This window comes from Dipteris shenzhenensis, chromosome 15 (assembly GCF_047967505.1).
Source record: "Dipteris shenzhenensis isolate YYH24624 ecotype China chromosome 15, Dip_SZ_1.0, whole genome shotgun sequence".
NCBI classification, from domain to species: Eukaryota; Viridiplantae; Streptophyta; class Polypodiopsida; order Gleicheniales; family Dipteridaceae; genus Dipteris; species Dipteris shenzhenensis.
The window spans coordinates 31,324,790-31,375,253 of NC_141610.1; the positions used below are offsets into that span (position 1 = coordinate 31,324,790).

Here is a 50,464-nt window from a genome sequence, read left to right on the forward strand (position 1 = left end):
TGTGAGCCTATATGAACATAGAGATTATGTGCAAGTGCTTATTCTTATGATCATATGTGGATACATGTGTGATTATATATGTGCTATTGCAAGAAATTCTCAATGGATCCCACCTTTGTGAGCCTGTATGAACATAATGAATACGTGCAAGTGGTTATTCCTATGATCATATGTGGTTATATAATGAATACATGGCATGGGTCCCTATTGGGTAGTAGAAATCACCCCACAAGTGTGCTGTAGAATTGCAACTCTTGATGGCATGGAGACGGATGGCTACATTAATGGTAATAAGCTTAAATGCTACTACGGTCCCTTAACATTGCAGACCTTACAGGCTATCCATAAGGAAAAGGAGCTAAAAATAGAGGTTGCTCATATGAAGTGGCAGGCCATACAAGAAGCAAGAGCACATCAAGTTAGTGGAAGGGTTACACTCCATGGAAGACCTGACAATTGCTCCCACAAGGGTGAGGGCTGATTTTCAATTGTGCAGCAAAACCATCTATTCAGTCGATGCAATCATTATTCCAGGTGCCATCATAATCTGATCTCCTACAACATGTGCACTCAGCTCTTGACCTTCAAGCTAACCCTGGAACCCACAGTTGCTATGGTTTGTGCTATAAATGGCAAGATTTTCCCTACTATCAGTTATGTTGAAATTCCTTTGTCAGTTAACAACCATTGCGTGGTGAGTCGATTTTATGTTAAGCCAATAGGTGCCATGGATGAACAAGTAATTCTAGGGAGGACATGGTGTTGGATAGCCTTTTTGCCAAATTGATTGCGAGAATGAACAGCTACGATCCTAACTTACAACGATGCTCCTGATTAATACCAAGACTTCAATTACGTCATCCTCTAAAGAGAGAAAGGTAGGATAGCAATTGACAGACCCCGCAGTTCCACGAGCTGTTCCCACTATAGCCACACCCAAGAAGGATGATATTCCGACCCCAGCAGCATCATGGGCACATAGAGAAAAGAGCTCATTCTGGCTCCCGAAGTACTCGCACATCAGTGAACATGCAACACATGTTTTGAAGGAGAGAATCCATGCAGAGGTGCAGAGGGTGGCAATGGCGGCAATAGAGAAGAAACAAGATTTGAATTCAAAGATTGGGTAGATTTTGGAGGTTTTGTTTCCCTTACAGCTTGATTTTGTTGTCCCTCGAAGGAATACAGCACTAGTTCTGACCCTTGAGCCAGAAGGACCTCTGCAAGATGTGGCTGAAGGCTCTCTGATCAAGAGCCTAAGAAGCAAAGACGTCAAGGTCCTCGAATCATGTTGGGAGTGTTTTCCTCTATTGCTCCCCTTATTCCTTCCCATGCACTCACGACATCAGGAGGGGTGTCAGAGAGTTTGCTTTGTGGTGGTTTGTCGTCAACATAGCTCAGTGTAATGCCCCCACCTCCCCCACCGGTAAATTTCGAGCGGGTAACTATTTCGGTGGCACCTGTGTCGATGGTGGTGGGTATTTAATCTCGAGTTTCAGTGGTTGGTGGTTCGCTTACTCAAAGATGGCTAGAGCAGCTCCAATGCACATCAGCAACCACAGTGGCAACCAATATTGTGGTGGTAGCAATGACGTGAAGGCAATACAGGCCACAATAGCAGAGGAGGCCATTTATGGTGGTCTACGAGCCTGGGGTGGTGGTCTCTCCAACACCCTCGATCGGATTTTCATTGCGACTACAACCAATGCATGTCCAGCTTCAATTTTGTGCACGTCTGCTAGCTCGACTTGCGACATAGTGTTCTGCGGGGATCGATCCCTCTGGAGTTACGGCCTTAGAATCTGAAGTTCTTCAATTGTGAATCAAGAATGAGGCCCTGCAAAATCAAAATGCAAGGATGTAGCAACTGGAATAGCGGGTTGCGGTCCTTGAAGCACAAGTGCAGGTAGCCGAAGCGTACTCAAAGGCTACCCAACAGTTGCATTTAGAGTATGTTTTGGGCATTTAGGATGAGTTGTTATGCCAACGTACTATCGATGGACTGGCTAAGTATTTGTGAGCTTTCCTGGGCATGGCCAATGTCAACATGGATCATATGGGTTTGCTCCTTGATGCTTTGCAAGGGGACATGCGTGCAAAGTGGGATCGACAGTTCGCATACACATATAGATATAAAAATATAGATATGTGTATATAGATGAGTGTGTGTGTGTGTGTGTGCCCGTGAATGCATGTGCTTTTACATAGTGTTATAACATTTACATTGAAATTCTATAAGAAATTACTATGTAGCTTTATACAATCTATTTTTTCTAAAAGTATTCATTATGGATCACCTGATTAATGGTGCTCAATAAGCTTCAATATTTGCTTATTTGGTGTCAACATAGTATCACAACTCTAAGACATTGATAGAAATTGACCACAAATCCACTTTTGATTGACATATTCACCATGTAGTACATTGCTTAGCTTAGAGAACTTGTACTTGCCTATACCTTGAGGCTTATTTAATGAAAAACTTCCTTCATATAAATTTCCATCTCGGAGTATCCATTCTCCAGCCTCAAAATTTCCTTGTGTCCAAGTTCCACAAAACTGCATTAAGTGCATACATATACATGTTATGTTTATTTTTAATTTTTTAATGAGCCATTTAATTTAAATTTATTGTTAAAAAATTATGCACAAAAGGGAATGAACACAATGTATCACAATATTCACCTGACTCATGCTTCCTTTGAAGAAGTATGTCCCTATGCCATGTTTTTTATGCTCACTCCATGCTCCTTGATACATGTCACCATTAGGGTAAACATACGTTCCAAATCCATTCCTTTTCCCATTCTTCCAAGATCCTATGATGTAATGAAACATACAATATAATCAATATTTGAAAGATAGGGACATGACAAATCTACCATATAAGCAAGACGACCAATACAATAAGTCAAGATTTTTCAGGAATATGTATTTTATCTTCTTGCACTTGAAAATCATTATATGATGGTTCTTAATCATTCATATATACCTTAAACATTAAAAACAAGCACAAGATTTAATAAGACAAACAATAACTAACCATTGTACGAGCTTTTGTCGGGATATCTCATAACACCTTGGCCTTCTTTCAAATTGTCAACATAATTCCCCTCATACTCGGCACCATTGGCAAACTTATAAATGCCTCGTCCTTGTTTTTTTCCACCCTCATACCAACCTTCATAAGAATCTTTGTTTGAGTAATGAGCGACACCTTGACCGTGTGGAATATGCTCAACTAATTCACCACTCCATGTCTTTACAAGCCACCATATGGTCAAATTAGAACTCTCTCTCTCTCTCTCTCTCTCTCTCTCTCTCTCTCTCTCTCTCTCATTTAATGCAAGCATTATGGGTGAGCATGTGGATGCAAGCATGCACACAACACACACACACACACACACACACACACACACACACACATTCACACTATCATATTTTAAAAAAAATGTGTGACATAAATTTCTCTAGTTTTTTTTTAATATTTTCATTGTTGGTCCATGCTATATTCATTAGAGGTCAAGGAGTACATCCCAAGGATGAATTTTGGACTTAGAACCATCTAAGAAAGGCTATAAACATGAAAAACATGTTAGAACCTAGAAACATGCAAAGTTGAAAATCAATGTGTTGATTTTTTAGCCAAGAAGTCAAAGATTAACTTTCATTGACTTGATCAACACCTGAGTTCAACAAGCCCGACTTGGTCAACTTTAACAAGAAAAATGACTTTATAAGAATCACAATATCCCTCATGTATTATTTCTCACTTACAGCATTCAATAATTGAGTAGTCTTTAGAGCTATCATTCTAGCCCTTTGAGCACCCCTTTTGCTTGTATCCTCTTCAACATTTGAAGTGGATTCTCACAATCTTTGTATTTTGCAACCTCTAGAGTGCTAACAAAAACTACATACAAAATCCTTCATATAAATACATACTTCTAAACCCATTGTTGGATGATCATAACATCGGCAGGGATGCCAGATTGGCTAGTCACTACTATTCCCGTTGGAGTTTAAGGTTTCCAACCTTGTGGATTACCATCATAAATGCTTCTCCTAAACCCATTGCTACATGAGCATGACATTCGTGGAAATGCCTTAGTGGCCAATCATCGATATGCACAATGGACTTGAAGGTTTCCAAGCTTGTGGACGACCATCATAAGGTCAATGCTTTTTTAAATATATTTCACCTAGATATATAACACTAAGTTGTAGTTTGCATTGTGATGTTTAACCTTATATGTTTAACCTTATCATAGGATTGGATGTACTCTACCTCTATATGTCACAAAACATTGGGGGGAACTAGGAGTTCCCTACCAAGATCCATTTCTCATGATCACTTCTTGAGAGTATCAGAGAACGGAGTGATTATCATACCTCAGTATTTGGAGGATAGATGGGTCTCCCACACATTGAGGATCACCAATGACCATTGCACAGATGTAGGCCTCATCTCATCAGCTGAGGATCGAGGCAAGGAGAGCCACGGGCATGCCTAGAGAGTATCATATTTGCAGGCTATGCACACTAGTAGAGGTAGAGACAAATGAGCACTTACCTATATGCTTGCCTAGTCTACTATGAGATCTGAAGACAGTACCACTGTCTCTTTTAGGAGGGCCAGGGTTTTGGGCCACTCTCCCAACTGATTCACTTTCATGACCAGGTTTGCATTGGCCTCAATCTGATGGGGATGTGGTGCCACAGAGAGAGCCTATTGTGGTAGATTAGACAACAAGAGGTGATAGCACAACAAGAGATAGCGAGAGATCAGACAAAGCTACATGTCACATTTTCCTGTGCATTCAAGTTAAACCTCGGGACATAGTAGAGTAGAGGAGGAGATAGCTAACATGAGAGCAGAGTGGATCAATGAGAAGAGACAATGCAAATCAGCTGATTCAGACCCTGCACGATGCAGAGGGTGACTAGGGCATGCATGATGGAGGTTCGACCAATTTCAGATCTCCTCAGGAGGGGACCGTTCGAGCTGAGATGTCACTCTTGATATGGCCCACCGGACATAGAGATCACGAAGATCACGTACCCCGCCACCACAACGAGAGACGACTCGAGATAAATACTAGCCATCTTCGCGTCCCACTGAAATAGCACCTAGATATGTATTTTTTGAGCACTACTTTTGAGTGTTTGTGTCACGAGGACGTGAATTTTTTACTAAATAATTGTGAAATTTACATGTGAATACTTTCAACGGGCATGTGGGCAAGGCGTTGGATAGTTATATAGGCAAAGGAATTAAATGTGCCTTGGGGTGAAATAAATGTTTCAAGGTAAAAAGGGAGGCAAGGGAAACATGCCATGTGGAGGCATTCTAATCAAGGAGTTCACTATGTGCCTTATTGGAACGAGTACTGAACCCATGCTTTGCACGGGCAAAGATGCATGACCATCCTCAACCACTCCCCATCTGAAGGTGGATCTTTGATTCGTAAATTTTGCGTAAGTCTTAACCCATGGCTCTGAGACCTTCCATCTCCTCCTTCCCCCCCAAGGTAACCTTCCATTTCCTCCATTCCATTGACCTTCTATCTCCTCCTTGCCCCTAAAGCTGCCTCTTGTCTTTCCACCTCCTCCCCCCTCCAAGCCTCCATCCAAGAGCTCCTTCTTTGTGACCCGTTGCAAGCTCTCCTCCTCCAAGCTGCCAAGTGTCCTCTCTTTTTTTTTTTTGGTGTCGTGGTTAATGGAATGAGCAGGGCAATTCGAAGCTTCACGTTGTGGAGCCTCTAGTTGCATGCGTGTTCCAACTTGAATTCATGAAGGTGCTATAGCTTCACGTCAGATGGGTGTTGGAGTCAGGTCAGATGGGTGTTGGAGTCTTCACGTCATATGTTTTTTGGCGAAACCCAAATCTTCATGTCGCATGGCTTTTTAGCAAAACACAGAGCTTCACATCGGTGGCTCTTGGCAGAGCAGGGAGCGAGGGCTCTAGGGGGGTATTGCGTGGGATCCGATGAGTGTTTGCCGTGGCTCTTGGCTAGACGCAGCGTAGGGACTCTTGAGATATCGCACAAGTTGTGGCTCTTTCTTCGTTGCATGTCTTGACTGGCCGGTGAGCGGAGTATTTAAATCCTGTGGGATCCTTTGGTTGCAGGCCTCGCCAGAGTAGAATACCACTCCCTCTTCCTTCATGTTCCATTGTTGCTGGTTGTGTATGCTTGTTCTCTCCATGTCTTGGGCGGGTTGGTGGTGGACAAGTGGAAACTGGTATTCAACTGTGGGGGACTATGTGGTCAAGTGTGACTGCTAATATCAGTTTCTAGGATTGTGTCAAGTGTGACTGCTAATAAAAATTTATGGGATTGGGTGTCAAGGTTCTAGGATGCCTGATGTCAGGATTAGAGAGAGCAGCATTCAGTAGAGGAAATGCATGGATTGATGATGTCAAACTGGTTGTGGGATACCCGTGATGCAAGAGGGATTGTAATCTTAGTTGTAGAGTTTCCCAATCAATTTACGAAATACCGAAATTGGTGCCAAGGTTTGGGGCCAATCTATGTCTTTGTTTTGGTCTAGGGACAATCTAGCTCCCTTTGTTGTGACTTTGTTTGCGGATTTGTTAAGTTAATTGTTATTGCAAGTTTTTGTTCTACTGCCCTTTGGTAGTTACTGAAGGCTGTTTCCTGGTTTCGTTTCTAAGGAGGTGAGCCTATGGTTGTCTCTGGTGCAAGTACTATTTGCTGTGATTGAGTTACAGCCAAGACAACTCAGTAAAGGTGTCATACAGTATGAAGATGCGATGAGGAGTTGCAATCCTCTCAAGATGGGCAATCATTGTGTGATGAGGCTTCTTTTGATGATGAGAATGTTGATGGATAGCAAGCTATAAATGCGCTTGATGTGAATGCTTTGCAGTCCAAAGGGTCTAAGGAGGTTGATGATGCAGAGTAGACCATTGTAATAGTTAAGGCATAGTTGCTTAGTGCAGTGGGAAAACTAATGCAGCTTACTTGGTTGAGACCCACGGTTTACTGAGTTTTTGCATGCTCCGCCGAAGCCTAAGGAGAAAAAGAGTCATTCACATTCAAGGGAATCTAGTGAGATTCAAAGGAAGCCTTATGGTCCTATGTCATTCAATGGACAAGCATCAGTTATGCCAAATGCACATGGTGCTCCATTGCAACAGTCTATCTATAGTCCTGGTGTTGATTTGCATGACCAAGGCAATAATTTTCAACTTGCAAATTAGGGGCATAAAGCTATTCCCCAATCCTTAGTGCATCCAGGATATTTTGGTGGTGGTTTAGTGTTCTAGTCAAGTTGTGGATAATCTTGGAATGCTTGGAAACTGGTTTTCAGCCTAGCATGCAAGGTATGCAATTGATCATGCTTGGGGGTATACAGCCCAGAATGCATAATGTAATGTATGGAAATATTGGTATGCAGCTAGGGTTGCAAATTGGAATGAATGGCAATTTGGGAGCTCCTACATGCATGTTTGGTATGCAAGGAACTGGAGCTGGTTTGGCAAATCCTGCTATGGGAAGTGACAATGTTGGACATAATGTGGGTAATGCTATGCAAGTACCATTTTTACAGCCACCTATTTATGATAATTTAACACCCAAAGGCAAGGCAAAGGACTTTAAGGAAGGTGGGGCAGCAGTGAACTTTGATACCTTCAATGGAGCACATGATAGACGGAAAGCTTTGACTTTTGTCCAATAGTTTGATGCCACCTTTTCACGAGGTAACTTCATTGGGTCTTCTAAAGTGTGCAAGGGAGCCACCTTTCCCAAAGGAAATGCATTGTAGTGGTGGACAAAAACTTGTTACTTAAAAACAAAGCACCAAATTCTTAGGTTCAATTTAAATAGATATTTTCAGCTTGCTTGGCTAACTATTACATTCGCGGTGGATGTAATGAGAGCTTGGCAGAATTCGGATGCAACCAACTACCATAATTTGGAAGAGTGTAACAAAAAGTTTTGGGAGGCTTTGTTGCCCGTTAGCTCTTATTGGCATGTGCCTTTATCGGAGCAAATTGAGAAGTACTGTTGTGGGCTGCCTAAAGAAGTAAGAGATCACCTTGCTTACCAACGACATCAGGGATCAATCTACAATGGGCTTAGGCTTCTTGCCTTTCTGATCACCCTTATCATCAGCTTTGTCCCTCAATTTGCGTTTAGGACAATCATGCGCTTCATGCCCCTCTTCTTTGCAATGAAATCATTTATGGGCATCCATCAATGCTTTTCTTTCTTCACGTGATAGCTAGTTAGAGCTTGGCTTATCACTTTTCTTTCCTACAACAAAAGGAGTCTTACGAACATACCTTGGCATTCGTGCTTTCTTAAGATTATCCATCCTACTGCTCTTGTATCCACTAGTTGTCCCAAGCAACAATGCATTCGTGCTTTCTTAAGATTATCCATCCTACTGCTCTTGTATCCACTAGTCTTTCATGCATTTGTTGTAGTTGCATTGTCAATCAACTATGGCATATTGGTTACTCTAGTCTTTGACCAAACGGGGATGCTACAGAGTTATGCCTAGATGGGGCAAGGTGAGAGAGATGATTTCTTTGATCTTCTTTGATCCAGGGGCTCGTGCAAACTTTATTTCCCCTAAGTAAGCAGGCAAGTTGGAATCTGTGCAGAAGAGATGGGGCCCATGAGTGAGGTAGGCTTGGCTTGTCTTGGATTTAGTACACCAATTATGCTAATCATTGGAAACCTCTGCTTGCACATGCAAACTCTTGTGGACGGTGAGAAGTTCCATATCATGCCACTTGAGGGTTGTGATGTTTTGTTGGGCTTGCCGTGGTGTCATAGTTTGTGCTATGGTGGATACCTATAATCGGAAGATCACCTTGATGCATAGGGGAAAGACTCATGTTTTGGATGTCAAACTTAAGGGAGAGGGAGAGTCAGTCCCTATCGTATCTGCTTTTGCTATTTGCTTGGTAATGAAAAATCATCTTTCTGTGTATTTAGTTTTTGCAAAGTTCATTTTTTCTGTGCTGGATAAATAGTGGACAGATTGCCTTAGTCAATTTGGGGATTGCTTTTTCGATTCTTTACCCAGGGAACTTCCAATAAAAGGCCAGAGGATCATCGTATTGATGTAGTACCAAGCAGTAGTCCACCGAACAAGACACCATATAGAGTTAATGCACTCCAACAAGAAGAGATCATGAGCCAAGTGAATGAATTATTAGAAAAGGGGTTAATTCAGCCCAGTTCATCTCCCTATTGTTCACTAGTTTTGTTGGTCCAGAAAAGGAATGGTTCATGGTGAATGTACTTAGATTATTGCGCATTGAACATAATAATCAAGAATCGATTTCTGATTCTGAGAATTGATGATATTTTAGATCGATTGGAGGGATCAAGCATTTTCAGACATATAGAACTTAAGATCGGGTATCATTAGATATGCATTTGGCTTTTTGAGATGTGTACAAGATAGCTTTCAGGAAACCACTTTTGCGTTGTATGAGCTCTTGGTTATTCCATTTGGATTCACGAATGCTCTTGTCTCTTTTAACTGAATGATGGATAGAATCTTTCGGGAGCACAGATCCTTTGTGGACACGGGCACTTTCATTGATGATATGATAGTATTCTCATGGGATGAGGCAGAGCATAGGAAGCATTTGGTAATAATGCTTGCAGAATTCAAAAATCATAGGCTAGTCATAAATCTGAGATTCATTTTCTTAGGCACATTGTGTCTAAAGACAGAGTGCGTATGGATCCTGCTAAGATAGAGGCAACAATTAAGGACCTTGCATGACGTACACAGCTTTTTTGGGTTTATGCTCATAGTATAGACGGTTCATACGCCATCTTGTTGAGATTGCCTTAGCCCTTCATGCATTGCAGAAGAAGGGAGTGTCATTTTACTTAGGCTGAAAATGAAATTGAAGTATTGAGAAGCTGAAGAAAAGCTTACTTTGGACCCCGTGTTGATCTTGCTAGATCTCCAAAAAGATTTTGTTGTTTAGTGTGATGCATGTGGGAACTTATGCAGAATGGACAAGTTGTTGCCTATGAAAGTAGAGTTTTGCAGGATGCTGAAAGGAATTTGCAGGTCTATGAGAAAGAGTTGTTAGTTGTAATTCATGCTCTTTCTACATGGAAGCATTAGCTGCTGCTAGGGATTGATTTCACTGTGTAGACAGATCATCAGACCTTGAGATATTTCCTTACTCAGTCTAAGTTATTCAAGAAGCATATGCATTGGGCCAATTTCTTATCCATGTTTCAATTTCATAAAGTGTGGTGGAGGGCAAAAAGAATGTTGTAGTTGATGCATTGTCAAGGAAGCCGTAGGTTTCAACAATATTTGTTGCATACGACCATGAGTTGGATGCAATGAAGGACCAGTATGCAGAGGATGAGGGTCGTCTAATGGTCAGTGTCATGATAATTATACTCTCAGAGATGGTTTTGTTATGATGCATGGTCATCTTTGTGTCACAAAGTAGTTGAGGCCTAAGGTTTTGATAGAGTCATTCTCCACCGGATGTAAGACATAGAGGCATTGATGCCACGATGAAGATAGTGGAGCAATTTTTCTATTGGCTAGCTTTGAGATGGGATGTAGAAGCTTTTGTTAGGACATGCATTATTTGTCAGAAGGCCGAGTTTGATCGACAGAAGGCACTTGGGTTGTTGCATCGTTGCCTATTCCAGGTAGACAGTGGGAGAGCTTTGCTAGGGATTTTATTTTTTATCTTCCTAGGACACCAACAAGGAATGATGGCATATGGACTGTGATATGTACGTCCAGTAAGCAGGCCCATTTCATTCCGGTGAGATAGATCACAACGGATCATATGCCTAGATTGTTCATGCAGAATATCTTTAAGTATCATGGCATGCCTCAATCTATCATAAGTGACAGAGATCCAAACCGATGGGCTGTTGGAAGAGGCTGATTCCAATGTGCTTGATCTTTTGAAATGCTATGTGTCTAAGCATAAGACACAATTGGAGCAGTATTTGCCATTGGTGGAGTTTGCTTATAACAACACCATGCATAGGTAAGGCTCCAACGAAGTAGTCACAAGTTTGCTTTCTTCCATCTTAAATTTATGCAAGAGACCTTTAGCATACTTTGTCTGTGACATGCATATTCCCTCTTGTAGTTATTTTTGCTACCGTAGCAAAAGTCTCCTCATATCTTCTTGAGCATACCCCTTGGCAACAAGACGGGCCTTGTATTTTTCCACAGTACCATCAGAATGATACTTAACCAGATCCATTTCGCACCACAATATTTTTACCAACCAAATCCCATGTGGCATTGTTTTCAATGGACCTAATTTCAGATTCCATGGCCTTCTGCCATGAAGGATGTCCCTGTGCATCCTCAAACCTTTGAGGCTCAATTTCAGCTTCCATAAAGGTTGAAAAATAGAAGGGGCAAAGACATGTTGTTCCCCAAGTTGAGTATGAGATACAATGGCCCTTTTCAAGTTTCACATCAATGATGTAGCTTACAGATTGCAGCTAACTGATATTGGAGGATTCATAATGCTTTTCAATGTGAGTCTTCTCAAACCTTTCTAGGGAGTTGTGCCGAAGGATATGCCTCCTGGGATGCAGCAATAGGTTGAGGAACTTGATGAGATTTAAGTTCCGGAGCAGATATTGGCACATAAAGACAGGAAAGTCAAAGATAAAGTCTCCCATCGCTACTTGGATAAGTTTCAAAACTACTCACTGTTGGATGCACTCTATATTAGCTACAAAAGATTGAAAATGCACTCTATGTTATCTATATAAGATTGAGTTAGAGGAGCACTTTGCTTCAGATGTGATTCAAGGTTGTAACCACTGCCTATTCAAAGATGGATTTGGATCCTCCTTCAGCCACTTGTCACCCACATCAGAGACGTTTGTTGGCCTTCATAGAGACTAGTTGCTCAAAACACATAGATGAGATTAAGATGCTTAGCTAGACTCTACCTAGATTGTTTTCCTAATTGGATAGCATGGACTAGCAGGTACCACGGAGAGAGCATAGCTGAGCCCCAGAGCGATAGACCTGTCAGTGTAGATGCATGGATTAGGGTTAGGGATCTTCCTTCCATGTTCACTAGACCAAGGGCATTTCTCACCCTTCATTTATAAGGCCTACAACACAAAGACCAATTGCTCAGGACACATAGATGAGATTAGGATGCTCAGCTACATAGATTTTGTGATCACTGAGTTTTTCTAGTTGGATAGCATAGACCTGCAAGCCCCATAGAGATGGCATAGCTGAGTCCTAGAGTGATAGACATGTCAGCGCGTTGATGCATGGATCAGGCTTAGAGATCTTCCCTCCATGTTCCCCAAAACAGGGGCATAGAAGACAAGTGTGACAATGGCACTCACGGATCGGGCTTAGGGATCTTCCCATGTTCAGCAAAATAGGGACACAGAAGACAAGTGTGACAATGGCACTCACAGATTAGGCTTAGGGATCTTCCCTCCATGTTCACCAAAACAGGGGCACGGAAGACAGGTGTGACAATGGCACTTGAGCCACGGCTAGGAAACCACAAAGGACCATGCACACTAATCGGGTTTTATGCTGTCGCCTAGCTCGATCTATTTTCGAGCCTCTCTCTATCAAGACCCTCTTAGCTACCATGAGGACTTAGTTTCTCAGACAACATACAAAGGACCACCACAGTGATGCCACACCACAATTCTCATCCTCTCTATAGGCTCAAACACTTTGTACTAATATTATGTTTATGTTTGTATTTGTCTCGGATGTAGATGTCCTCTGTTAGAGGCTCCACCCATTTAGCTCATTGTATCTAGTTTCTTCAGTCACATAGACCCTTCGGTCTTTCGAAGACTTTAATAAACTCTCTCTCTCTCTCTCTCTCTTTCACACACACACACACACACACACGTTCTTTGCTAGGTGGGCTTAGACATATAGTCAGCCACATTCGTTAGATTTACCCCTTTGCGTTGTAGCATCTACAAAATGTCCACGATCCTTTTGTATGAGACCTTTTGGCAGTTCTCGTGGACACACATACTTGTACACACACTTGGTCCTTCAAACACACTTTACACGACAATTGGGTTTTCTTTTATATTGAGCTTATGTTATATTATCTGCTTATGTTATATTCTCATGCACACATATACTTGTACACATACTTAGTCCTTAAACACACACACACACACACACACACACACACACTAGAATTGGGGTTTCTTTGATATTGATCTTATGTTGCTGGTTGATCTCATAGGCAGCGTTTAGTCTCACAGACATACATATAAGATGAACATCATCATCTCTCTCTCTCTCTCTCTCTCTCTCTCTCTCTCTCTCTCTCTCACGTCTGCACACTTGTGCATGCTTTGTGTATAGGCATACAAGGTTTTACGAACACGCATGTCCAAGAACATGCAAGCATGCTTGTAAGGAACCACACACTGACTCAACACATTGGCACACATGCATGCACACATGCATGTCCTCCTCGACCCACCCATGCACACACAACTACATGCACATGCACATGCACACAAGATCTGCCTTACATAAATTTATACGTGAATGCATAACTACATTAAAACATAATACATGTGGCATAGAAATTTCACATTCTATCATTTGCACATTTATGAAAGATGAAGGAATGACATGTACCATAACATGCTCTGCTTCTTCTTCAAGCTCTTCATCTTCATCATCCGCCATGGTTGATCACCCTTTTAATAATTTGTGATTCAAACTCTAAAGTTGAGAAGCCTAAACAATCCATTTAGAGAATGTCATTTTTCAACCCCATGTCATGAGACTTATGCTTCGACAGGTTTATTTTTTACAGTGATATGCACGTATTACTGACAGTTTATAGTTTTGATCAAAAGCTTCATGTCATGGCATTTCTTGCAAGGATATGTGAAGCAAAAAAGACACTACGTTTTGAAATATGCCATGTATTACACACTAAGTGTAGAAGTAATTATTGATAAGGCGTCACAATCTATGCATTGGACTCAAAAGACTGTAAAAAGAAAAATCCTTACAAGCTATACATAGTTAAGTATAAAAAGATTGTAATTAAATTTGTCACACGTAAATTTGTCATACGTAGTTAATTTAAGTCCTATACATAGTTAATTAAAAACAGACTATAAATTTGTCACAAGTAATTATGTGTTTCTAAGTAGATTACCAAGTCATTTTCACATTGTATAAAATTACAGTCACACGTAATTAGGTCTTCCTAAGTAGACCACCAAGTCATCTTCACATTGTAGAAAATCAACGCATATAATTGCTTGTATGGTGCGGCCACTCAAAAACTAGCGTAGAGAGAATTTTATTATCATCAGTATCAGGCAAAGTGTATGGGGTTTTCTATACTATTTCAAGGCCTTGCATTCTAAAATGGTAGAAGATGTTGAGCCCCACTTACAAATCCGTAGCAGCATGTCAACAATGCATACCCAAAACTCAAGTTTAAGGATTCAGCAACAAACAAAGTGCCAAAGTTACCCAAATAACATTTAGTAACAAACAAATAGCATTTAACTCAAGTTTTAGCATCTAGCAACAAATATCTTTAAAAGGTCCCAAAGTCACCCAAATAAAACCATTAGTTGATAAAGGATGGGCGTAATATTTTTTCTTCTTATTTGGTATCACATTCAATTTTCAAACCTCATTCCTCTTCCATAGACTTGGCATGATCAATCTCACAGCATGGCAGGTTTGGTGATCTAGATGTCCAAAGGCCACTCAGACATGCACTTCTAAGTCCCTTTGATTCACCTAGCACATCATCTGCATGCTTATAGCCAATTGAAGGAGGATTCATCATTCAAGTCTCTTCTTGCACCACTTACGCTAGGAGAGCATCTTTCACTAGGGAGTGGGACCATGGATTGTTTTTGTTACACACCCCCACAAGTCCTTCATGGCATTTTCAAACTCCTGATGGCAAAGTCAATCTCATTTTTTGCTTGATTATTTGTTATTACTCATACAAGTTATCTAGGATGAAATAAGCTACTCTTATTGTGCTTTTTGATTATACTTAATAAGTCTCAATAAGTCTCTCATCTTGCCCCCAAAAAGACAAAGATAAACTCTCCTTGGTTTCTGTAGGACCATAAGCCTTTGAATGAATCCGATCTAGAAGACACTTGTGGCTTGTTGTAAGCTTTCCTAAAATAACATTTGAGGAGATGCACGGTTAAGTGACCCACAAAGGTAAAAGGTCGTATTTTAGGGTGGGCCTCCTAAATCCCTTTTTCTTGCATAAACATGAAGCAAAAGAGAGTTAACAAGAACACTTTAGCTCGTGGAATATCAAATCTCAACAAGGAAGAACTCGTTGCTGCACAAACATAGAGGTGCAACTATTGAGCTAAGGGACATAAATACCTTAAGGCCAAAGGCTACTTGTTTCACCTTGATCTTGAAAGCTACGAGGGCCATGGAGCTCTCAATAGGCCTTCTCCTAATGTTGTGGCTGATTACATCTAGAGAAGATGCTTGCAGAAAACCTTGCTGTCAAATGAGTAGTAGTAATAGCAACCAAGGACTCACTAATGGTCGTCTTAATTAATCATTTCTCAAAATCATTGAGAATTGAGATCCCAAAGCAATGAATCTTAGACACATATAAAAACTCAATCATGGTAGTGGTAAGGTTTTCCATAATAACCCCACTGCTGGTGTAATTAGTGGCCACAATGATCTATAGCTAAAAAAGAGGGAGGGACAAGTTCCACAAAATTGATAATTGATTGTTCAAAGGGCTCTTAGGTGCATGACCATGTAAAAGTTCTTAACTTTGATGAGTAGGCTTGGGACAGCCCTCTTAACTTTGATGAGTAGGCTTGGGACAGCCCTCTAGAAAATTCCATGCATAATCACAAATGCCTTTGCATCCCTTAGTAACATGGAGCCTCACAATGTAATGTAAAATCCTGCACATAGTTACAAAGTCCAGCATAGTGCCCACGACTCAAGCCCACAATTTGAATAACATCGTACATGTACTTAGTAAGTTCAGCATAGTGACCACCACGTTGTCTATAGTGCATGCATCCCATGGTACCTTGTGAAGTTCGACACAACAACAAATATCTGTCATGGCCCATGTGGAACAAATTGCCCCAAAATAAGAAGATACTAATTTGAGAGACATATTTTGTTTCTCAAGTGTCCACGTGCTTTGAAAACTTTCCCATGATGTCACAATGGACCTTGCCATAGCAAGGATTGCAAATGTAGGACTTCCTTTAAAATCTCTCACATTTGGATGGATGAGGACCCCCCACCCCTAGGTTGATCGTGCATATTGGATTGCACAGACCATACAGAAAAGTAATGCAGCCTTTCAAATCAAACATTGAGCTAAAAAAATCCCCTCAAAAGAGGGATATCTGATGTCCCTGCTGAACAAAATTCTCTCCTCTAAGAAGGAAGATCTATTCTGAAGCCAAAGATTCCACTGTGCTTTGTGTTATAGCAAAACATGGAGACTACCAGGACCTAATAGGGGCTATGAGATTAGGCCAAGAGGTTAATGTCGAAGTGAAAGTCGAAGTGAAAACTAAAACCCTTTCAACAATAAATAAAAGACCTGTAAAGGCTGGGTTTTGAATGAGTTATGATGTGCATAAGGAACACTGTGCATGACAATTAGAGACCGTCACAATATCAAGATCCATTATCTTTTACCACCTGATTAGAGATGAAGAAACAGAGAAGCCTGGAAAGCATTTCCAAAGAACAAAGACAAGTAATATTGTTTTGTGAACACATAATTGGTAGTGATTATTGTGAATGAATGACCATTGGTGTTGTAGAGTGGAAAGAGCAATAGGTGTCGCAGAGGTTATGAAGACTTCCTATTAGGATGCGAAGAGAACATGTAGACTAGCTACTAGAAATAGTCAGTTGTGAGTTCCTCGTATAGGACATCAGGGCTAGACCAGGAGCGAAGACATGCCCACTTGGCTATTCAGATCTAGGTTAAGTTTTGAGGGAGCTGCACATGACCACATTGGGTATATCTGCTCACTTGATGGGCTGGTTGTTAGAACATGAAGTCAAGTTGAGTGTGTTTTAGTGTGTTCTACTAGGAGTTCTAGTAGAGTCTTACGTGTGATTGCCACATGTCATATTGGGAGATATCCCATATACACTTTGGTATTCTAGTGTGTGTGTATCCTATATATGATTGTACTTGTGTATCACATCAACACACATCAAAGTAATCTGCATCAAGCTTATCAATGTGACTCTTTCCATTTTGGTCTACTGTTCATTTCCATTTCCTTTCACTTTCATTATGTTTCCATTTGAGTATTATCTTCTCTCTCCCTAGCCTACCCTCTCTCTCTCTCCCTCTCCCTCTCCACCATGGGTTAGGTCCTTTGGGACTGTTTGGGGCCCATTTTAAGGGCTGTGCAGTCCATTTAGGACTGCTTTTGTGACCGTACAGGGTGGCCTATTTGATTTGTGCATGGACAACAGTTGGTTTGTCCTTGCAATATTGAACTCTGATCTCTGCTAAGTCCAGATCTCGTCTAAAACTTATTATTCTCAGCACTGATAGTGGCATCCATGTGCATGCAAACTAGGAGCACCTTGCAAAACTATTGTATCCTTTCTTGGACAATAGATTGTAGCTGCTAGCTTGTTGATCCTACCCCACTTTATCTTGTGAGTTGCTTTCCCTCTGACATCCCTAAAATTTGCATCGCACTAGCACCTTGACTATCCTCTATTGACTGGAAAGTATACTTCCTTTGTTGAAACATGGTGTGATAGGCCAAACCTTTCTTTAGGTTTGCTAGAAGAGGAGACTTGAAGCAGGTTGAGTCTGGTGCAGACTGCAGATTTGCCCGATCTTGTTGGTCCAAAAACCATAAACTCCATCACGCATAGCATGGGCTAGCTACTATGACATACTACCAATATCTTCAATTCTAGACGATCGTATGAAAGTATTCTCACACCCCCACATGCATGTATGGAAAGTATAAAAGCGTACTATCAAGGCTTCTTCCTTTGTTGAAGCATGGTGTGATAGGCCAAATATTTCTTTTAGGTTTCCTAGAAGAGGAGACTTACAGCAGGTTGGGTCTGCCTCACATTTGTCCAATCTAGTTGGCCCGAAAACAATAAAATTCCATCACTCATAGCATGGACTAGCTATTAGGGCATGCCACCAATGTCATCAGCGCTAGATGATAGTATAAACATGTTCTCTCTCTCTCTCTCTCTCACACACACACACACACATGCATGAACAAATTGAATCACTGTCAAACACTTGGGAGATGAAGGGCAGACGCATCCATGACAAAAGGTTGCACTAAAGAGCAAGGCTAATCAAACAGTAGTCCTCATTCTCTTCATCCAAGCCGTAATTATCTGTGAGGACAAGAGAAATGAGCATTCCTGGGCAACTTTGTGAAGAAAAGATAGCTTATAGAGAAATGTGCCACAACATGTGATTTTATGTACAAGAAACCAAATTTGGAAGAGGATCCAAAAAAGGAAAGAGTCAAGAAATGATTGAGGAATTATTTACACCACATGAGACTGATGATGATGTTCAAGAATTGTTCTACAAATATCCAGAGTTTGAAATTTAAGTAGGAGAATGAGGAGAGCACAGGAGAAAGAGGGAAAAATATATGAAGAGAGGAAGAGAAGAGGAAAGGAGAGAGCAGAAAGAGGAGAGAAAGAAGAGAGAAAGAGCAGGAGGAAAGGGAAGAGAAGGAGAAAGGAGAAATAGAATATGTGAGGAGACCTGGCTATCTCGAGGTAGGCTTATCCAGGCTGCTGTTCAGCTCTGATTGAGCATGGTCAGCCAGTCGAGGGGAGACAGACTGCCTCACTCCCTATAAATGGAAGGCACCTGACCTTGTTCCTCATCCCACAGAAGCCTCTTTAAAGGTGAGCAGTGGTAGCAGCAGTGTTCTGCCTTCAGTTTTCCAGCACCAGGCTGAGGTCTAGGCCCAGAGCTTGGCTGGGGTTGTGTGACAGAGATTTATACTTGCCAGCCACATATTGTGAAGTTCTAAAGCTATCTATGTTGTTTTTTTAGATCCGATTTTATCTCTTTATCTCTTAATTCATTTGCTTGTTGAAACGTCAGAGACTGTTGCATGATCCCTTTCTGCTTGCAGCACTAGTATTAGGCTGCTTTCCATTCTCTGGATGTACCATAGCTCAAAGTTTCATACTTTGCTTGATGGAAAGAGACCCAGTTTCAGTTAAGTGGGCTCTCTTGCAGGTTGGTGCATTTTCAGTTTTCAGTTTCTACACTCTCTCTCTCTCTCTCTCTCCTCATTTTCCCATCTCCAACTTTGGTGAAGGGGGAAGGTGGATGTTACCGAAAATCCGCTTTGGAAGGTGAAGATTCAGAGCTGCATAGCTGCAAGGAAGATCCAGATGGTCACCATGGCATGGAGACAAAGCCCAAGTCATAGCCATTGGGAAATGACACCTGTAAATCCAAACAAGGCAAAGGAGTGGGAGATAAAGATGTCAAATCCCTTTCTCTTATCATCGGGACAATGGTAGACTTGGTGATCTCTCATATCCAGCTTGCAGGGACATCCAATCATCTTAAAGGACACCTATGAGATGAGCATATGAGTGTGAATCTTGACACAGAGTCGGATGGAGCAAAATGGCTCCATGCATGACAATATCACAAACGTCAAGGTTGTCTGAGACTGATTGGCAGTAGGTGGTGGAAGGATGGACAACAATGCACTAGCCATGTTCATACCACAAAACTTCCACAATGCTTCCATTTACCAGTGTAATGATGTCAGCCATAAGAAATTGATCACCTTTGAGGAAATGGAGGGATGTTTTTGCAAGAAGAAGCAAAGGAAAATACGTATGTTGTAGAAGATGAAAAGGTCTGTGTGTAAATGAAGGTAAAGGCAAGGATAATCCAGGTGAGGGAAAAAGATGACAACGAATTCCTTAGACTGTGAGAATTTCTCCTTACATAGGGAAGAAGAAATGGTGCTTCGACTATGAAGAACTTGGCCAAAATTGCAAACAAAAAGGTGGACCAAAAGGAGGATTAAGAGGGTTTTCCAAGTTAGAGGAAGCATATCTAGCCATAAGCAAAGAATTCTTTCTCTATTGGAGCTAGGAGATCTCAAACGTGCAAGCTTTCTAAATGAAGGTTTACAGAAGAAAGTCCACCTGGAGCAAGTACATGGATTTCTCTTCCCCAATGCCAAAGAGCGGAGAAGAGATTGTGCATAATTTTTATGGCAGTATACAGGTTTTGGAATAAGCCCCAAGAGCTTGGCACCGGAGGATTGACAACTATTTCAAGAGGATCATTCTCACTTTATGTCTTTTAGATGCCAACCTAGAGGGGGCAGGAGAATGATCATTGTTTTGTTTATGGATGACTTGATCACATGGTGAATATACCTAGGCGAGTCACTGGAATGGGCGGCAGGTACGTGGTTACTTTGAAAGGTACATGCAGATATGGGGTCACTTCTTAGACAGGTACTACCTCGGGTGAGTATGGTGATTCATCTTAGACTTGAGCTTGGGATTCAAAATGGCCTACTACATGATAATGATTCTTGCTAGAGTCAAGGGTCATCTCGTGGCTTAGCAAGAAGAAACTGGCGGTTGCCCTTTCTTTGACATAGTAGAGTACAATGTGGTGTACACATCGGCTTGTGAGTTTGTGTCCCTCAAATGGATTTTTAAGAAGATTGGAAGAAGATTGGCACCTTTGAAGACGACACAATGGTTAATTCTTTATGACAACCAAAGTGGCATTGTGAATGCCAAGAGATGGATGTTTCTGTTGGAGGTTAATGTCCCACCTGTGAGTCCCCGTATGAAAAGGACATGGGGGCATTGGACCATGAGGGGGAGGTGATTTTGGGGGGGCTGTGTGGGCTGCTAGACGCACAGCAGCAGGGTGAAAGGCCAGCCCTTGGGAGGCCATATTTAGGCCTGCCCAAGGGGGTCATCCCAGCCAACCAGGCTGGTCGGCCAGCCAACCACCTGGACAGCCCACTAGGGCAAAGCCGACCTGCTGGTCAGTTACTTCAAGGGGGAAGCCAGCCCCTAGATAGCCCCCCTCCCCCCCTCAGTTTTGCATCAGCCACTGAAGCCTACAAGGCAGCACAGAGCAGCAGTTATCTAGCAGAGTTGTCAGCCTTTTGGTCCAGCTTCCTTGCTGGTTTGGTGCTCACTTTGGAGCTTGTTTTGCCTACTATTTGGTGGAGGAATCAGAACTGAGCTCTCTCTATCTCTCTCTACTTTTATGTGCTGCTTATTCTGTAGTCTTTCAGCTAGGTCTTGATCAGTGCACCTGCATCATTGAGTGTGAGAAACGGAGCTTGATCCTATTCTGCAGAGGGTGTGAGTATTGAATGAGTCTTTCCCCCATTTCCAACATGGTATCAGACCCAAAGCTTGATCCTATTCCACAGAGGGTGTGAGGATTGGGTGAGTCTTTCCTCCATTTCCAACATGGTATCAGACCCGAAGGAAGAAGTCCCTTTACACGAAGGCGACCCTGATTCAACTCAGGTTTGCACAAGAGTTCTGTCATTTTCTACAGCGGGAGTTATTTGCAGATTTGCTGTGTGTTGTAGCAAGATGCCAAACTCCACAACCTCTTCAGCCACTGCTCTTCCTTCCCCCTCCTCCTATCCCTAACTTTGGAGGGTATGGGAAACTAGATGGGACCAATTATCCCATTTGGAAAGTGAAGATCTGGAGTCATCTAGTGGCTCGGAAGTTGTGGAAGCTCACAACAAGAACGAGACAAAGCCGGCGGATCAAGTTGATGGCAAAGGGAGGATTCTTGTGCTTGTAGATGTGGATGAATTTGAAGCATGGGAGGATAAATATTCCGAAGCCCTTGCGTTGATCATAGGACGGATGGTGGATTCAGTTATTCCTCATGTCTAGATGGCAGATACATTAGTAGAGGCATGGGCCATTTTGAAGAATCTATATGAGACAGACAACACTCTGGCATTCTCACTTTTCAACATCAGCTCTTCAATATGGGCATGGATGAGGGAGGCTCTGTTCAAAATCACTTGATGAAAGTCAAAGTGGTGAAACATCAACTTGCCTCAATTGGTCAAGATGTGGATTCGAGCCAATTGACGCTTGCCATGCTACCTCGAAGCTTCAAGGGTTTTGTCACAATTGTCACAGTAGGAGAGAGGAACAAGCCTCTTACTTTCAAAGAGCTTGGATCCTTATTGTTGCAGGAGGAGGCCCGAGAGAAGCTGTACAACAAAGAGGATGACAAAGCACTTTTGGCATAAGACAAGCCTGGCAAGGGAAAGACTCCAAAGGCAAAAAGGCCGAAGGCACAGAGAACAAGAAAAAGGTTAAGTGCTTCTACGGTGAGAAACTCGGCCATTACGCAAAGGAATATCGAAAGGAGGAGGAGGACTTGAAGTGAAGAGGGAGTCCAAGAACAAGAAGGAGCCAAAGACAGATTCAGCCAATGTCACTACAGGTGAGCTCTTCTTACTTATTGAGCACTGCTCTGCTTATGCAGTGAGTGAGGGCATGGAGGGCTGGTATGTGGACAGCGGGGCTTCGAAACACATGTCCAACAAAAGAAAGTGGTTCAAAACTATGGAAGGTACTCATCTCGATTCAAAGGTGACAGTGAGGGACACTCCTACATGCCCTGTGAAGGGTATAGGCAGCATGCCATTCATCACAACGTCAAGGGATGAAAAGGTAATTTCCGATGTATTTTATGTGCCTAATATTGCTCTCAATGAGTCAAATGGGGACAAGCACAAGATGTCGATACTATTCAAAGATCAATAGGTCACTGTCAGATCCAAGGAGAGTGGACAAGTGGTGGATCAAGGAGTTGAGGAGAATGGATTATACCGGCTCAATGCCTTAATAGTACATGGGGACCATGGGCGCTCGAAGTTGGGATGAGAGATTCAGACATGTCAACTATGGCACTTTGACAGAGATGCAGAAGTCAAGCATGGTGGATGGTGGACTTCGACCTATTGCAGGCACTGATAGAGTCTGCAGAGCTTGCTTAGAGGGGCAAGCAACACTAGGAACGATTCCCATAAAAGGACACATCAAGGGCCAAGGGAGCACTAACATATGCGGGCCCATGTTGACGTATTCATTCGTAGGTTCATGCTAATCTCTGCTATTCATTGATGATTTTAGTTGTATGACTTGGGTTTACTGCATTGCCAAGAAATCTCAAGCTTTCGAGAAATTCAAAGAATGGAAGGCCAAGAAAGAAAAGGAGACATGGAGGGATGCCGAAGCTTTTTGTACCGATTGGGGAGGGGGGGGGGAGTTCACCTCCACTAAGTTTAATACTTGCAAGAAGCACAGAATGAAGCGCCATCTTACCACAGCCCACACATGTCAGCAAAATGGAGTTGCTGAACGGAAGCACCAAATAGACCCAGAGATGGGTTTAACCATGTTGAGAGGGAAGAACCTCTTGAAAGTTTATTGGGGTGAAGCAGTGAACACTGCCGTTCACATCCTCAAGAGGACCAAGACGAAGGCCATTGAAAACATGACTCCATATGAAGCATGCTATGGTAAGGAATCAACCATTTCTCATTTAGGATTTTTGGTTGTACATGTGCACAAGGACGAAAGGACAAAGTTGGATTCCAAGAGCAAGAGGTCTATCTTCATCAGGTATAGTGAAGAATCCAAGACATCCCACCTCTTCGACCTGGTGAAGCAACAGATACTCATCAGCATGGTCGTGGTCTTTGAGAAGGCAGAGCCCCAACCAAAAGAGGAGATCCAGGAAGTTCCCATTGTACCCCCACCCAAGTTAACCATTAAAGAAGTGGAAGAATGCAAGGAGACAAAGGCAGAGATAGATGGACTAGAGCCACCTCTGAAGATAACTTCCTTAGAAAAGCAGTTACCAACATGGTATCTGAGAACCTTGCAAGACTCTCGGGTCACGGACATCCCGAGGCTAGTTCCATAGTTCGGAGGCCTCAGTGCAATATGTCCGCTCCCTCTGCAAACTTCACATGATGGCTTAGATTGATGAGCCTAGATCCTTTGAGGAGACAAATGATATTCCAGAGTGGCAGGTTGTCATAAGGGCAGCGATGGATGATATTCTGAAGAATGACAGCTGGGACTTGGTGAAGAATGACAGCTGGGACTTGGTGGGAAAACCCTGCAAGCGGAAGGTAATTGGTACCAAGTGGGTGTATAAACTTATGTTCAAGTCTGATGGTAGCTTGGACAAGTACAAATCTAGGCTGGTGGTAAAAGGGTACGCTCAAGCGGAGGGTCTCGACTTCAATGAGACATTTGCCCCGATAGCTCGGATGGTGACTATTTGGACTGTTATAGCCTTCGCTGCCCATCATGAATGGCTGATATTCCAGATGGATGTCAAATCAGCATTCGTGAATGGGACCTTGGAGGAGGAGGTATACATGAAGCAGCCACCAGGCTTTCAGGTTCTAGGTTCCATGTGCGAGGTATGCAGATTAAAGAAGGCATTGTATGGACTGAAACAGGCCCCGAGAGTGTGATACCAGTGGATCAACGAATTCTTCTCCAAAATTGGGTGGCTCAAAGTCCCTCAGATGCAAATCTTTAACTCTTTTCAGAGGGGGGGAAGAGGCTGGTATTGATCTTGTCTACGGATGATTTGATACTTACAGGAGACCACAAGAAAAAATTCTCTATTTGTCAAAAAGCTTCTGATGAGAAGTTTGAAATGACCGATCTAGGATCTCTCCATTATTTTCTTGGGATTGAGGTCAAGCAAAGTAAGGACAGTATATTCATCTCGCAAGAGGAATATTGTCAGGAGTTACTCAAGCGGTTCCAAATGGAGGGCTTTAAGGCATTGAGGTTGGGCTGAAACTGAGTGTCTATGGTTCATCGCAGCTGGTGGATGCTAGTAAGTATCGGAGGATGGTGGGCAGCCTGCTTTACCTAACCAACATCAAGCTAGATTTCTCCTATGCTATAGGGCTGCTCTGTCAGTTTTCTGCCCAACCTAGGGAAAATCATTGGAGGGCAGGTTTACAGCTGGTGAGGTACTTGAAGGGTACATGCACTTATAGCATCCCATTAACCATGGGGGTGGAGTTGGGTTTTTAATGTGATTCAGATTGGGCAAGTGACACAGATTCCAGGCGACCGACCATGGGCTATTGTTTTGTGCTTGCATCAAAGGCAATCTCATGGCTTAGCAAGAAACAACCCTCAGTGGCCCTTTCATCCATAGAGGTGGAGTACAGAGCTGCATGCACAGCAGAGTGTGGAGTACATAGCTGCACATTGTGGCTCAGATGGATTCTGGAGGATATGGACATTCTTCAGGAGGCGGTGACAGTGGTTATCGGCGACAACCAGAGTTGCATTGCCATTGCAAAGAACCCCATGTTCCATGCACGAACAAAGCACATCGAGGTCTGTTACCAATTTGTTCGAGAGCTCATCATTGACGACATCATCCATCTTACATACTGTCTAACCACCGACAACCTACCAGATGTATTCACGAAGGCACTCCCATGGGAGTAGATGGAACACCTCATTTGACATATGGGGATCGGCTCACGGTTGTGCCATTGAGAGGGGGGTGTTGGAGGTCAATGTCCCCACCTGTGAGCCCCCATAGGAGGAGGACAAGGGGGACCATGAGGGGGAGGTGATTTTGGGGGGGCTGTGTGTGCAGCTAGATGTGCAGCAGCAGGACAAAAGACCAGCCCTCGGGAGGCCATATTTATAGGCCTACCCAAGGGGGTCGGCCGAGCCGACCAGCCTGGTCGGCCAGCCAACCACATGGTTGGCCCACTAGGGCAGACTGACCTGCCAGCTGCCGCATACAAAGCCCCCCTCCCCCCCTCAGTTTTGCATCAGCCACTGAAGCCTACCAGGCAGCGTGGAGCAGCACTTATCCAGCACAGTTCTCAGCCTTTTGGTCCAGCTTCCTTGCTGGTTGTTTGGTGCTCACTTTGGAGCTTTTTTTCCCCACTATTTGGTGGAGGTATCAGATGTATCTCTCTCTCTCTACAGTTGGGAAAAAAAGCTCCAAAGTGTGAGTTCTCTCTATCAGATGTTTGGTGCTCACTTGGGAGCTTTTTTCCCCCACTATTTGGTGGAGGTATCAGATGTGAGTTCTCCTTTTATATGCTGTCTATTCTCTCTTCTTTGAGTGAGGTTTTCATTAGTGCCATGCAATATTGAGTGAGAGAGACAGAGCTGATCCTATTATGCAGAGGGTGTGAGGATTGAGTGAGTCTTTCCTGCATTTCCAACTGTTTCATGCTTGGATGACCGTCATCAGGGAGCCGAGAAATGATGAGCAGGTTATTGCAATGAAGACAAGTGGTCACACAAAGAGAGAATGTGAGGCAAAGAACCTGCTGATCTCGATTGATGTTGAACCACAGGTACATGCCTCTTTTATAGGTGAAAACACACCTGACATACGAATGATCTCAAACACAAAGTACATTACATCATAGATGATGTCTATGCTTGAAACTATTCAAACTCACACAACAACCCTGTTCACATTGCAGACTTTGAAATTCCCAATAAAACCCCCTCAGAGCAAAGGTGGCAAGACCCTCAACAAGAAGTAACCGATCTGCAGCTCCATTGCAATACTGCAAAGAGGCGGGCTGGCTGTTACATCTCCTGTGCCATAGTTATCCCCTCAATCAGCTTGCGACCAATAGTTGAGATCATCACTTATTCAACCCCCCTTGACTCCTAACTAGGGTAAAGCTGGACATTACAAAGCCTTTTTTAAATCGAGGCACACAAAAATACCCAATGCAGAGAATATGTATTGACACATATATAAATAGAGAACTTAGAAATCATAATCTTCGTCCTAAAGATTGAGGTCCTAAACAGCTTAAGCATTATTTAAAAGGTGTCAATATTGGTTTCTTCTTCTTCACCTTTTGCAACAAGTGATATTCTGCTCCTTTTCCTTCTTTTTGAAGCGAAAGGATTCCTCACGACCAAAGCGTTTGCAGTATCAGCACTAGATCTTCTTTCCATCCCTCCATTTTAAAGAAGATGCAAGGGCAGCATCCATATATTCATCTTCGTTGGTGTTCTCATCCTTGTTTGTCCGATCTTTCTCTAGCAATAAGGCCACCATATCTTCAAATGTTGTAGTACTTCTAGGAAAGACTAACATCGAGTTAAATTATTCATACTTTGGATTAGGACAGCCAGCTTTTCCTGATCATCACGCTCACTTTTAAGGCCTGATCATTGATAATGGAGCGCATCGCAGCTAAATGAGCACTGAGCTCATCAATGCCAGATATTTTGAGATCATTAAATGTACGCTTTAGCAACACCTTGGAATTGGTAATTTTGTTTCCAAAAATGTTTTACCAGCTTGTTCCATACTTGGTTGGCCCATGAGATGTATGAGAGAATCGGCAAGCCTAAGGCCGATGATAGCAATCACCAGTTGATTGCGGCTTGTAGTGAAGAAGCTTCCTCATCGCCAAACTATTCTCCCATAGTCCCTTTCGCATTAGGAGAAGTTGCATCTTGGTTTGCTAAGCTGGAAATCCTGTCCCTGAGCATATCTCTGATGTATTAATGGGGAGAGAAGGTGCAGAGAAAGCCATTGTGAAGTAGAGAAGCCGCAAGTGAACCAAACATCAAGGAAGGCTGAGCTCAAAATGATACTGACCAAGAACCAGCCATCAAGGAAGGCTGACTCCAGGTCAGCACGAGGACACCAAAGCATGGTGATTCAAGGTTCTAAAATGCTATCTTCCTTTTTTTAATGGTTGAGAGGCACCCAGTCCACAAGTGGCAAGTTGAAAGCAGGCTGATTTGAATCAAAAGGCATGCAGCAAGAGGTAATGGAGTGGAAGAGAAAAGCCATCAAGGTGCTGATAATGATGCGCAGAAGTGGTCAATGGTCACAAGCAACAGCTCTAACAGCAGACTGCAAGATAAGGAAGATAGTGGTGTGACGAATCCCAGATGCTCAATGAATAGAGCACGACAACAAGGATGCTTCCAAAAAATGGACCTGTCCACCAATAGCCACAGTGTTGATATTTGACATGAAGGCAACCTCCCAGCTCCCCTCAGCTTCAATGTATTCCTGACATGATCTGGTTGAAAACAAGGTCGCAACAGAATTCTGCAGCAGCAGGCAATTAGGATGAAGGAAAATGCTCAATCAGGCCATGCTGAGAGAAGCAGCCACGGCTTTGATACGATGTGGGGACAGGCAGTGAAGACACGTGGTCACACACAGAGAGAATGAGGCAAAAGAACCTGATGATCTTGATTGACGTTGAACCACAAGTACATGCCTCTTTTATAAGCGGAGGAGCCTTCTCTTATGACTTAGTCAACAGACACCTAATATTACTAATGATGTCAACATGGTTACATGGACATCGTAATGATGTCTATTAAAAAGACTCAAATCACTAGAGCCTATTCACACTCACACAACCAAACCACAACCCTGTCATAAGAAATTCCCAACAACTGAACCTCGATATATTAAATACTAGGTTATGCAGCTTTTGTTGTCACGCATGATCAAAGTCACCTCCTCTGGAAGAACTTCTATGTCCTCCAATATCCATCTGAGCCAAATGGACTTGCAGGCTGCCAAACATGAGGCTTTTTATTCTGCCTCTATGGAAGTGTGTGCAACTATGGGTTGCTTCTTGTTGATATCCCACTTGACACAATCATGAAGCAATAGCTTGATGTCGAGCACCATGTATCATAATCTCCAAACCAATTGATTTAGAATCCACCCAGTTCATTCCCAGTGCGATATGTGATCCATAGCTACGTGTACCTTCAGATACCTCAAGGTAAACCCCACTGCAAAAGCTATATCTGGTCGAGTGTTGGTCAGATACAACATGCTTCCAATCAACCTGTGCAATACATAATTGATCAACTGAGACGTGTCCTCATTGCTCAGCTTTGTCCTGACCTCCATTGGGGTTGGCTTTTCCTTACATTCCTCCATCTGGAACCTACTCAGCACCTCTTGACAATACTTCTCATAACAAATGAATATATTGTTGCTTTTCTGCCAAACTCCTATTCCAAGAAGTAGTGAAGCAGTCGAAAATCTATCATCTTGAACTCCTTCATCAAGGGTTCCTTGACTTCTATTCTAAGAGAGTAGTGAGGAAGTCCAAAATCTATCATTTTGAACTCCTTCATCAACAGTTCTTTGACTTCTTGGATCTTCCTCCTGTGATCATTTGTGAAAATTGAGTCATCAACATACAGGATTATAATCATGGTGTTACCTCCTGTGCAGAGATAGAGGTTTCCATGAAATGGACTACGAGCGGAGCCTATCTCATAGAAGTAGTCCTCTATCTTCTGATACCACACTCTCAGGGCTTATTTCATCTATCCTCTGGTACCACACTCTCAGGGCTTATTTCATCCCGTAAATTGCCCTGATAAGCTTGAATATATTCGTACAGTCCCTACATTACAGATATGCAGTTCTGCACATCGCATTGCTTGTACACCCTCTTTGAAAAGTTTGAAACAATTTTGGTTTGGGAATTGACCCGCAGATAAACTTGACTTTTGAAGCAGTTTTGCTGTCGTTTTCCAATTTGTGTAGATACCGTTTTTCAAAGCATTTGGTTATTTCCTAGTTGGCACGTATCATGCATCTTATTGTTGAGGTTCAGCACATTGTGGTATACTTATATAATTATATATCACAAAATTGGTCTAGTTTGCCACGATTTGGGAGCATATCTCAGCTGAACTGCAATCCAAAGCTTTTAGAACTGCAACGATTACAGTTATTATGTGGTGTCTCACTTTTGGAAGTCCACTTGGAACTAGGCATGCATCCCAAAATGGATTAATGATGTCATATTTAACATAAACTTGAGTTGATGGCGGTGCTTGCAATGCTGGTTTATGTCTCTTTTTGCTGTCATGTCCAAGCGCTTGGTATACACTACCCATAATAACCCTAATAATTGACAAGCGCACGATCCTTGCTTGTCCTAGACAATGTCTAACCCTCATGTCGCTGCAGTTCCCTAATTTACTTTTGGGCTTGTGTTAACCCCTCTAATAATTTAGAAAACGCTTCAACGAGAAACTAACTAGGCCAACGGAAGTAACACTTGCATGTTTTAGTTTACCCATACGGAAATTGTGAAGATTAAAGCATTAAAATTGTATGCCTCTGCTGTTTTATATCGCTCGGTGGAAGTGAAAAGTTTTGAACATCCACAATAAATTTATCGGCCGAATCGAATCAAGGCGCGTCTGCCAGTGTCGTCTATGACAGCGAGACGAACCGTTCAGGAGTTCCCTGGGTTGAGGTAGAGAGTCTGAATGGTGGGACGTCGCTTCAGCAATCGTCATTATGCATCTGATAATAGATGTCATATTATCTCCGTAGAGACTTTCCCCGAAATGCGTAATGTTTTCTCTAAAGAAGTGAAACCGCAACAGTTTTCTCATATATTGGGTGAAAGGTCAGACTAATTCACAGACGATGCGGGGGCTCTGAAATCACTTGTATGAAGAATTACGCAAACAAAACGGAGGAAGAGTTGATGAACCTGGGAGTGATGGCGTAGACTCGTCCTAGTTTGCTCGAGATTCATCGCCAATCCAACTTTCATGTTCAACGGACAAGAAACGGTTGACGGTTGTACATAACATTAACGGTCCACAAAAAACAACATATTCGAGCTCAATCTAGACGTATAAATGTGCTTTTATGGGAGGGGGAGGGGGCGGGGCGGAACATTGCGGAAATATAGATACATAACACTCTGCATGAGGAAAGAATGGTCATACTACTAAGGAGTTTCGGATATACGTAAGTAGTTAATTGCCTACGTGTAGTGTATGTGGCACAAGGTGAAAACTGGAATTATAGAGAACCTTACCAAACCTTTCGAAGCCTATCTCAAAGAGGAGGAATCTCCCATAATACCTGTCTTGCAGAACACAGTTGAGCAACTATCGAAAGAGCTTTATGGCATCAAAATTTCTCCATAGATTTCATGTCAAAAGCTTCTATGTCTAAACCATAATTTTCAATTAAATTAGAAGGTGGATCAAATACTAGTATGGAGGAGGAGGCTACTAATGTCCAACATACCACATTACGGCTATTACTTGTTGATAAACAAGTGTTAGTTCGTGATGTTGATCAATTTGATAAGTTTGCATGATATTTTCCAAAACAGGTAATGCGATGGTAGATCCACAAATGGAAGAGGGGGTTGTAGCCAGAGGTGCTACAATCAGCCAATTAAAAACTTTAAACCTTACATACTATTTATGAAGAAGAGTTTATACATATTACAGAATATAATTTTTTTTAGATGCATATCAGCATACAGTATATGCTAATAAGATGCAGCAATAGAAGGTACAAAGTATGTTCTAGTACAATGAGATTTGGTTCTTTCAAAGCTAGTTGATTATGATACATCTAGAAAAACTTCACTAGATGACATTACCATAGGGACAATGTGAACAAAGCAATTGAAAATCAACAAAGTAGCAATCAAGTCCCATTGATATCAATACAATGTTGAAATATAGAATCATATAGCAAGTAATCAACTCTTGGTTATGTTTTTACATTCTTGATATGGATAGTGTTTCATCTTGTTGAACCACACGTCTAGTGAAAGTGCAATATTATACATAATCCTTTTGCATATCATTTATATTTCCACAAATTCTCATAATATAAGTTCCTTTTTTAAAGGTTAATGGTCCCATACATCAAATTAAAATGATCAAGTTGCATTTGTTGGGCACAAAGCTTTTATCAAATCAAAAGCCTTATTAAGTGGTAGCTCCCTTGCATTGTATCGAGTGGTCTGGAAGAATGTAAAGCTTCTAATGAAATTTGTATTCATAAATCAAAAGTCTTATTAAGCCTCTTCCAAACCGTATGAATTTCCAATAATTAGTTGCAAGCAATAACTACCGCCTCAGCATATTTTGCCCTAGTTTCATCAATGATTTATGAGGCACCTTTCCTCCATGTTACCATAGTGCTTTGAATCTCATGGTGCCCACTTTCCACATTAATAACCTACCAACCTTCTTACCATTATTAGTATTTGCCTCAATTTGACACAAATTTGCCAAAGAAGGAATAAACCTTTGCTTCTTATTTCTTTAAGTATTCAGTCCATTCTACGCAATCTAGGTAACATCTAGAGAAAATATAGCTTGCCAATAGACTTACATAAATCTTATTCATTTATAAAACATTTGAATGTATTTCCCTCCATTTTCCTCACCATCCTCTAATTCATCCCTCCTCATCTCTGAATTTAAACTTTAAATCAATTAACATAATCCATTCCACCACCTTTGATTGACCACCCTAGCCCAATTCACACCAATTCACAATCTCATATATGCCCTTCAAAGCTCACCGCCAACAATAATCATCAAGGATGAAAAAATCCAATAGTAAAAAAACAAGTATTTTCATTCAAATTAGGCTATGGAGCTTGAAACATATCACAAGAATTCACCCCTTATATGCTTCAAGATGAATCATGAAACTGCTTAAAACTTGGACCTACGAATGGCATGGAATAATTGTAAGAATGCAAGATCCCATAAAACACGTGAAACCTACACCCTCACACACACAAAAGAAGGAAAACAATGGTCTTCTGATTGTAGCATAACGAAACCTAAGAAATTGAGGAAAGCCACCCAACAAGTTCTTTGGAATCCACTGCGGTAGCTAGTAATCTACCAGCCCGATGGAATCTTAGCCACGACAGATGTGGCTAATGAGAGCCACCACCATTGGGGCAGTAATTACCACAAAAGTAAATCATGAAGCGTAATCACCTCGAATCACTCATTATCATGCACTCTAGTACTCTACTGAGCATGCAAACCTGGTGACTCGGGTAATTTACTACACTCGTAGTAATCGTGCATGCAAGCCCGGTGGTGGTAACTAGTAGGTGAGTAACTACGGGCCACTGTGGTGGTTGGCAATTAACTGCCAACTCAGTGGCATCTTAGCCACCATAGACGTGGTTGATGAGCGCCACCACCATCGAGCAATAATTACCACAAAAGTAAATCATGAAGCCTAATCACCTCTAATCACTCATTGCCATGCACTCTAGTATTCTACTAAGTATGCAAGCCCGGTGACTGCTAATTTACTACACTTGTAATCATGCATGCAAGCCCAATGGTGGTAGCTAGAAAGTGAGTAAATGCGGGCCACTGTAGTGACTGGTAATTAACTGCCAGCCTTGGTGGAATCTTAGCACATTGAACATTGAAAAATACCATATGATGGAAGAGCTGAAAAGGGAAATGCAGAAACCAAAGTGCTGATGCAGGATCTGCGAGAGAGCTTCAAGGACATGAAGGATGGGGTAGAGAGCATCCAGTTTGGAGAATACAATGACGCAGCTCTCCAAGCCAGGAAGGATGTAGAGAGTAGCCACAGTGGGGGTTGTTTTTTTGAAACACTATTGGAAGTTCAAAGAGTAAGCTACAAGACCCTACAACATGATTATAGGGTTGTGCATGGGCTTGCCATGGCTTTTGTTTTGAAAAGCAGTCCGTCATGAGAGATTTTCAAACTAGAGTGGAAGTCTTGGAAACGGCCCATGTTGATGTTTTTGAGCAATTTAAGCAGCTTCAACAAATGCTGAGGGATTCAGATAAAGTTGTTGCACAGAGTGAGAAAAGAGTGGAGGAGATGAAGGAGAACATTCGCAGCCTTACGATGAGGGAGAAAGGAATCAAGAAGCAACTTCATCATGTATAGAGCAAGAATGTGGTATTGATGGCCGCAATAGTTAAATCGGATGCCTATTCATGTCCAAAATGCATGGTCTACCATACCCCCATCATAGATGACTACATGATCCGATGGCCTACGTGCTACCACCCTGTGCATGTTTTTTGCTTTGGGGTGTTTGTGCATGCAAGATCACTATGTAGAGAATGTCATTTTCCATTGCCCATACTACTATAGATTCATTGAATGGCCTTGGCAACAATTATGAGAAATTTGTGACAACCATGGTCACAAGAGATATTCCAATGACATATGAAAGTATATGTCACATTCTTTTCCAAGATTGGATGAGAAGAAATTCTACCAAAAATGGAATAATCATGAGTAAGCATTATTTGTTGGAGATAAAGGTTTCCAAAAAGAAAGAGACATAAGCCAAGTTGTTGCTCAAAGACACAATGCCAAAGGAAAGTATTCACATTACCATAGTAGACACTTCAAAAATTAACAAGGATTATCATTGCCATCACTTTAGCACCATGTTCCTTCCAATTAGAGGGGACATGGAATCCTATAATTAGAGGTGATTATAGCAGAGGAGGCCATCAATCCAACACATTAAAAAGAATTATGGGTAGCTGCAACTACCATGGCATTTCGAGCCATTAGAAACCTAAATGTGGGAACAAAGAAATGAATATTGTTAATGAATAGTACAATACAAAAAAAAAATCAGCAATAGCATTATTGTCCAAATCAAATACAATCTACCATTTTTGTGCAAAATCAAAGTCAACAACCCCATGACAACATTTCAACATCAAGCTCTTCTCTCTCAATGATCGGATGTAGAAAGCCTAAAGCATTTCAACAATGATAAAAGTATTTAATGGTTTGACACAAAATCATGTAACCATATGTCTAATGAACAAGAATGGATATTAGAATAGCTATTAGAATGCACCCAAACAAAATGCAAAAGAAATGTAATCATGGGCTAATATACCCAACACAAGATTGTAGGAATCGAAAGTATCCAAATTGATAGTGATAAAGGGATTGCAAAAATAATAGGAGATGCTTTCTTTGTTCCAACAATGGCTTAATATCTCTTATTAGTTGGTCGAATTGTTGAAAGAGATACGGAAATAATTTTCAACAAGTTTGCTTGCTTAGTCTGAAAATTGTACAATCCAAATAAAATTATTGCAAAGGTGAAATTTTTGGAATAGATTTTAAAATTTATTCAATGGTTCCCATTCAAAGAGATTTGATAGCTTTTCATCAGAATCATGATGCTTGCTTAAGCACACCATGGCACAAGAGGATTGGACACCACAATTTCAAAAGCGTGGTTTCACGTAAGTAAATGAACATGGTTCGAGGCCTTCCACATGTAAGATCTATGTGAATCATGCATGCTACATGGCAAAGAATAGAAAAGTAGAATCATCAATCTTTTACCGTTTCTTAGTCTATGAGCACTAACATACTCTAGATCATCCACTCTATTGTTTGGGTTATGTCTCAAACTTTACCACTAAACAAATCTTTATATTTCATCATCTTCTAGAAGACATGGATCTAATTTCTCAAGAGAAAATTAGATGCATTCAATTGATTTGAATATTTTAATGCTTTAGTAGAAAGGAAAACTAAAAAGTACATAAAGATCCTCATGTATGACAATAGAGAAGTAAGCTAAGTTTTGATTATCTGCATCCAAAATATAAATAGCCCTTAGCAAAATGGAGGTAAGGAAATCTAATAGAGTCATAGTAGAACGATCTAGGTTCATGGTGAATGAAAATAAAATTCTTGATTATACATGGAAGAGGCATGTGGAATCATATTTATTTGATGAGCTCAAGTCTAGCTAGAATCTTGTAAAATGTCACTCTTGAATAACCTTTCATGGGGATAAAGCTTTCATCTAAATAGCAAAGTATACCTAGAATCTTGCAGAATGTCACAAGTTTTGAATAACCTTCCACAGGAGTAAAGCATTCATCTAAATAAGCTAAGCTAAGATAAAAATATAGGAAATTTTAGACACTATAACAACCGAAATCATCATAAACAGTCCAAAATCTTTCAAGCTACAATGGAAAAGATTAGCCACACAAATAAAGAGCCATAGAGATGGACATACAAAAGCAAGCTGCTTTCATAGCCAAAGTATGGAGATATATGAACCAACCTACCTCATTCAAATAATCAAATCAAGTTCTAGAATGGCAACATGCCATGCATGACAAATACAATATTCTCATGGAAAATCAACATGGTTATTGATAGATTTACCACACAACAAAAAGATTCCTATTGGTTGCAAATAGATCTAAAAGTTTAAACTCAACTTAGACGGAGCAATTGACAAAAACAAAGTTAGATTAGTTGCCAAAGGTGTGCTTAAGAATATGGAATAGAGTATGTAGAGACCTTTGCACCCATTCCAAATATGACCATGTTTAGAACAATGATTGCCATTACTTCACATTTTGCTTGGCCTATATATCAAATGGATGTTAAGAATTCTTTCTCAATGGATACTTGGATGAAGAAATGTATCAAATGGAGGTTCAAAATGCTTTTCTCAATGGATACCTAGATGAAGAAATATACATTTGCAAACTACAAAAATCTCCTTATGGATTGAAACAAGCAACATCTTTGGAATGCAAGAATTCAAATTCATTATTATTGCAATGGAATTTTTGTAACAATTCACACTAACTTTCTTGCAATGGGGACTTAGATCCATCATTTCATATTAAAAACACAACAAAACACATTGTTGGTATTGTACTTCATGTTGATATCCTGATCATCACCAATACTAATAGTCACCTTATTTTATATTATAGGTCAAGGGTCGACTTAATCATTATTTAACATGAAGGATATGGGAGAGCTCCATTAATTTCTTGGCATAAAACATGGAGAGATGACAATGGCATGGTGCTCACATAGGAAAATATACCCATAAAGTCATCAAAAGTTTCAAATTACATGATTGCAAGCCACTTCCAATTTCTATAGAAAGGAATATCAAATTGTCAACACATATATCATGTTTATAGAGCCAAATTATACACCATGTTTGTGTGTAAAAGCTCTCACCATGAAAAAGAAAATTCAGAATTTTCTTGCTTAAGTGCTTGGAAAAGGAAGGGTCCTTTGGTCTTTTCGTTTCCCTTTCAAAAGTCAAGGGATATTTGCTAATCATATTTGACCTTAATAGTCAGCAACATGCTATTTGTATTGGCTATAAGGAATATCCTTTCTTGACCATAACTAGCAACAAGTGCTTAGACTCATTAAATGCTATGCAAAAGGTTGGCTTATAAATTACATCCATTCTTGAGCATAATTTAATGCTTTTATCCCATTTTTTTCTTAGCCTTATGACTCATTAAAAGCTAAAAAAAATATATTGTTGGACCTGGCTATAAAGAGAATCAGTCTTTGATCATAACAAGCCACGAGCTTTTTGACTTGTTACAGTACATCAATTCTTGTGTTTGATTGTCAAGAATGTTTGTGTTTGTGTGTGTGTGTGTGTGTGGACAAAGACACCTTTTACAAGTTATTCAATATAAGAATTGTTGTAAGGGACAAGTAGAATGCTTTAGAAGTACATAATAATAAGAAATGGAAAAAAACAACTCTTTTGCAAAATGTTTGTTACAAATGTTCACAAACAAGAAAAGAATTTGTAGGCAATAGGGTGACTAGTGAGCTTCAAAAGTAGTAGCATGATTAATTTTTTATTGAAGAGGGATGTTTGAATATCTATCACCAACCAACAAGAAAAACAAGAGTGAGAACATGTTTTAACTTAAATGGGAAGATAAGTGTCATAGGCATCCCTCCCTTGTGATTAGGGTTTTGATTAAAAAATGCTCAAAATTATATGCTTAAAGAAGCTCGAGTAAAATTTAGTGAAAATATAAAGCATAAAATAAGAGGGAAGTGAATTTGTAAAGTAGATACTATAAACATATCGATTTTTTACAATATAGTCATTTTGCATAATAAGCTTTTGCATAATGTAATTCTTCAAAAGTTAATAAGAGGCTGAATAAATTGTAATTTGAGTGAGATTTTAGTTCTATAAGTTGAGTGAGATTTAAATAAATATTAATTTAAGTGAAATTTTAGCTATGTAAGTTTTACAATAAGTAAAGAGAATAGTCGTGAGTAAAATGGGTGAGAATAGAGGAATAGTGAGAGGATTGACAAATTATGCAGGTATTGTAGCTTGTTTGAGTTTCACACAGAGAAAGAGTGAGTGAGAGGAAAAGACATAAAGGACGGAAAGTAAAAAAGTACAGAGAGTTGGGTTTTATAAAAGAAGTTATACTTAAAAACCGCTGAAGAGGAATACAAGGAAGTCAGGAGCAGAAATGAGGAAGAAGGGGAAGAGAAGTAACTTTAATGGATTGAGAGTGTTAAATTACACGGCGTAGCAGAACAGAAACTGAACAAATAATAGAGAGTTCACAGCAAACTGGAGAGGAACAAAATTTTCCTTCAATACTAATGTAGTACAAATGATGGCTCTGTCCACCCGTGCACTCCCACAGTGGAGCTTAGATGGCGATCTAGACAGATACTAGGTGAAGAGCTACTAGTTGGAAGATCTGATTTGATCTAAACTGATCTTATGCAATGGATTGGGGAGGTCGCCTCTTTATAGCTATGAGGGTGGTAGTCGGATCAAGGTAGTCGGTGGAACCGACTAGTCAACCTAGTTGGTGGAGCCAACTAGTCAACCTAGTCGGTGGAATCGACTAGTCATCCATGGAATATTCAAGAATATTCCCTATATCGTCGCCTCGGGGGCTCTCACCCCCGAACCCCGACCCCCCTACTGGGGGCCAACTGGCCCCCAGGCCCCAGCAAGAATAAGGGGCTCCCACACAATCACCTTTCTACCATCAACGGTCTCATTGATAGACCTCATTTGACATGCAAGTCAAGATCCATCTAGTGTCTTAGGCTCACACATGGCTTCTCTGCATATGGGGGCCTTACAACTTGAGCACCTTGGACCACTGGTGGTTACTAGGAGGGTGGGGCATTGAGCATACCTAATAGAGAGGCAGAGAGGTACATAGGAGTAGAGAAAAAGGAAAAGCAACATAGAAGAAACAAAGAAGCGAAGTTGAGTGATGAAGCATCATAGAAGAGATGAGGACAAGTAAAAGAGATAAAATAGTGTCGTAAATAGGTGAAGATGTGAGGGCTTGAGTTAGAATAAATAAAGGAGATGAAGAAATACCTTAGAGTCCATTTTGAGAAAAGCTCTGACATTGTATGATGCTTGAGAGAGCTAGAATTGTCTGACGTGAAGAGTGTGGAGGTTTTGTTAGTGGCAACCTGGATTATGGAGAGAAAGACTAGCAGATGGGAACTTGTGAGGAGATGGGAGTTGAAGGAGAAGTTTAAATAGGTAGATAATGAAGGTTGATTGAGCGTCAAATGGCCATAGGAAGAGTATAGAGGAATATAGAATGATGATGGATATGGAATGTTAAACTAGATGGAAAGTTAGAGTATCATTTTGGTTTAAGAAGCTTAAGGGTTGAGATTAAGCTATTTTGATGAGTTTTATAAGAAGAATGAGAGAGAGAAAGTGTGGAATGGGTTGTATAAAAGAGGAGGTAAAAGCGAGATGAGTGTGAAAGGTCATTGTGAGAAGGAAGAGGTAGAGTAGTAAGTGTGTGAGTGTAAGGAATAGGCACCAACGGTCAACCAAGAGACCTAAGACTTAACAACTATGAAAATTTGCAATTTTTAGATTAAGGATGTAGAGGAAAGAGTGAGGAAGAAGGGAAGAAAGAGCAACTTATGAGAAATTGACCTATGAGACCTTCACCCCATTTTGATAGTAGGTGAAAAAAACTATGAGAAACAACTATTTTTAGAAGCAGGGAGAAGAGGGAAAACTAATCTCTTTTTTGGAAAGGAAGGGACTATGTAAGGACGAGTACAATCAAAAGCATAAGCTAGACCCTTGAGGTAAAGGAAACAATTTGCCAAGTTATTACAATAAGGATAGGCTAAATAATAAAAGAGTGCATATGTAATAATAAGGAGCAGAAACTAGAAATTTGTATATAAAAGACAATTTGTTAAGGTTTGACTAGGGATGATAAAGAAAAAAACAATTGCTATGAGATGCCATGCAAATGCATTATCATATGACAATTATTGAATAACTCTTAAAGATTTATGACATGGAGTTAGCTTTCAATCGTAAATTGAGGTATCACACTACATTCATAGAAATATATATTGCCTAGATTTGCAATGATATAGATTATTGCGTGAGATGCCATGCTTATGCATTATCATCTTAACTTTGACATAATTTAATACCATTGAGGATTCATCTCAACATCATGTGATCATATGCATAGCACTAACACTAAAGAGTGCTAAAAAGAAAAGGGTTGGAAACCCTAACCCTAACCCTAACCCTAAAGGGGTTTGTATATATTCTTTATTTTCAAATAAAACTAGTGTACAGTTAGTCATTTATGGTTTTCTCTCTAGCTGTGCCCTCTCTCACCATCTCTGCTCTTCTCCTCTCCTCTCTCCATATTTGTTTATGGTATCAGAGCATGGTTGTACCTCTGCTGAGGCTCCATCTTTGTGAGAGTGTGAGAGGTTGAGAAATTGAGAGTTTCTCTTGAGTGATCTTCACTTCTATTGAGTGATATACTTTCCGTTCATTTTTTGGAAATTTCCATCGATTGCATTTCTTCTTGTGAGAGAGATAAGAGAAGATTTGAGAGGGAGATAGGAGTTCAAAGTTCTCTTATGAGAGAACATTGAGAGAGTTTTTAGAAAAACATTACTCTCAACAACACTCAAGGCTACTCAAGGACAAGTCAAACCTAAAAACTCCAATTAAAACAGCTTGCAGTACAGTTGATTCAGTCAGTGTTTTTCACATGCACTTTGAGTATATTTTTTACACCATGTCTGCCACTAGCAACCTCAATTTGGAGGCATCTGCTAAGGTGGACAACTCCAATTACAGCACATAGAAATACCAAATGGAAATAATTCTTATACTTTAAGAAAAATGGGAGTATGTCGATGGGTCTACACCTCGACCATCCAATGTACCAGCAACAACAACTCCCACCATTGTCGCAGCATAAGCAGAAGGGTCTACACCTACACCAATGATGTCCACACCTACAATAGATCCTGCCATTGTCCAAGCACATGCAGAATAGGACAAGAAATACAAATATGCAAACAAAATGTGCAAGATGTCATGCTTGGACATCTCAACATAGTCAAGACATCCAAAGAAGCATGGGATATAACACCATTGTAGATTGTTTGGGCAATTGCAAATGTTTCTCCTTAAAGATTCCCTTAAAAATTGCCAAAAAAAGGGTGTTTTTTAAAAAAATTGCTAGAAATCAACATTCTCATTGTTGAAAGTGCCGTATTTTAGATACCTTTATAATTTCTTAAAGATAAGAGTACACATTTTATTTTTAGAAACCCTAAAAACTTTTAGTAAACTATCTTATTTTTTCAAGCAAGAAAGTAAAAATAAAAAGTAGATGTTTGAAAAGGTACTACAAATAAGAGTGTTTGCAATAAAAATAAACTTTGAAAAATCCACCTATTCTTAAGTAAAGCTACTCCACATACCTTGTGATTGGTATATCACTATGCTTCATTATAAAATTACTTGAAGGCTTGGACTAGTAGTTCTTTCATAGGATATCTCTGCAAATAAGCATAGCAAATCCTTGGACTTCTACTTGGTTCTTAAATTGCAATCCATCTGCTTGAGGAGAAATAGTGTGTTTAAGGTGCATACCTATATCTACATGGCGTCTCACATAAATTCTTTGTCCTAGGTGTGCAAATAGAAATTTGGGCTGGGGATTGCGATGGCACTAGCAGCTTGAGTATTTAAAGAGTGGATGGTGAGCAAATAGAAATAAAATTCAAAATTGGGAATGTTGGACAGATAATTTAATGGAACAACAAATACCAAGGCCAAGCACTTGCTGAACTACATGTAGGTACTAGAATACTTGTCCACACTTAGAGTAGGGACTAGCGCTTTGGGAAAATCTATTAGTATGATTTCTTTGAGTAAGAGGTTGGCTCAATGTGCATATCACAACCATGTACTGATCACATCCTATTACAAGGCTCATATGCTCATTTTCTCTTTAAATAACATGTATGAGGCAGCTAGATTTATTTGCTGGCACAAGTTCCAAAAGAGAATTTAGAATTTTCACACATTGTTACCATCTCTTTATGATGGCTTCCTTTCAAATTAATTATATTATTTAGTATGAAACAAAGTAAGAGTCCATGCTCTTATTCACATTAGCCAAACCACTACTTTGATAACTAGAAACGGGTAGCAATTCAAAGCCATAGGTTTTCAAGACCGGATGACCAAGATGATGCCCTACGTGATGTCACAAGATATGCATATAGAATTAGCTTGTGGCTTGATTTTTATCTATCTGCGCACAACGAGCAAGATGAATGCAATGGATCATGCACTCCCCGCCTTCTATCACATGCTTGTTTAGTCTTTTGGATCAATGGCATTGTTGTTCCAATGGTTGTATAAGGTGGTTTGTAGTGCAGCCGTGGCCTAGACAAACACAAGAAGCAAGTGGCAAGTGGCAAAAAGAAATTCCACTATACAAGTTGAAAGCACAATAATCACACAAAAATAGATACAGCTATCTTTAAACTAAACTCAATCCTCTTGAATCTATCGAATTGGGAAAGGTTTCTACTAGCTATACAATGGGGAGGGGATCCATGCGATGAAGGAAAAGGATGTGAAGCAAGAGGCTCCTAATGGTTATTACTTACTTTGCATGGATGATTGCCCACTGGAGCCCTAATTACTTACTAAGCAAAAGCGGATCCATACCTTGAAGGTGAAGGGCATCCATGCCATGAAGGTAAAGGATGTGAAGCAAGCATCTCCTAATGGTTATTACTTACTTTGCATGGATGGTTGCCCATTGGAGCCCTGATTCCACAAATGTGAAACTCAAACTTGATGTGACAAATCGAGTTTTAGTTTCAAATCAACAGTGTGACATTAGATTCACAAATTCATTAAACAATTCATATTTGTAAGACCCTTAACAAAATCAAGATCCCTATGTCCCACCATCGTTTCCTAGAAGTAATGCTATGAAATTGTGAGCACTTTTCGTGTGTGCACAAATCATGGTTATAGTATCTCCCATGGTTGATACATTGGAAATTACATTGTTTGTTCCTTACAAGCGTATTAGGACAATACCAGGTAATGTAAAGAGGTGTGAATGTCGCTTAGCTTTTGGAATGAGGTGTGAACCTTTCCTAGAAGTTGTGATGTGAACATTTTTACAAATTCCATTTGGCCATCACACTTTACCTCACACTCCTCATTATTGTTCGCCCAAATTGCATACTCCACTTTCTCATCAGGATGAGGTAGTGATTCTAACCAATCTAATTTCACTATTATAGTTTGATTTTTAGATGATTGTGTCTTTGATTTATCCCCAAAATTCTTCTCAGTTAAGGTAGATGGGATTTTAATATTTCCAGCTACATGTATTTTTATCATCTTGAGGAGAATCCATCATCAAATCTAGCATTTTAATTATGCCACACTTTGAAAGCAACGTAGTAGCTTGCAAATGCATTTCTCCTAAACCAAATCATGTAGTCGCTATCCCTCAAGAAGAAAGATAGAAAACAAGGCAAGATGGGTTGGCATTTCATTTCAATCCATACCTCCATGATCAAGAAGAGCCACAGTTAGAGGTTCACCTTAGGATTGGTACGTTTGGTAGATACTTTCAATGGTTTACAACCCTAAGATTCCTTCTTGAGATATTTCATGTCCAAGATCTTGCAACCACCATAATTAGGAGCCCAAAGTTTTCAATATCGCTTCTCGTGTTAGAGCTCGGGCTGAGGAGAGAAATATTGTTCTTTTTCAAGAACAAACCAACCCAAAGCCACCATATGATCCAAAAGTTCCCTAATAGCACTATCATAGTTTCCCATGATAGAGCCTGGCGTGAGATAGAAAGGTTTCTCTTTTCAATCACAATGGACCCAAAATGGGCATTTAGCAAATAGCAAAAGTCCCATAGGCACAGGTACCTTCATTTTTTTCATTTTGAGATGCTCTTAACTCATTATAGCTGCACTTCCGCCTAATGCAATGTACAAATAGCATAAAGACTCAAGTTTTGACTTTCGTGACACTTTGTGCATTGAAATTTGGAAAAGAACACTTTCAAATGACTCCTTTTACTAGGAATTCATGCGAGAGAAAGGCTACAATGAATCAATGAAGGAAACCCAAGAGAGAGGAGTGTCTAGTCTATAAAGCCAAGCATAATTGGTTTTTTATCTCGAAGTTATCAACGAGTAGTGCATTGTGGATCTTTGTTACCTAGGTGTGCTCAAAGTCTTGGGTGCACGCACCAAGAGAGATTAGATGAAAAAGAGAGTGAAGACATCACAATCACTATGCTCACCAGGAACAACGCTATGTACCGTAATGGGTTGCAGTCTTTTTTTTCAGTTTGGTCCAACAAATAAGTTTCTCTTTTGAAGCCATCACTTCTACACAATGTAGAAATGTGATTCGCTAAATAAGTCAATTTAGGAAATTGCCAACCTCTACCCTCTGGCAAAGAAACATGAAAATTACCCCCTCTTGCACTCTCCTTTAGCTTTCAAAAATGACTAGATGCAACCCATAGTTTTGAATCAAAAGTCGATGTAGAACAAACGTTGGGAATTTTCCATTCACAATCCACAATTTTAGTCCATCCTCATCTTGATTGTTTGAGTATCTTCATTCATATAAATTTCATAGCCTCTTGTAAGGTCACACGCTACATGGAGGAAGAAAGAAAACCATGCAAAAAGCACAAACAATTGAAAGGTAGTTATGAATGTATTTGTTCACTTTTGCACCAAGTTAAGCTCCAACTCGCCGATGCAAAACATCAACTTGGAGATTAAAATTTCACTTAAGGACATCCCATCCCATAGCCCTATATCCTCGGAGCCTTCTAAATTGAAGCTAAAGATTTATGAAAGCCGATTCATTTTTGTATTTCATAATGTTTAAAAGTGCATACAAGTAAGAACTCAAACATGTTCTGACATGAGTTGAAGATTGAGCTCGATGTTTGACATCAAGTTAAAGCTTTATCTCCATGTCGAACACAGAGTTCAACCTTCAACTTGATGTTGAACATCGAGGTAAGCCTTCAACTCAATGTCGAACATCGAGTTCAAACTTCAACTTGATATCAAACATCAAGTTGAAGCTTGAACTTTATGTCGAACATCAAGTTCAAGCCTAAACTCAATGCCCAACATCAAGTTAAAGGCTCAACTTGATTTCAACATTAAGTTGAACCTTCAACTCAATGTCGAACATCTGGTTGAAGGTTAAGCTTGATGTCGAACATCAAGCTCATACATCAACATGATGTTTGACATTAGGTTAACCTATAACTTATAAGCTCTTCATGTTTTACCACCATTATGTAATTTGATAATTTGATATTAAATATTATTGAAACAATAACTTATTACCATGGACATTTATAAATAATTAAAAATAAAATATTTAGAAATATTTTTAAGCATTGAAGAAATGAGTACCTCACCATGTTAAATACTATAAGAGTGTCCTCACTACAATCAAGATCTACGTGTTTCTCTTTGACTAACTGAGCATGCAAATGAGTCTTCTCCAAAACATATAGCCTTGTTCTACCAAAAATAGCAGTCATATTAAGGTTTCAATTGTAGGATGTCATAATTTCTCTTCAAATAGTGTTAATCAAAATGATGTCGCATAAAGAGGAGAGTCATTGCCTTCATTTGGAACAAGACAATGTTGTTGTCGATAGTGTAGAAGAAGAAGCTTCTTCTTCATCATTTAAGATGAAACCAAACCAATGATGGTGATGCTCTAGAAACTAATGACAAGCAATCAATTTTGAAAATGTAGTAAAATACATTTTTTTGTAATTTTTGATAACCACTTTTCAATGGTTTGTTTGAATTTAAAACATAGCATATGATCTTTACTTTAAATAATAGCACAATCACCTTTCTACTTGAGATCCATGATTATATTGAAATTAGTTTCTTCTAGAAATCATATCATTTCTTGGGAGTTTTTTAAAACTTGTGTTTAAAGAAGTATGGGTTTTTTGGCTCATTTTAGAAAAGCCTTTACTCATGAGTAAAGTACTTCTTTAATTTATTTTACAAAGGCCACTTTTTGTGTAGAATCTTTCAAAGATTCCAAATGTTTTTCCTAAGGTGGGAATATTACCCAAAAAATCCATAATGGTGTTATATGTTTGCAGCTCTTTATGAGTCTAAGAATACATCCAAGTTTCCCACATTAAGAAACCAGATCAACCAGAGTTTTCGCAACAGCAATGAAACCAGTCATGCTTACATATTCAGAATCAAGGATTGCAACGATAAATTCATAGCAGCAGGAGAGACCATGAATCCTACAAAGATGGTTCAAGTCATCCTGAATGGACTAGGAGAGGGATAAAAGAATCTAGTCCAAGGTATTGCCATTCAATGGCAAATTCCCACACTGGAAGAGTTACAATCAGTGCAACTTGGTGAAGAACTTAGGACTTAGGCCATTGAAGATGCAAAGTTCATTTGAATGATCAAGAATTCACAGCCTCAGATAGAGGCAGAGGCAGAGATAGATCATCTTAGAGAAGTGGTCATCATCATCAAAGTCCATCAGAATCAGCAAGAACAAGAGCATCATCATCAAAGAGGAAATCAATCCAATAGAGGAATATTTTAAGGAAGAGTGAATGCATCCAGCAACATGTCATGTTAAACATTCAGTGCAACTACTGTCATAAGTTTGGACACTATGAAAGAGATTTCCATAAGAAGCAGTACAAACAAGGAGGTCAATCTAGCAACAACAATGGATGGAATTTATGTGGAAGAAGCAATCACCATGGTGGACATTCAAGTCACGGTCATTATGCTAATGAACCTTAGAATATGTATCTTGCAACTAAGGATATGCACAGCATTAATGGTTCATTACACTACTCGACTTTCATCGATGACTATAGTAGATATTGTTGGGTCTACTTTCTGAAAGAGAAATCTGAAGTCTTTTCTAGATTTCAAGAATTCAAAGCCATGGTAGAGAACCATATAAGCAGAAAGATCAAAGTCATGAGATCAAATAGAGGAGGTGAATACATGTCTTCAGCATTCATGAACTTTTGCAGAACATGTGCAAATACTTCTTAATAGAATGCAATAGTTGAAAGTAAGAATGGTACTTAACAGACAGTTCTAGAGCAGTGCTCAATGACAGGCATCTTTTGGATCAGTATTGGACAAAAGCAATTGCCACTGCAAACTACTTGCTTAATCAGCTTTTGACCAAAATGATTCAAGGTATGACACCTTATGAGGCATTCACTAGATACAAGCTACACATTGGGCATCTCCGCATATTTGGTTGCATCGAATATGCCCATATACATGATGATCATTGCAAAAAGTTGCATGTGAAGTCACATAAATGCATCATGGTTGGCTATAGAGAAGAAAGCAAAGCATACAAGTTGTATGATCCCATCAACCAAAAGGTCATAATCTCCAGAGATCTAAGTTTTGATGAAGAATCAGAATGGAAAGATCAAATACACAGGAGATGGTCACACCGATTATTCAATCACCTACAGAAAAGGTTGAGGAAGAAGAGCGAGAATTGCCAGAGAACCCACGAGAAGAATAGCGACTCAGACGGTCTACTAGGTAAAGCAGACCACCTGCCAGATTGTCATATGCTCAGAAAGACAAAGCAATTTAGATTAAAACTACAAATTATGCTCTTGTGAGACTGCCATCATGGCTACAGAAGAGCCAGTGTACTTTAAAGATGCAAATTGACAAGCGAGAACAGCAAACTGCTATGAATGAACAATACTTGGAAATTACGTGACCTTGCACCAGGAAAGAACGCCATTGCAAACAAATGGGTTTATCAAGTGAAGTACAATCTAGATGGAGGCATTGAAAGGAACAAAGCCAGACTAGTTGCAAAAGATTTTGCACAACAATATGGTCAAGATTATTATGAGACTTATGCTCCAGTAGCAAAGAAGGGTTCCATAAGCTTTTTGATATCACTAGCGATAGAAAATGGAATTTGTACTAGCTAGATGTCAAGAATGCTTTTCTCAATGATTAATTGATGAGGAAGTCTACATGCAGCAACCAATAGGGTATATTGAACCAAGGAAGAGCATCAGGTTTGCCATCTCAAGAAAAGTCTCTATGGCTTAAAGCAATCACCCAAAAGTTGGTATAGCAGAATTGACAAGTATTTTGCTAATCTAGGATACATGAAGTCTAATGCAGATCATATTGTATACTACAAAGTTCAAGGGGAAGATAACACTATTGCACTTTTGTATGTAGACGATTTGATTATGACAGCAAGCAATGAAAGCTTCATCAAGAAGTTGAAACAAGACCTATCTGTAGAGTTTGACATGAAAGATCTTGAAATTATGAATTATTATCTTTGTATTGAGTTCTGAAGAGACTATGACGACACCTTCATGAGCCAGAAAAATAATGTTGATAGTCTCCTTAAAAAGTTTCATATGGCAGATTGCAAGATTGCAACCACTCCCATGGAACAAAGTTTGAAACTTACAAAAGATCCAGAATAGCCTATAATCAATGACAAGTACTATCGGTAGCTCATTGAATCTCTTATATATTTGACTATCACAAGGCCACATATTTGTTATGCAATAAGTTCAATTGCACAGTTTATGGCAAATCCAAAATAGTCTCATTGGAATGCATCCAAGAGAGTATTGAGATACATCGGAGGCACAAGACAGTTTGGAATAGAATATATAGTAAATCATCCAAGGTTGCATGGATAATGTGACAATGACTATGCAAGAGATCATAAGTCCAAGAGATCCACACAAGGATATGCATTTTTCCTTGGTCAAGGGGCTATATCATGGTTGTCAAACAAGCAGCCAACTATTTCTTTGTCTTAAAAAAAGAAGCAAAATATAGGGCACTCACAATAGGTGCATGTCAGGCTATATGGCTTAGAAGACTATTGTTAGAAATAGACGACAACAACAATATACTGTGATAATCAATCAGCTTAAGCATTAGCCAAGAATCTAGTATGTCACTCCAAGACAAAGCCCATTGATGTTAGAGAGCACTTCATTAAAGAAAGAGTGTTACTTGGTGATGTCACATTGCAACATTGTGACAACAAAGAAAATGTTACAGACAACTTTACCAAACCACTTGGGAAAGAGTTGTTTGAGAAATATCGACAAGCTCTTGGATCGACACGCAGAGGAAGGATATTCCCATTAAAGGGGTGCGATGGAATGTAATGTTGAGTCCTTCTTTCCCCATAATCATCATCTTGAGGGAAGGCCTACTTCATAATATTGATCCTAAGGGAAGGTGTTGAGGATTCATCTCAACATCATGTGATCATATGTGCATAGCACTAACACTAAAGAGTGCTAAAAAGGAAAGGGTTGGAAATCCTAACCCTAACCCTAAAGGGATTTTGTATATTCTTTATTTTCAACTAAATCTTGTGTACAGTTATAGTAACTTGTGGTGTGCTCTCTAGTTGTACCTTCTCTCCTCATCTCCATTCTTCTCCTCTCCTCTCTCCATATTTGCTCAAATACATCTTAAACATTTATGACTTTCAGTTAGCTTTCCCATTGTAAGTGAGGTATCACGCTACATTCATAAAAATATATATTGCCCATATTTGCAATGGTATAAACAACTTAGGGATTATACTAGTTATTAAGGAAACACATTGCTCCTTTAGAGGATAAAAAGAACTTAGACCACATTGGAGGAACATCAATATTGCAAGAAAACCTCTTTGATCCTAGCGATAGTGAACTGACCTAGTGGATGATTTGCACATAAATCACGTAAGAGAGGATACTCACGCAGTGTTGCTAAGCCATGGTGCCCCGCTCCATATCACTATGGAAAGCACTTTCACTGGCTTGAGTGTTAGTTTAATTCTGACTAAAAAGAAGATGATGAGATAGGAAATATGTAGGCATTTTCGAATCTACAAAGGTTCTTACCCATAATTCTTTATGTTGCAAAAACATATTTAAGAGAAGAATTGCGTAGCTAGTAAGTAGCAGGATCAATAGTGCGTAGGCATGTATAAAGCAAAGATCATGTCCTTCAATCATTCTTTGATTGCCTACATGCACGGGATCTGGACTATCGTACTTTTTTGTCCCATAATGAGATATTTTGAGCTTGTAACTACTTGTCCCCTCTTCTTTGGGGGGGTAATTTCATAGTTTGTTGTAATATAATACAAATGGATTTTTAAAAAAAAAAACATTGTGTGTGTTGTAAATAAATATACGACAACATATATATACTTACATATGTACATAGCACGCACGCACACACACATGTATGTATGTTCTATATGTGGAATCATTTTTGAACCATCAAGGATTTGTTATGAAACGGTCATGCTTGAATGGAGCAATTGTG

The 50,464-nt window shown here is 40.1% G+C and overlaps 1 protein-coding gene across 1 annotated transcript; it reads right to left on the reverse strand.

Moving 5' to 3' along the window:
- Nucleotides 1–2,361: 2,361 nt before the first annotated feature.
- On the reverse strand, nucleotides 2,362–30,722 carry LOC147893689 (uncharacterized). Its single transcript, XM_087386343.1, has 5 exons — nucleotides 30,615–30,722; nucleotides 13,654–13,755; nucleotides 3,044–3,260; nucleotides 2,686–2,819; nucleotides 2,362–2,559 (listed from the first exon to the last, which is right to left on the reverse strand). Exons 2-5 carry the CDS (start codon nucleotides 13,702–13,704, stop codon nucleotides 2,362–2,364), a joined length of 600 nt encoding a protein of 199 aa, XP_087242469.1. The 5' UTR covers nucleotides 13,705–13,755; nucleotides 30,615–30,722.
- Nucleotides 30,723–50,464: the final 19,742 nt, after the last annotated feature.

Bases quoted from the DNA above. Each gene is read 5' to 3' on its own strand.
- LOC147893689 (XM_087386343.1), bottom strand. From the start codon at position 13,704: ATGGCGGATGATGAAGATGAAGAGCTTGAAGAAGAAGCAGAGCATGTT. The intron at 3,261-13,653 runs GTACATGTCATT...TGGCTTGTAAAG, and splicing joins AAGAAGCAGAGCATGTTATG to ACATGGAGTGGTGAATTAGT. The intron at 2,820-3,043 runs GTTAGTTATTGT...ATTACATCATAG, and splicing joins CGACAAAAGCTCGTACAATG to GATCTTGGAAGAATGGGAAA.